Source organism: Gopherus evgoodei, chromosome 2 (assembly GCF_007399415.2).
Source record: "Gopherus evgoodei ecotype Sinaloan lineage chromosome 2, rGopEvg1_v1.p, whole genome shotgun sequence".
Lineage (NCBI taxonomy): Eukaryota > Metazoa > Chordata > Testudines > Testudinidae > Gopherus > Gopherus evgoodei.
In genome coordinates, this window is record NC_044323.1 from 269291017 (window position 1) to 269363105 (window position 72089).

Consider the following 72089-nt stretch of genomic DNA (forward strand, 5'->3'; position numbering starts at 1 on the left):
CCAGGGAACCCCAACCCTCTATCCCCACCTTGCCTCAGTATATGGCTACTGCCAGTCATTGTCTAGTCCCTACACCCTGGGGCAGACTGCAGTATCAGCCTACTCATCACTAGCAAGGAGGGTTTGGACCTGCTGCCTTGGCCTACCCCTGGGCTGCCTTCTGCAACCCCCATATCTTTTAGCCCAATGCTAGGCCACAGCCTATGGCTTTCCAGGCTAGAGCTCCCCAGCTCCTCTGCCTTTTCCCAGCCCTGCTTCACTCAGGTACCTTATGTACAGCTCCCTGCAGCCAGGCCCATCTCCCTCTACAAACAGAGAGAGATTCTTCTGGGCTTCTGGCTCACAACCTCTTATAGGGGACAGCTGACCCTGATTGGAGTATGGCCGCAGCTGAGCCTACTTTCTGCAATCAGCCCAGGCTTGTTGTCCTAGCCTAAAGGCTGCTTTTTCCAGCCGCAGCCCCTTCCCAGGGCTGTTTTTAACCCCTTCAGGGCAGGAGCAGGGGTCCACCCTGCTACAAAGATGTATTTCAGAATGTCTTTGAAGCACTTCTGCTGCCCTCTGCAAGCCCTTGTTCCCTGACTTAACTGAGAGAAAAAGCATGTGCTTTGGGAAGCAAGTGTCAGGCATACATATAATGGCCAGCCCAGCTGAGTTGGTGTTTCATGACTTGCACTTCTATACTGCTGATGTTGGCTCAAAAGAGAATGATGATGTTAGTGTATCTGTCTTCCCAGCTGATCCTGAGAATACGCCTGAGGCAGCGCTGCTGGAATCACTCCAGCTCCTTGAGATGTCATCTATAGGTTACCATAGTCCAGGACTATCCCTACGGGAATGTGGGGCCTGGAAAAAATCAGCTGCCCCCAGCTTGGGGCCCCTGCTATGCATCAGCAGGTGGGTCCATGGGGTGGATCTGGCCTGGTGCAGGGCAGCAGCTGGGACCTTGCATATGTGGGGCAGCAGCCAGGACGCCAGGTACAGGATGGCAACAAAGTCCCGTTGTGCGGGGTGGCAGCCAAGACCTTGGTCATGCAGGGCAGCAGTCAAGACCCCAGGCACAGGGTGGCAGCAGAGCCCTGGGCATGTGAGGTGGAAGCCGAGGCCCTATGTGCAGGATGACAGCAGAACCCTGGGCACAGAAGGCAGCAGCTGAGACCCCAGATGCAGGGTGGAAGCCAAGACACCAGGCACACAGGCCTACAGCAGAGTCCTGCATGCTGAGCTGGCAGCTGGGAGCTCAGGGTTGCTGCAGCAGCCCCCACATCCCTAGTTCCTGTGCCTAAGTTTTCTGGGATGCACCGCCTTGGCCAATCACATCAGCTTGCGGGGACCCCCAAAGCATGGCATCTGGAGTGATCACCCCAATTCTCCCTACCCAAGGGACAGCTCTGCCCCAGTCTCACACCCATAGAAAAAGGTGAAGATGACAACTGCCTTGTAAATAAAAATCTTGGTTCCTATTTGCAGATCCCTAACATTGAAGACTCATTTGAGTAGTCATCCAGAAGGTGTGCTGGCACAGCAGATCCTTTATTCAATTTCTGTGTCAGTGCTGGCTGTTTGGAAGAGGTGGATGCCAAGGTATAGGAAATGGTCCACATTTTCCAGGGGTTCTTTGCTTATGGTGATTTTTGGAGCATGAAGAGTACTTTGTGCAGGTGACGGCTGGTAGAGTACCTTGGTTTTCCTCATGTTGAGAGAGAGAGAGAGAGAGACCCAGGGTGTGATAGGCATCTGCAAAAAGGTTTAGTGTACTTTGCAGGTTGGCCTTTGTGTGTGCGAGAATGATGCAGTCATCTGCATACAGTGATGCAAATTCTCATGATCAGATTTTGTTTGGAGACAGCAGGGATTGAGGAGTTGACCATCCATATGATACTCAATCACAATTCCATCAGGAAGGCAATCACGGATGAGAATCAGGATCATGGTAAGGTAAATGGAGAAGAGTGTTAGAGCAATGACACAACCTGATTGGCATCAGTGCAAATGATGAATGGTTTGGTCTTAGAGCCATTGCACAGAATGGTGGCAGTCATCCCATCATGGAGTAATCTAATGATGCAAATTAATTTTTGGATCCTACTAAACTGCCTTCTCCCCCTTGCTGAGGAACTCCTCCCCGAATCACAGTGTGGCTTCAGACCATTCCAGGCACAACTGACATGAGCTTCGTGGCACGATAGATTCAGGAGAAGTGCAGAGAGCAACACCAGGAACTGTTCACAGCATTCATTGACCTAACCAAAGCCTTCGACTCTATCAATTGTGATGCCTTGTGAAACGTGCTGTATAGGTTCGGCTGTCCACCTGAGAGGTACAGTTATAGCAGAGGAGTTGCAATTAAATGTGTACATTTTGACATGTTTGAGACTCCATTCCTATTTCAAAGTGCCTGTTAGTACTGTTTTTTAATTTCTGTCACACTTCTTAAAATTGTATTTCAGTCCTAGTGGTGAAGAATACCAATCCCTATACTGAAGCAATCAACACAAAGAGAATATTTCATCAGTAGGGAAACGTCACAAATCTCCCAGTTTTGATGCTTGCTGTGCAGTCCTTTTCCATCCCAAATTAACATGGAAAGGGAGTAGCAGCTGTTCTCCACCTCATGCATAAACCTACAATGTGGATAACCCATGCACTGGAATAAGCGGGTGGGTTATGTCTCACTCACTCCCTTGTGCAAGCACATAAAGTGGCTCATGACTGAGCTCTTGGTTTCTAAATGCTGGTTGCTATGTTTGTTTGCCTTTTAGTTTACTCAAAAAGTTCATTTTTACACTTATTTTTTTAGGATTTTTTTGATCCCTGGCAAAAATTGATTCAGTACTACATTTTTCCAAGGAAGCTTGACAAGAAGCACTCTACTCTAGTAACCAGTGCCAAGTCATATCCATTCCTGGGTTCATGGCTGCAATAAAAAGTAAGCTTTGGCAATCTGACATCTAAAAGTTAAAGTACTCAGAGAGGAAATTCTTCTCTTAGACCTTTATCAGTACAAGCTGACAAGGGCTTGAAATCCTAATGAGAAAATACTATTTAAAAGTGATGAAGCTCTTGAGTTTCCTTTGTTTACTTTAAAAAGGTTGCATTCTGGATTGTGTTTGTCTCCAGTTCCCAGTTTTAACAAGAATTGCCGTGCCAGTGTCAGAGCATTATCACCATTAATAATCTAGACTTCAAAAGCAGGCTTTTTATAGAGGAAGCTTCTCAGTTCTTATAGCTTTGTAGAAAGATGGATAGAAATATGGAGAGGAACTCAAATCTGCTTCAGGCCCCATGCAGAAAGGAATGGACAGAGTAAAACAGAGAGGAAAATATGTGTTTTCTGAACAAAGGCTGACACATCCATGCTGATAGAAGCTATAGCAAAATTGAATCCGTACACATGAATGCTATAAACTAAATCTGGTCACCTGGATAACATAAGCTCCCAGTGTAATGCTGTGGCCAAGAGGGCTAATGCAATTCTTGAATGCATAAACATGGGAATCTCGAGTAGAAGTAGACCAGTTACATGGCCTCTATATTTGGGACTAATGCAATACTGGTGTACAAAATTCAAGACAGATTTTCATAAATTGGAAAGGGTTCAGAGAAGAGCTAAGAGAATGAGCAAGGAATTAGAAAACATGCCTTATAGACTCAGAGTGTTGTACCAATTATATTAGACCAGTAAAAACCAGCAGGATCTTATTAAAGGGGACAAGACAAAGATGCCACATTTATTATGATAACAATTTATGACTAATAACTAATATCTTAATTCTTATACACACACATTATACCTATTACCTATACACACACACTATACCTAATACCTATATACAGAGACACACACACACACACATTCATCAGGTGTTCTGCAGCTGCTGCATAGTTACCAGTCCTGAAGATAGCTTAAGTTCATGGCTTGATTTTGCAGCTTGGGTTTGTAGCTTGTGGCAGCTAACTGGCCAGGAAAGCTGGATCTCTGTTGGGCAGGCACTGATGTCCTTCCATGTTGGCAGCAGAATGTTAGCCAGAGTCTCTCATCTCACCCTTCTTTTTTATAGGCTTTTAGTTTGGATTCAAAGTCTATAGGTCTTGCTGTGTCACGCTGCCTCCGGGTTTAGATTGATCACCCATCAATTGCAGGAGTGACTTTCAGCCTTGGACCTGGCTTTGATCTTCCTTCTGTTGTTCTGTTGTCCTTTTCTTTTTAGGGTGGATGCTTCTTACTTTGTTTAGGGCTGTTGTCTAGGTCTTCAGCCGTTGGAATTTGAACTTTATCTCATCAGGACAGGCTGGGGCTGGAGGTTGATTCCATCATTCATACATACCTCATTCACACATCTAAACTAAACTAATAAGATTACAGCAGGGTTGGAGGAAGCTTTTACAAAATGGAGTGAGTGTTTCAAAATGGGGGTTGAACAGAAGTTACAGTATAGGCAAGTGTACTGAATGGTGAACAGAAGTTACATTAATAAAGTGAAACAATTTCATTTATCAGTTCTACATTGTCCCCCTTTTGACCCTTCAAGCCAGGGGTATTGAATGGGTCACACTTTATGTAATTGTTTTAAGGGAGAACCAACATAACAGTTAGGGTTACTAATAGGACAATGAGGGGATGAAAAATTATATTTAGAACTGCTGACCAGGTGGGCTGCTTCTACAGCACTTTGTCCCTTGAGTTATGACCATTACAGTAGTTGTTGACATTGTATGGCAAGGTGATCTGTTGCAAACAAACCAAATAATTATAACTAGGTGAATATAACTAAACCTATTACAATTGACTAAACACCAGATATAACCTACACATAAAGGAAAACAATTATAGTTATAATAATTGGGAATACAATAAAACCATTACAATCATTGGGTACATTGACAAATAAAATGAGGACCAAGTTTGATGCAGCAATAGCCATCAAATAATAAAAGTTACTGAAGTTAGGACCTCCTTAAGCACACACAACAAATAAGATTTTGTAGGAGGACCACAGTTGTTATGCAAGGTTAAGCTGATTTGGACTTAAACTAACATTTTGTTGCTAAAATGTTGCAGAATCCCCTATTTTTAACAGTTGTTTTCAAGAGGTTTTTGGGGACCTGAAAGATGAGGCCTTACAATTATGGGCCAAGGTTTTACAAGTTATGAGGGCCCAAGAGCTACCCTTTACAGCTTGGGGGAGTAGAACCAGAGTGCATAGAGGAAAGTGTGAAATTAACAATATAAGCAAATGTAACTAACAATACAAATGTATCAATAACAAACATTAACAACAAAATGACTATTAGAGAACCTAACAAAAAATAAACCTGATGCACTGGGGACTAAAGTTTTTTGGACACAAGTGGTGATTGCTAAGTTGGATGAACTTGGGGGAAGTAGAGAAAGGAAAAGACATTTGTTCTGTCTAGTGTAGTATTTTTTTTTTCTGGACCCAATGCTAGCACAGGACACCGCTAGAGACAGACACAGAACATGCAACACAGAACACTGAACACACACCACTAGAGACAGACACAGAACTTGCAACACAGAACACTGAACACAGACTTTGTTGCGACACTATAACCATGGTATTTTATAACTCTTCAGCTGGTACCAGCTCTCCTGATATTCTGGTTCAGAGCCTGAAAAATAGAAGCTTAGAAACAAATTAGCACAGTGATCCCACATGGCAGACCCTGCTCAGTCTTTGCCACAGTGTGTTTGGTACTTGGGGCTGCACAAATGCTAATTAAGTGGTGCATTTCTTTGAGTTTAAATTTTTTATTTTAAAATCCCCAGCCACTTTGCCATGGCCTGGAGGTTTGAGGCAGAAGCAGGCACTGTTGTTACTGTTGCAATGGCATTTTGGCCCTGGGAGGAGGAATCTACCCAAATATCCCCCTTCCCACTCTCCAAAGGGGTCCCAAAAGTCTGCCCCTTCTGGGGTCTCAAATGTTCCTTTTTTTTTTTTTTTCTTTTTACAGGCTGTTAGGCGGAGGTAGCTGTCATTACAAGCCTCCCACAGCAGCCAGATCCCTGCAGCGTCTCTTTTTGTTGCATTTGGGGATTTACATACGAGGATATATTGGGCCAACCTATCCTCTAGATCCAAAATGGTGCAGATATCTGCAAGGGCTTGTTCAGTCTAAGGACTGTGCCCATATCTCTGAAGGATTTGTTTAGAAGGCATTATCTCTTTAATAAAAGGTGAGGTAGAAGCTACTTTTGACTCCATTCTTCCCTCTGAGACTGTTTTCCCTTGCCTTTTCTTAAACATTTTTAATTTTGTTCAGCAAGCAGCACTGCTGGCCCCTGGGGACCCTCTTGCTGCCCCTGATTTTTCTCTTTCTTTCTTTCTTTCTTTGTTTCTACTACCTCTTTGGAGGCCAGCAGGTTTTGTTAACAATTTTATGTTTTCTACTACCTCTTTGGAGGCCAGCAGGTTTAACAATTTTAAGAGCTCTTTATTTTCCTGTTACCCACACGGGGGTCAGCAGGTTTTGGTTAACCAAGAATAGAACCATGCTCTGTAGAGCTGGTTGTGTGCACACAGATTGGTTTACAATAAGTGAGGCAAAAATACCAATAATCCCCCTTTCGCTATTCTCCACCAAAATGTTGTACCAGTTATATTAGACCAGTAAAAACCAGCAGGATCTTATTAAAGGGGACAAGACAAAGATGCCACATTTATTATGATAACAATTTATGACTAATAACTAATATCTTAATTCTTATACACACACATTATACCTATTACCTATACACACACATTATACCTAATACCTATACACACACACACACACACACACACACACACACACACACACACACACACACACACACACACACACACACACATTCATCAGGTGTTCTGCAGCTGCTGCATAGTTACCAGTCCTGAAGATAGCTTAAGTTCATGGCTTGATTTTGCAGCTTGGGTTTGTAGCTTGTGGCAGCTAACTGGCCAGGAAAGCTGGATCTCTGTTGGGCAGGCACTGATGTCCTTCCATGTTGGTAGCAGAATGTTAGCCAGAGTCTCTCATCTCACCCTTCTTTTTTTATAGGCTTTTAGTTTGGATTCAAAGTCTATAGGTCTTGCTGTGTCACGCTGCCTCTGGGTTTAGATTGATCACCCATCAATTGCAGGCGTGACTTTCAGCCTTGGACCTGGCTTTGATCTTCCTTCTGTTGTTCTGTTGTCCTTTTCTTTTTAGGGTGGATGCTTCTTACTTTGTTTAGGGCTGTTGTCTAGGTCTTCAGCCGTTGGAATTTGAACTTTATCTCATCAGGACAGGCTGGGGCTGGAGGTTGATTCCATCATTCATACATACCTCATTCACATATCTAAACTAAACTAATAAGATTACAGCAGGGTTTGCAAAAATGAAGGTTGGAGGAAGCTTTTACAAAATGGAGTGAGTGTTTTAAAATGGGGTTTGAATAGAAGTTACAGTATAGGCAAGTGTACTGAATGGTGAACAGAAGTTACATTAATAAAGTGAAACAATTTCATTTATCAGTTCTACAAGAGCTCTACCTTTTTAGCTTAACAAAGAGAAGGCTAAGGGGTGACTTGATTACACTCTATAAGAACAAATATTTAATTATGGACTCTCCAATCTACCAGAGAAACGTATAACACACCCAATGCGTAGAAGTTGGAGCTAAGCAAACTCAGACTGGAAATAAGGCATGCATTTTTAACGATAGTCATAATTAACCATTGGAAAAACTTACCAAGAATTATATGGAGAAAGCGAATAAGGAAGCGTTGCTTACCCCTTCACATAACATAAGAAGTAGAGGTCACCCAATGCAATTAATAAGCAGCTGTTTCAAACAAACAAAAAGAAGTGCTCCACACAACACACAGTCAACTTGTAGAAATTGTGGCAAGGGGATGTTCTGAAGGCCAAAGTATAACTAGGTTCAAAAAAGAATTAGATAAATTCATGGAGGATCAGTGCACTGATGATCCAAGATGATCAGGGATGAAACCCCGTGCTCCAGGTGTCCCTAAACCTCCTACTGCCAGAAGCAGAGACTGGATGACAGGAGATGGAACATTCAGTAATTGTCCTGTTCTCTTCATTTCCTCTGAATCATCTGGCACTAGTCACTGCCAGAAGAAAAGATACTGGGCTAGATGAACCATTGGTCTGACTCAGTATAGCCATTTTTATTTTCTTAAGTGGTAGACTCTCCAGTGACAATTTTAAAATCAAGATTAGATTTTATTTTTATTTTTTACAATATATGCTCTAGGAATTATTTTTCAGAAGTTCTATGTCCCATTTTATACAGGAGATGATTGCAATATTCCCTTCTGACCTTAAAATCTATAAATACAAAGTATATATAGGCTTGTTCTTTATTGTAGATCCAAATTGTGGTGTTATAGTCATCAAACATAAGATCATGTGACTGGATTCATGAATTACAGAACAGTAAGTTTTCGTTCTATTTTATAATGATGTTATAGTTAACTTGTGAAAGGATGTAATATTCTTCGTGAGAGGTGATAGATTTTCAAAGTTGAGTGCCTGAAGTTAGGCTCTTAAATTAATATTTAGGCTCCTAAGTAAGGCCTTATCCTGCACCATTAAAGTCAATGAGAGTTCTGCCACTGATTTCAATGAGCCTAGGATTAAGTACTGTCATAAACAGACAGTTAAGGGTTAATGCATCTTTTACCTGTAAAAGGTTAAGAAGTCCACCTAGCCTAGCTGACACCTGACCAGAGGAACCAATGGGGGAACAAAATGTTTCAGAAGGAAGGAGGGAAGTTTTCCTTTGTTTAGTCAGTTTCAGTTTCAGCCGGAGTGAAAAAGATCAAGGAACCAGCCTCTTATCAGAGTAGTAAGTTTTAGAAAGGAATAAATAGGTTTATGTTTATTTGTTTGTAACCTGTCTTGTGCAATTAGAGGAAGAATCAAATTGGATATTTGGGTATTTTTTGTGTAACTAAGTTTTTGCCCAGGGAAACATCCTCTGTGTTTTGAATCTGTTGTCTGTGAGAGTAGCTGGTATGCTCATCTCTCCCAGAGGGTTTTCTTTCACCTTTCTTTTCTTTAATTAAAAGCCTTTGTCTTAATACTTGATTGATTTTTTCTTTGTTTTTAGATCCAAGGGGGTTGGATCTGGATCCACTAGGTGTTGGTGGGAGAAAGGAGAAGGGATGATTAATTTCTCCTTGTTTTAAGATCCAAGGGGTTTGGATCTGTGTTCACCAGGAAATTGGTGAAGTCTCTCAAGGCTATGCAGGGAGAGGAAGGTTTTGGGGGGAAAGTGGGTGTTTCAGACACTGAGAAATCTGGATGGTGGCAGCAATACCAGATCTAAGCAGGTAGTTAAGCTTAGAGCTTATCATGCAGGTCCCCCACAGCTGTACCATAAACTTCAAAGTGGGTAAGGAACCTTGACAAGTGCTAATTAGCCTGGTTTTCCAAAGCTGGGTACTCAGCATTTTCAAAACTCAAGCCACTTATTTAGGCATATAAATTTTTGATTTAAGAGTCTAATTTTAGGTACCAACTTTTGAAAATCTTGGTCTTTATGCTTAATATTGGAGAATATTAAATCTAATTTGCAGCTCCATCTCTAAGTTCTTGTTAGAGCTGAGTGGAAAATGTTTTTCCCCACATGGGGAAATGTTGATATTTGATAAAAGAAAAACTGAAAACAAAATTTATTGAAAATGTTTAGGTTGTGAAGAAAAATCAAAATTCTCTGTGGAAAGCAGATGCTTTCTGTTAAAAAAATAAAATAAATGTATTTTGCTGAACACCCAATTTTCTGTCACAAATTAGTTTTGATAGAAAATTGAGCAGCCGTAGTTCTTACATGTTGTCCATCAATGAGTCCTCTAAATTCTTGATGAATATATCCATCATTAACACTTTATCTTATAGCATCTCTAATTTCTCTTGCACTGCAGATGTGGGATTCTTTCTGCTGGAAATTCAAAAAAGTTAGTATGTATAAAATAAGTAAAAGTTTTACCGCAGATAAATGAATTGTTTAAAGGATGAGAAAGGCTATGATTATTCGCTGTCATATTTTAAATGTACCCAGAGTATGATTTTCATATATGGTTTATTAAGTTTAGAATTTATATATAAGCAAGACACACAAATAGTAATAAATAAATTCAACAATAGATATTCATTTTCCCTGACTGCTGAAATTGGATATGAATTAAAATTAAATATCTGATGGTTCCTCTAAATAAAGTTCACCACATAGCACACAGGTAGCAACTGAACAAATGGAGTTGGCTGGCTGTTTCTTTGTTATCTTTCCAGGTTTAGCAAATATTCCAACAAACCTGTGCAAAAGGGAAGGACTTAAGGAAAAAAATCAATAATGATAATCATTTCTCTTCCAGAATGCCTTACAAGTGAAGATCTCAAAGCTCCACGTAAACACAAATATGCATTAAGCATCAAAGCAAACCTGTGATGTGTGAAACTCATAAAAGATCAAAAATCCCATTTGTTTCACAAAAAGGGAATTTGTTTCTAGAAAGTTCAGGGTTGGAAATCCATGCAGGACAGGTATCATGTTAAGATATTATAATTATTATAAGTATTATTATTCCTCCTTTCTATGGGGGAAATTGAGGCATGGAGAGGTTTAGTCACTGTCCCAATGCCACAAAGAAAGTCTGTTACAAAATTGGAAACAGTTATATTGAAATTTCACCATGAATCCCTGTTCTGTTTAAAATATGAACAGACTATACTTATAGTAAGATACAATTGCAAAGTGCAGGTAGACTATGGTGATGGGGACCATATAAAAACCCAGAGAGTTGGATAGACAGATAGATAGATGTGCAGATGCTTGCATTTTTTCAAGCATGAAGTAGCTCCCAGTGTAATATTGTGGCAAAAATTACACTAACAATAAAGCAATGAGTAAAACTGATATTTCTGTTCATATTGTAGCATAAATTGTGAATTATGCATCATGCTGAAAAAGGGAAAATTATACGGCCATTTGCATGACTATATTATCATATTTCACCCAGGCTCTCTTATGCCTACGATACATAGCACACACAAGCATTTTTTACAGCTTTATAAAAGTTCAAGTAGCATGGTTTAAATTGTCAGGCCTGATCCTCTGAGGTGCAGTAGGAGCTCAGGGCATTCAGACAGCAGGCTATGGACACAGTGAAAGATGACAGATAGCTAAAAACTCTCTGTAATTAAATATTTTGAAGCATATTGCAAGTTTTTATTTGAAATCCTTATGGGCCCTGAGAAGTAAAGAATAGCATTAATTTAGTAGTTGTCATTTAGTGCACTCTGGCCACACATCCTTAGAACCCCTCTGATTCACACTGGAGGTAGGCTGCAGGATACAGGACACTAGCACTTTAAAAATAATTGTGAAGATGTTGTGGCATGGGCTGGAACTCAGGCTCTGGGTGGAGAGAATTTGAGAGCCCAAGCTTCAGCCCAATTTGCAACATCTACACAACTATTTTTAGAGCACTAGTGTGAGCCCAGCTAGCATGAATCTATTGACTCAGGCTGAGAGACCCGTTGTCACATACAGTGTAGACATACCCTTAAAGGTCCCTTCAGGCTACCCAAGCAGTGTGGCTGGGCATTATTTAAACTGAGAATTGGGCCCTTTATAATAATAATAATTTTACATGGAATGTTCCAACTTATCTAATGAAATGGTCTCTTTTCAACTCCTGATACAGTTCTTCAAGGTCTGTTATCAAAACAAATGTTTAACACAAATTGTTGCATGTAATGACTCCTTAGTCACGCTAATGATATATAATTAAAACACCCCGCAAGAACCATTATGATCTAAGGTTGTAGCTAGAAATACATCATTTTAGAGATGGCTTTCTATGATGTATAACAGCAAAAAATCATCAGAGCAACTCGCATGCCGTAGGAGACCTTCAGCAGTGGATGTTTTCAACATTTATTTCTTTTAAAGAAAATCAGTTCAGGTGATCAACAAGGTGAGACTAACTTTACTGAACTGACCAACTCCATACAACTTTCAAAGCACATATAAATAGATCTATTCAAGACCAAAGGCCAGCTGCTCCTCTCTTTCCAACTGTGGGCAGCTATAGATCAAAAGGTATTCTGCATCAGGAATTCATCAGGATGTTATGGTTGGAAAAGTTGGTGGAAAAAATAAATCTATATGGAAACTTAAAGTGACTCTGAGTGATGACTTCTTTCAGTCATGGGTGGACATCAGCAAAGATTGAGGTGGGACATGGTAGGTGACTCACTCTCCATCTTCCAACTTCCAGCACTAAGATATGGCATTCATAGATAGCAAATTTCAAAATGTGGATCTTCTTTATAAAAAGTTTGATTCTGTGCAGGGTTTTTATTCCTATTGTGAATAAAAATCTGGAGACTGATAGGCAAGATTAAGTCAGAATGGCTGAAGGATAATAAATAAATGGCAAAATTAATATTTTGAAAAATAGAACTCAAATGTGCATTTTTATAGACTGTGAAAGTTAAGTTTGTTCATAGTTTATACTATATAAGAATAAAAGGACTGTGTCTCCTGTTACTTAAAGAGATATACAACTATTCAAATTTTATTATTATTACAATTAATTGCAATAGTTTTATATCTCTTTGTGATGGGGAAGGGTGGCCCCACACTGGTACCGCAGGGGTAAATCCTTCTTTCTTAGCAGAGGAAGCCATGCCCCAGAAGCTCTGCTGGGCATGCTCCAACTGGAGAACAGGTATAAAAGTCTGCAGAGCAGCTCACTTTGGGCTGACCGCCAGAGGAGAAGGAGGCATGCTGTTAGCTCCTGAGGAGGGAGAGCCTGCACACCACGATCTGGAGGCCATCCAAGCCAAGACACTCCCTGACACCTTGACGGAAGACATCACAGGAGGAGAACAGACAGGAGGACCCTCCGCAGCAGAGAACCTGGCATTTATGGTAGGAAGTGACCCAGGGGAACTTTAGAGGCAAAAGGCATTAGAGCCGCATAGATGCTAGGCTTGTTGCGGGTGGATACCTCCCAAGCGAGTGGCAAGGGGAGCTTGCCACTACCAGGGCCCTGGGTTGGGACCGAGTTGAGAGGGCAGGCCTGGGTACCCCTACCACCGTGAGGAATCCTAGGGACTTCGCTGCTAGGCTGCGCTACCCTGCTTGTTAGGGGGTTTGCATGGACTCTGGCCATTAGGCTGCACTGCTCCCATGTGGGGGGAGCGAGTTGTGTGGACTCTGGCCACTAGGCTGCGCTACCCTGCTTGAGAGGGGCATTGTATGAACTCCAGCCACTAGGCAGCACTACCCCGATTGTGAGGGGTTTTGCATGGACTCTGGCCATTAGCCTGCACTGCTCCCATGTGAGGGGAGCAAATTGTGTGGACTCTGGCCGCTAGGCTGTGCTACCCCATTTGTGAGAGGGATTGTATGGCTCCGGCCACTAGGCCGCACTACCCCATTTGCGAGGGGATTATGTGGACTCTGGCCATTAGGCTGCCCTGCTCCCATGTGGGGGAGCGAGTTGCATGGACTCTGGCTGCTAGGCTGCACTATCCTACCAGACAGGGGTGATTGTGTGGAAGGAGGCCAGTGGGCCGCAACCAGCTACCCACAGAGAGGTGGGCACAGGAACTTGAGTGGCGAGGCCCCGACACCTCATCCTACCCCTACCACAAAGGGGTGATGCAGTGCCAGGCCCGCCACATGCTTTAACAGGAGAATCAGGCCTATTGTAATAATAATAATACATTTGGTTTATACATTTGATCAGGGTGATTGTGAGCATACCTTGTTCTTCCGTATTGTCTTTTTTCTTTAGTCATCAGGGCTGGCTCTAGGATTTTTGCCACCCCAAGCAAAAGAAAGAAAGAAAGAAAGAAAGAAAGAAATCTTCTGGAATGCCGCCCCTGGAATTGTGCTGCCCTAAGCATGTGCTTGGTTTGCTGGTGCCTAGAGCCAGTCCTGTTAGTCCTGTTTATTTTTATTGGGGACAGGGTGAGGAGGAAGGTCATACAGGAAGGGGGCAAGTAAAAAGAGCAAGGGAGTGAGGAAAGAAAGAAGACAATAGACATTAAGAAAAATGGGCAGAAGGGCAGTTGGGAATAGAAGGGCGGGAAGAATGGAGGGGAACAAAGAGGGCAAGAATAATGGAGCTGGCAGCAGAGAAGAGGATGTCCAAGACAGTCCACTGATATCCCTAATGGCCAGGATCTGTGAAGGTGCTGGGAGAAAAAGGAATTGTTCTTGCTGGTACTGCTCCCCACTACTCCTGTGGAAGTCCAGGCTGCTTATAGTAGCTAGTTACACCTTAGCAGATTATACTTTGAGACCTTTAGTGTGGTAAGGAAATTAGGCCATAGGGACCGGATGTCTCTTGACTGGGCTGTTAGTCTTGTGCATGGGCGGGGGCCCCAGCTGGGCCTTTTCTTTCCCTGGTGTTACTCCTGGCTGTTGCTGGGGTTGTCCCTGCAAGCTTGCTGCATCCAGCTTCTACCCTGAAGGTCCTGCTCTGCTTCCCCCAGCACGGAGTGAAGAGATTCAGGCCCCATACACATTTGCATTTATAGTATGGGCAGTGTAGACTTTAGTGAGCTTAAATGTGTTTGGTTTAGCAAATGATGTGATAGGTAAGTGCACTGCAGTCACTTAGCAAACAACTGGTACATGGAACAAAGTGTCTTTTGCTTTATTTTTTTAAATGTTTTGAATAACTAAGTACATCTCTAATAACGTCTGATGAGGTAGAGTTGGGAGCTGGATTCAAAGTTTATAGGATTTCATTTTTCTCCTACTGATACGTATAGTGATGATCTGAGAATCTTACATGATATTTAGTATGTCTCAGTGTGTTCGACTGTGCACTATATTCTATTTAACTGGGATTGTGCAACGTGAGATTTCCTGCTTAATTATACAATTAGGTACAACTGTTAGAGATGTATTCCATTTAGATAATATTCATACTTTCACTCTGTATAAGTCACTCTTATATCCATATCTCGAGTATTGGTTTTCAGTTCCTTGTCAGGATATGAGGTCCGCGACAGTTCCACTCTCTCCCAGGCCATGCCCTCTGCCCCACCACTCATCTTTTGGTGCGCATGTGTCCAGCCTACAAAGAGCCACCCCGGCTATGTCTACACTGAAATTAGACACCTGGCCAGCTAACTTGGGCTCACAGGTCTTGGGCTAAGGGGCTGTTTAATTACGATGCAGACATTCCAGCTTGGGCTGCAGCTCGAACTCTGGGACCCTCCCACTTCAGAGATTCCTAGAGCCTGGGCTCCTTAGCCCAAGACCCATGAGCCTGAGTCAGCTGGCATGGGCCAGCCGTGGTTTTGTAATTGCAGTGTTGACATACTTTCAGAGACTCCTGTAAGGGAAAGCAGGGGAAGTACAGCTCCTTCTCCGCTAATATCAGAGGGAAAGCTCCCTCTCTTCTTTACTGGGGAAAGCACTGCTCTTTGGCTGCTCTCTGTCCTCCTTGGCTGGTGCAGTGAGAGCTCTCCCTCCTGTTTCAATCTATTTCAACCACTGCAGTCAGCCCATTTGAAAATTCCATGCCTGCACATCTGTGCCTGAGACTCCATGCAAACAAAAAGCTCAGTGCCCATTTGAACTTGTGAAAATTTGACCCTTGAGGTGAACTAATTCAATAGCCAAGTTGTGCAATACTTAGCCTGGCTCACATTCTTCTATTGCCTTCAGCTAGATTTTCTTACAGAGCCTTTTGTAAATAAATTTAAAACAAAAGAAACATTAATTTCACTTTTTTTCTTGAAATGTGTCTTAATAATCAAATTCTTTGTAATTCCAAAGTAGCTGTACCTTCACCAGTTAATTTTAGTTCTTAAAAGATGAGTTATCTACTCTAAGATTATTTCCGGCTTATAACACTTCTGATCAGAAATATCACCCAGCTAGCTATATACTGAAAAAAGTTAAGGCACAGGAATATTGTCAGTCATAACATTCATATCAAAGATCACAATAATTCTATAGAAGACCTACAGTAATTATAGGCAAATCTGGTAATGTCGCCTATCATCAATTTTGTCTCACACTTCCTATTATAAAGCCCCATTTTTAGGTTTTTATGTCTTTAACAATTTAGGCTGAAATTTTCCATGCTGGATGTCTGTCTCAGGCTGACTTTTTTTTAATTTCAGTCAAAGTGGTGAGCTGGTTCCTAGAATAATGCTAAGGAAAAATATTGTAAGGAAGTAGGCAGTCTGGCCTAGTGATCACAGCTGGGCTGAGGTCCACATATCATGGACAGTAATCAGTGAGCAGCGGTTGGAGAAATCACTGGAGCTGGGTTCAATGAGCAAGAGTTGGGGTTAACAGACTGAGGCTGGAGACCAGAGGCAGCACCAGGCTGGAACTGAGAAGTAGGAATCCGGATCAGAGTCAGGCCAGAACTGGAGACTGGGAATAGTACCAGGCTAGAGTCAGGTTTGGATGGGAGACCAGAGATCGGGAGACAAGGTGAGATCTGGAGTCACAGCAGGCCCAAAGTTGTCTGGGCACCCTCCAGGGTTAAATAGAGTGGTCAGCCAATCCAAGGCTGCAGGGAACTCTGGCTACCTTGAGCAGTACTTCCTGAAGCTTCTATTCTCCACATCGGTCCCTGGCTATAGCTCTGCATGGCCTCCCAGTGGCCCTGTTGGAATGTCCACCATCCTAGGCTTGACAGAACAGGGGTCTATGCCTGGCATCCTTACAAATATGTTGTTTGCCCATGTTAAAAAAAATTGGAAACCCTTTCTTTGAACAGCTCTAATGCCCCCTGCTTTGAAACAGGGATTTAATTTGTTGTCCCCTGTGTCAGAGATCCATCTTTTGCCACTCCTGTGAAAATCTACCCAAACTTGGCAATGTTATAAGACTTTGAAAAGTCACAGTTCGTGCTTGCTCATAGAAGTTATTGGCTAAAACGTCTGAAGACTGCATCCTCACAGAGCATGTGCCATGCCATCCCTTCATAGCTCCTTGTGCTGGTCAGACTGTGCAGGCACCATCCCCACACAGTGACTGAGAGTATCCCAGTGGAGGGATAGAGCATTCCCTGTAATGGCTGTTCCAGGTCAGGATATGGCCAGGCACTGGAATTGAGAGGTGGGATCCTGTTGCTCTTGTGCTGTCATGAGCTACCTGCTGGCACCCAGGCAATTTGGAAAAGGAAGCCCTGTAATTCGAATAGAGAGAGGACAAATGCCAGATTGGGGGTGTGGGGAAGTAGATTGGGAAAAGGTTTCTGGAGAGGCTGGTGCTGGAGGGAGGGAAAGAGACTGGAAGGGGAAAGTAGGTTGGGACTGGAAGCTGAGGATGGAGATAAAGAAGCTGGAACAGGCAGCTGGAGAGGGAAACAAGATGTGGACTGTGAGTCACTTGACTTGGGAGGTAGTTAAACACAGATCAGATGAGGAGCTGAGTATTGGCTGTACAAGGAGACTGGCACTAGGAACCAGTGTGCATGTAGTGGGAGGAGGTGAGGGCAGGGGAAAAGATAGACCCTTAAAAGGAGATGGTGTATGGGATGAAAACTGGGACTAGCTGTGCAGTGAGATTTGGACAAGGATCCAAGGAAGAGGTTGGAAGAGGAGTGAGATCACACGTTGCCTCCCTATACTCCAGAATTTTTGAATTCAAATAACTGGAAAATTACTGGAGCAAGGAACTCTTTAAACTTGGCTTGTTTTCTGAGTCTCCTTGAAATGTAAGGCTTAAGATAAGATTGAAGAAAATTACTTCAGTCATTTTAAAGTAATCTCAATGAGCATTTAATGTTGCCAATTTCTTGCATGTGCAGCATCATTTTTAATCATGTTTTCCAGTTTGAAGTGCAAATTCTGACTTTAAACATTTAGAACTTTAAAACTTCTGAGGCTACCAATTTTCTGCTCACTTATGGCCAGATTTTCCCAAGAGTTCGGCACACAGCTGTCCCAGTGAAAACAATGGGAGTCTTTGGATGATGAGCTACTTTGAAAAATCTGGCTATTAGGGCCTAATGCAAAGTCCTTGAATGTCAGTGGAAACACCCCCATTGACTTCAGTTGGCCTTGGATCAGACATAAGACAAGATTCTCAGAAATGCCCAGCATCTATAACTGGGGTCAGGATTTTTTTTTAAGAGGCCCCACCTAGCATCTAACAGCTCCTGTTGTGACACGTGTGGTCAGATTTTCAAAAGAGCTTGGTTAGTGACATTTAACTGGTATGCCAAGCTTTGTTTACATTCTGACTTTCGATGTGTCAGATGTCCATGGACCTGATTTTCCATCTTCTTACAGCCATGTAGTTATTTACACTTGTGGAAAGGGAGTGGGTATACAATGGCCATCCTGATTTGGTTAATTTCACACTTGCTTGGGGCCCTCATTGTGCACCGATATAAATGTCCATGAGGACTTAAGGCCCACTTGTGCATCTTTCACCTGTTTCCTTCCTCTTTCTCCAGTTCATGGCAGAATGCCAAAATAAGAGCTGCTCTTTTTGTTCTCCAAATAAATCTATGTCTTTCCCACACAGGAAAATGCCAGCTCCAATATAGTGAAGTCAGTCTTCGTTCATTCTGTTTTTTTCCAGAAGCCCTTTGATTGACTGGTGTCTATTGAAGTTATCCCAAACATCACCTGATGGGGCATATCTGAGGATGTCACAGATTGACTATTTTCCTCTCCTTCCCACCAGGTATTTTTCAGAATTGAACACCTTAAAGTCTCCCTCTGGGGCCATTATAACAAATTTAATTTGGCCAAGATGATAAATGGGGACAAGTATGACATTCTACAAATGCTAGTTCATATGTCCAAGCCACTTGTTATTCTCTATATAAGCTATTTGTGTAAAGAAATTCCACCCATATTCTTGTAGTAAAGTACATGTCCTTTCCTTACATAAGTTAATGCTCTTATATTCTGGTGTTTGATACTGTACAGACACAAGTAGCCTTGTGGCATCCTTCTTTTCAGAATATTTTCTCTGTCAGAGAGGTTCTCTATTAAGCTACTTCTATTCTCAGGTATAAAGATCCAGTTTCTTGTGCCTTTTGAAGACGCTTGATTCTTGAATCATTCAAGTTGCCCTCTCTTGTGGCATCTCCATTTCTATAATAGCTTTTTTATAATATGACCAGATATGCACACGAAATGTGGCCTTACAGATCCTTTAAGTGCCATAATAACTTCTTCCATTTATATTCAATACATGGTCTATTTATGAATCTCCCCATCTCTTTTATTATTGCTCTACTGATTTATTTTATCAGATTTAAAGTTTTAACCACCACTGACTTCAGATCTTTTTTTTCTGCTTGGTGTTCTGAAGTGCATGATAATAAAGTTATACATTTCTCCCACTCTCGTTCTCTCTTCTCCACCACTAGCCTAAGTATTTTATGTTTTTGAATAGTGATTTGCATAAACTACTTTTATCTCATTGCTCTCAGTTTGAATTTTATTATCCTCCTTTTAACATTTGCTGCCTCCATTTTACAATCTTACTTCACGTTCCTTCTTTTAGGTAATTCGGATAAAATCCTTTGGCCAAATTTTGCTTTCTGTAACATTGGTGTAAATCTGGAAGGATTGCTTTAAAATATATATGGAATTACTCCAGATCTGCACTGTGCAGTAGAGTGCAAAATATGCCAACTTGATAATATTATCCTTCTGAATCGATACTAGTTGTTTTGTCAGCTGATCTTAAAATACACAAGTGTGCAGCCAATGTTTCATACACCCTCTTGCTGACCGCTATCATCTGACCAACTGTTGTTGCATAGGATGAATAACACTGGGACTTTAATTCAATCAACATAGCTGGTTGCCAGTCCAAATATCAATGGTCAGCTAACACACTGCAAGCTTGTTGTAATTTTGAGGTACATGACAATCCTTGTAGAGAGATGTGAAACCTGATGGTTTTGGTACACATAGTTTATGGCAAATCTTACTGACGAACTGAGCTTGCACCATTTCGCAGTACCTGAATTTTGACTTTAGTTTTAGGTTTATCCAATGTGAACACAGAGGAGAATTAAGCTCTCTGATTTAGCTGATAATGTTCTTGTTTCTGTGTGTGCTTGAGAGAGAATGCTGACCAATATTTCAGAGATTGATTTTAAAAAGCTTATCATAATACTGGGAGTTGATTGTGCCTGAGAATATTTACATAAATATGTGACAATGCTCAACTGCTGTTTATTTAATAAATAAATCTAATCACTAACCATGGATAACACCTGATCTTATTGGGATTTTGGATGCATTGGTGGCTGTGATACAAATGCAAACCTCTCAAGTGGACGTGACTGATTATCTGGCTTTTAAACTAATGTTTCTTCATAGCACATGCAGTTTTACTTTACTCTTTTCACATTGATGCAAACTCCTGTAATGTAGCTGTGCAAAGCTGAGAAGGGGAAAGCTAGGCACCTAGGGGGCATAAGGAAGAAAGAAGAGGTCTGATTAGACTGAGCTTTCAAGTAAATGGTTCTATCTGTCTTTCTTCCATTTCTATTTTATCACCATTTTTATTTTTTATTTAAATATTTCAGTCATTGCATCATTTTATCCATGTTCTTGATTGGTGCTGCGGATTGGCTCCTGTCTGAGCTCCCCCGGCTTTTTGTGTGCATTTGCTATTATGCCTGTTACTTTAAAATATATATTAACAATGAAAGGGGGCAATGGAGGGACTACTGGGTTATTTTAGGACCAACAAAATTGTTCCCTTTTTTACATCCCCTTTGCACCGGTGTAAATGACTGGAAAAAAACAAACAAACAAGACAATGGGGAATCTGTGCCCTAATATTTAAAAAAAACAACAAAAGTTTACCTATAAGACCTTTTCAATTATTTTCAGTACACAAAATCCTTTTAAACACTAGTATGTATTCTTGGCTTGGATTTTGTATGATTAACAACAAGTATTTCTGCCGTGCCACAGGTTTTCATGGTGCTCTTTTTAATCAAGAGAATTGTGTACAAGCAAAATTGGACAAACACATGAAAGTTATGAGTCAAATTCAGTAATAAGGAACTTGTGTAACTAGTATTAATTAAAGATTTAGGTAGGATAAGGCAAAGGCATTTCAGAGCACTAGAGAATAAGTCAGCAGTGGAAAGCAGTCACAAGAAGAACACAGGGTTTGAAGGAAGAAGAGGATTTTTCTCCTAATCTTCCCCCAAATACAAAACAGTAATAAATGAAAAGGTGACTAAATTATGACTTAAGTGGCAGAATTGATGGGATAAATCTCATGACTGGAATATTGGCATAGTGTGTGTGACAAGTTGGGACTCACTACCGTGGCGCCTCCTACTGGTTGCCTCTGGAAATTAGCTCAGTCCAGTGGAACGCCCTCTCCCAATGGTATCCCATCTGTCGTCTCGCCCTGGGTTGGTGTGTGGACCGACATTTCTCCCAACTTGAGGCATCCTCTTTGAGCCACTGCCTTCCGGCAGTGCCCCTCAGTCCATCCTCACCCCCTTCCAGGGGTGGGGGGGGAATGACCAATCAGCTGTCTCTCTGCACTGCAGCCAATGTGGGCAACTGCACTCCCAAAGTCACACCCTTCTTGGCAGGGGGTTGGTGCAGCCCCAGACAGCCACTCTCATCAGTGTCAGGTGATCAGGGGATGGGTGTCAGGCAACGGGGATGGGGTGGACCCAGGCCCACCCACGGCTCTGGGTCCCAACCCAGGTACTGTTTAGCAGCAGCTGTTCTGCCCTCCTTCTCTCCCTCCATCTGTCCACGTCCCTGGGCCACTTCCCCTTCGACCTCTCACACCGGCTGGGCCCTTCTCCTCAGGGCCTGCAGCCTAGCAGACACCTGGCTGGAGTTCCCTTCTGCTCCCCACAGGCCTGCCCAGCACTGCACTGTCCCAGGTGCTACTCTCCCAGCTTTGGAGACAGACCTTCCCCTATCAAAGACCTGTAACAGACTTCCTGCTCCCTTCCTGAGCAGCTTTTTTATAGAGCTGAGCCTGGCCCTGATTGGCTGCCTCCAATCTGGGGCCTGATTGGCTCCCAATAAGACTTTCTTATTGGCTGTCTGTCATCACAGGCCCGCTGGCCTGCTGCAGTCTAAATTCTCAGGGAGTGGGGCAGCCGCCCCACTATAGAGTGGTATAGCTTGTTCAGAAAAGAGAGTGAGGGAAAAATAGAGGAGGTATTGCATTATACATCAAGAATAAATACAGTTGTTCTGAGATCCAGAAGGAGATGAGAGGTAGACCAATTGAAAGTCTCTAGTTGAAGATAAAAGGGTGAAAAACAGGGATGACATCATGATAGAGGTCTATTACAGATCACAAATCCATCTGGATTTCAACAATTTCCACACCACCATCAACCTGAGCCTGCACCAGTCCAGACAAGAAATCCACTTCCTGGACACTACAGTGCAAATAAGTGATGGTCACATAAACACCACCCTATACCGGAAACCTACTAACCATTATTCTGACCTACATGCATCCAGCTTCCACCCTGGACACAACTCACAGGCCATTGTCTACAGCCAAGCTCTAAGATACAATCATATTTGCTCCAATCCCTCAGACAGAGACAAACACTGAAAAGATCATTATCAAGCATTCTTAAAATTACAATACCAACCTGGGAAAGTGAGGAAACACACTGACAGAGCAAGATGGGTACCCAGAAGTCACCTACTGCAGGACAGGCCCAACAAGTCAAATAACAGAATACCACTGGCCATCACATACAGCCCCCAGCTAAAACCTCTCCAGCACATCATCAGCGATCTACAATCTATCCTGGAAAACGATCCCTCACTCTAACAGATCTTGGGAGGCAGGCCAGTCCTAGCTTACAGATAGCCCTCCAACCTGAAGCAAATACTCATCAGCAATTACACACCACACAACAGAAACACTAACCCAGGAAACAATCCCTGTAACAAACCCCGTTGCCTACTCTGTCCCCATATCTACTCTAGCGACACCATCAGAGGATCCAACCACACCAGGCACACCATCAGGGGCTCATTCACCTGCCCATCTACTAATGTAATATATGCCATCATGTGCCAGCAATGCCCTTCTGCCATGTACATTGGCCAAACCAAACAAATGACAGTCTCTATATAAAAGAATAAATGGATACAAATCAAACATCAGAAATGGTAACATACAAAAGCCAGTAGGAGAACACTTCAATCTCTCTGGACATTCAATAACAGATTTAAAAGTAGCCATCCAGCAACAAAAAAACTTCAGAAACAGACTTCAAAGAGTAACTGCAGATCTGCAATTCATTTGCAAACTTAACACCATTAATTTGGGCTTGAATAGGGACTGGGAGTGGCTGGCTCACTACAAAAGCAATTTTCCCTCTCTTGGTATTGACACCTCCTCATCAATTATCGAGAGTGGACCACATCCACCTTGATTGAATTGGCCTTGTCATCACTGGTTCTTCACTTGTAAGGTAACTCCCTTCTCTTCATGTGCCAATATATTTATGCTTGTATCTGTAATTGTCACTCCATGCATCTGAAGAAGTGTTTTTAATACCCACAAAAGCTTATGCTCAAATAAATATGTTAATCTTTAAGGTGCAACAGGATTCCTCATTGTTTTTATGGTAAAACACAAAATTTCCAATAAGTTCTTGGAATATACTAGGGATAATTTCTTGTTTTCAGAAGGTAGAGGAAGTAGCCAGGGGGACTGGCATTTTAGATTTTATTTTGACTGACAAGGAGGAATTGACTGTGAATCTCAATGCTGAAGGCAATTCAGGTAAAAGTGATAATCAAATTATAGTTTTCATTATTATAAGGAAAAGAAGGACTAAGAGCAGCAGAATAAGGACAATGGACTTAGAAAAGTGGACTTTAACAAACCCAGAGATCTCATAGGTAAACCTGGTAGATTTTAGGATAAGAAAATCTAAGAAAAAAAGGAGTTCAGGAAAGCTGACAGTTACTCAAAGAGACAATATTAAAAGCACAACAAGAAACTAGCCCAGTGCAAAGGACAGATAGGAGGAATAGTAAGAGGCCAGTAGGACTCCATTAGGAGTCCTTTAATGAGCTGAAAATCAAAAATGACTCATGCAAAGAGTGGAAACATAGACAAATTGCTAAGGAGTTCAGAAGAATAGCACAAGCTGTTACCTGGGGTTTTCAGAATCCAAAGCAGTGGCAACTTTACTGTTTTTCTCCAGGTGGCGTCAGGAATAAATCAATGGAGACACCGTTCTTCCATCTGATATACAATTACAAACCAGAGTGCTTTTACCTAAAATGACTTTTTTATTAGATCTTAAGCACACATATACATATGTTGTCACAATAAGTTCAGAGCATTTTAAAATGTTATATTTACCAAAGTTAAGATAGTTTTGTGGAATCAACAGCCAGGCTTCCACAGGGGTCCACCTTCTGCCTAGCTGCTGGGGAACTTAGAAGTTAGATCCTTGTGCAAATTAAAACTTCCTTGGACTGCTCCAAAGCACACTTTCTAACTAAACTTATTTTAATTTTTTCTCTGAATAAAACACAGAACTCATAATAGCCCCTTGTAGGCTAACAATTTCCTTAGCAAAAGCCAATAACAATTCATTATTTTCCTCATCAGAAAAACATTTCTTGTCATAAAACAATAAAACTTACATGTCAGAGGCACCTAAAACCAAGGCTGTCCAAACATTCCTTCTCTTTTCATGGAACCTTGTCATAAACAGATGGTTAAGAGTTAATGCCTCTTTTACCTGTAAAGGGTTAAAAAGTTCACCTAGCCTAGCTAACACCTGACCGGAGGAACCAATGGGGGAACAAGATGTTTTAAAAGTAAAGAGGGAAGTTTTTCCTTTGTTTAGAGTTTCAGTTTCAGCCAGAGTGAAAAAGATCAAGGAACCAGCCTCTTATCAGAGTAGTAAGTTTTAGAAAGGGATAGATAGGTTTATGTTTATTTTCTTTGTGACTTGTCTTGGTACCATTAGGGAATTATCAAAATTGGGTATTTGGGTATTTTTTTTGTGTAACTAAATTTGTGCCCAGGGGAACATCCTCTGTGTTTTAAATCTGTTGTCTGTGAGAGTAGCTGGTATGCTAATCTCTCTCAGAGGGTTTTCTTTTACCTTTCTTTTCTTTAATTAAAAGCTTTTTTTCTTAATACCTGATTGATTTTTCCTTGTTTTTATATCCAAGGGGATTGGATCTGGACTCACCAGAGACTGGTGGGAGAAAGGAGGGGGGATGGTTAATTTCTCCTTGTTTTAAAATCCAAGGGATTGGATCTGGACTCACCAGGGAATTGGTGGAGGAGTCTCTCAAGGCTACCCAAGGAGGGGAAGGTTTTGGGGGGACAGGGAGTGATCCAGACACTGAAATTCTGGATGGTGGCAGTGGTACCAGATCTAAGCTAGTAATCAAGTTTAGGAGTGTTCATGCAGGTCCCCACATCTGTACCCTAAAGTTCAGAGTGGGGAAGGAACCTTGACAAACCATTACTCCCTGTCCCAACCTTCCATTCTGATAGCAAAGGTTATCCCTAGCTATGTAATGTTTGGATTTCAGCTGCCAAAGGTTGAACACACAAGATGAATGACTGCAGTACTGTCAAATTCTGGGTTACATGCAGAAATATCAAATCTAGGGGCTATAAAGCATATAAGGAAAAACTCAGAAAGGTGAAGGCAATGAGTTACTCCTAGCAAGGAACATAAAAGGCAATAAGAAGAGGTTCTATAAATACATTAGGAGCAAGAGAAATATGAAGAAAAATGTAGGTCCACTACTAGGTGGGGAAGAACTAAGGACAGATGATATCAAGAAGGATAAAATGTTTAATGCCTATTTCTCATCAGTTATCACTAAAAAAGATTATTGACAAATGGATACTTAACACAATTGATAATAATAAGTGAGAAGGAACAAAAGCCAGAATAGGGAAAGAATGGGTTAAAGAATATTTAGATAATTTAATTTTATTCAGACTATCAGAGCCTGTAGAAATGCACTCTAGGGTATTTAAGGAACTAATTGAAACAATCTTGAAACCATTAGCGATCATCTTTGAGAACTCATGGAAGACGGGTGAGGACTCAGAGGAGTGGAGAAGAGAAACATTCTACTATCTTTAAAAAGGGGAACAAAGATGACTCGGTTAATTATAGACCATCAGCCTAACCACAGGTACTGGCTTCCTCCAGGCCACCCTCAAGTCAGATAAATTGGTCACAAGAGTATAACACCAGTGTAGAAGAACCTTGGGTAGCACAGGTGAACTACTTGACCCCTACACTGCCACCCATTTCCTGTAACTCGTGTACGAGACATGGCTAAGGGAAAAGAGGCATTGATCCCCAACTGTCACAATAGTTTCTGGGTACCACTAGCAACAGGTCCAACATTAAGCAGCTTTCAGGTAGCTCTGACCTATGCCTGTGGACTAGTCCAGTGCAGATTGGCTTCAGAGTTATCACTGCACTCTTTCTTCACTTGCATGAAATGTTCCTCAATTGGACCTTATGCACTGGTCTATTATTTGCATTGACAATAGTGCATGAAGTTCACCTATACCTTTATAGTAACATTCTGTTTTCACCAGCACTATTTGTATTGCTCAGCAGCTTGTCTTCCATTAGCACATCATGTAGTTGCAATTGACTGGAAATCCTCTCCTTGCACATAGCTCTCTTAGTTGTTAAGGAAACAGAGAGGACTTGAATGTTTATGCACTCCAAGTATAGTGTACAAAGACTGATGTATCAAAACTAAAATAGCAAATGTAAGGAAGGGATAAAAATACCAAGTGACAAACCATGACGAGAGGAAAAAAATACATTTGTATTAAAATGATGTATAATTAGAAACTAGAATTTTAAAATCATCTTATAGCACTCAAGGGCAATTCTTTGTTTTACTCTACCTGTGTGCTTTCTGGATTCTGAGCTGCTTGGGGGGCCCAAATCACCCACCTGCAACCCCCCAGCTGTTTATTGCAGCTCATCTCAGGCTGTCTGAAGGCTGCAACTCAAGGTACATGTTCCCATAGAACCACATGCTAAGGGTCCACCTTCTCCAGCTCCTGGTCTACCACCTCTCTCTCCCAGTGCAGCCCTGGCTTGCCCCTAAACCAGGGTCTGAAAGGGGAGCAGCAGAAAACTCCTTTTGGCAGCCCCCACCTGCATCTGAACTGAGGTAAATTTCCCCCAGGCAGAGTGATGCATTAATAGCTCCTATATGCCACTACCATAGAGTATAGGGGTGAAAGCAGGGGTCGGGATGTGTTTGTAAGTATCTGATTGTGCAACCCTTACTCATGTGTCTCATTGCCGTCAGTGAGATTACTTCCATGAGGAAATGCTCATTACCATGTATAAAGAGGTGGCATAATGAGACCCATGCATTCATATACTGTCTCATACTCTCTCCCAACCCTTAAATATTCTGATTGCTGAGTCAATTCTGAACAACAGCTTACTGCACACCAGGCTCCTGTACAGCAGCCTCCTTTCCCAAACTGTGTTGTTCTCCACAGGTGCACTAATATATAATGCTGGTGCTGTTTCATTATATCTTCTTATAAGCCTTAACAAGCTTCATAAAGCATTCAAAGTTCACAGACAATGAACAATAAAACACATTCCCTTTAAACACTGGATACCAGAAAAAAGAAATGTAAGGAGGCTTTTCAAAATCTTATTTACCATGGAGGAGGTTTTTACCAATACACATTGCTCAATGCTGAACTAATAGAAATGTGCATAATTTCCCCTTTGAGGACAATGAAAGAGTATCACACATTGTATGGCACAATCTTTTCTCCCCATTCTTGGCTAGACCAATAGTTACATGTGTCATGTACTTCCACTGGCTAGGAAAGGTAGAGGGAAGGAAAAGCCTACGGTAATTACAGATGGTATGTTTTCTTTTAGCTTTTTTTGCCAGTAGGTAAGATATGAATTGTTTTAGTGGTATTCCTCATTATGAGTAGACTATCTTCTCAAAGTAGTAATATCTTAACTCTCCATAAAAAGTTAAATGAAAACTCTTCATTTGAGATGACTGTAAGAGCTTTTGATAAAACCGTCCACAAAAAAGAGAAGCAAAAGTTGAAACCTGCTTCTTAAAATGATACTGTATTAATTGTTTGCAGTGTTGTTCTAGTCCTGTTTTTCAGGATACGAGAGACATAAGTTAGGTGAGATAATATTTTTTATTGGACCAACTTCTGTTGGTGGAAAATACAAGCTTTCAAACTACTCAGACCTGAAGAAAAGCTCTGTGTAGTTTGAAAGTTTGTATCTTCCACTAACAGAAGTTGGTCCAATAAAAGATATTACTCATCTACCTTGTCACACTGTGTTAATTGACAGTCCCAAAATGGTCCCCACACTGAAGATCCTCAAAAGATCTGCAAAAGAATACATGTAGTAATAGAGGAGTCAGCAAAAGTCAAACTACTGTGTATAATACTTTGACAAAGGAGAGGGGAGAGAAATCAGCTTATGACCTAAAAGACATATTATGTTATTGGTGCTCTGATCTAAACGCAGAATTCTACAGATTGCTGCAAGAGGATTAACAGCCACTATTGAAACATTTTCACCTATCTCCTAGATATGTAAGTATCTACAAAACCATAGCAACACTAAAAAATGGTCAAGTTTCTGGGTGTGATGGTTAACCTGCTGAAGTCTATATGAGTGTGATAAGACTGAATGTCTAGCCTCATTTCTTTGCAATTTCTTTGAACAAGAATAAGCTGAAGACACCCGTAACATAAAGGCTCTTTCACTCTATTATCAGTGTCTAGCAAAATATAGTAAAGTCATCTCCATCATCTGTTAAGAATATGCTGTTCTTCTACTTTGTTTATTTTTAATGCAATGTAAATCTCTTGTGTTGAGCTCTGTTTGAAATTGGAAAGAATCAGGAACAAAGTAAAGTGTTTTATGTAGGCCAAGATTTTTTTTTAAATGGATACCTAAAATTATGCTGCTAACTACCTAAATGAAGTAGCCTGTTTTCTTTTCAAGAGGACTGAGCATCCAGCAGCTTCAAATGAAGCCTGAAGGCTTTAACATTCAGCTTTCCACAACTCCACATGGATCATTGTGGCTATGCCCCCATTCTCTTTGAAATATCCCCTGCACCAGGATATGGGAACCGGATAGGTGTAGGAACTGGAATGGCAATCTTCCACCCCTGGAGGATTCTGCCGCATGGGGGAACTCTTCTGTCACCTATACCTGCTGGTTTTAAGACAGTGCTGTGCCAGGAGTGCAGTGTTTCATTCAGTATGAAGCTTTTCTTTTTACTTCCTGACTTTTTTCAAAAATTTGAAAAAAAAATGTTTTCGAGTTCACCTGTGTGACAATTTGGGGAGTTCTGTATGTACTGCTTTTGAAGTGAAGGTCTATTCAAAGTAAAACACCTTGGGACAATAGGTTTGCTCTTGCTGGAGGAAGAAACTTCCTCCTCTTGTCTGATGGGAGAGTGGTTTGGGAGCAATGGAGAGTTACCAAGAGGAAAACAAGAGAACCAAGTGTGGTTTAAAATAGAGAAACACACAGGAACAGGGTGTTAGGAGGTCACAGAAGCTAGAAAAAACTCTATGAGGGATAGATACCAGCTAAGCATACGACAAGCTTAGAAAGGAGGAGGAAAGAACTTGACTGCCTGCTTTCGTGTACCCAGATATTGCAGCTTCAGATGTTTATTGTTTTGTATGGTCTGTACTCTCTTGTGCTTTATATGAGTAAGCTTAAAAATGTTAGACTAGTGTAATGGAGCTGCCACTTACAGAGCACCGTTTGTAGTCAGAGGTTCCCCTGCAGCACCTACCCATGTTCTTCCTCTTTAGGGACCGCTATGGGTTCTACACAGTCTCTCTTTTGAGTAATATCACCATCCACTGGGAGCTGGTTTAATGACCGAAAACGCTTCCACATAATGTCTCAAATATAAAGTTCAGCATTGCAACCCAAGAGTTTACACTAATCTATGGTTCTTCCGCTACCCACACTGAATTGGAAACAAGCAAGTTTCAAACAAAAGATTAAATCATGGTGATGAATGATGGAAATGATGGAATGATGGAAATGTAAATGGGGACAAGGTACCCTGACACAGTTTTTGATCAGGATTACTATATTCTGGGATAGGCTAATAGATAGTAAGGAATATTAAAATATTACCTTGATGCCAATGAATAATTCTGTGTGATAATGAGTCACGTATAGCAGAAAAACCCTACATTTCGGAAGATTCTTATTACTACTGTCAGCCACTACAAAATGACATTTGTTAAGAAGTGGAGTGCAAAAATGGTATCAAATATTAATGAACAGTACATAGATATGGCTGAAGTTGCCACAAATTAATATTTCAGGTCTGGTTCTGATTTATCCCAGTCAGCAAGTTTTACATCTGTGGAACTCCACTGAGTTTCATGGTGTCACTTTCTATTTACACTGGTGTAAGTGAGATCAGAATCAGATTCTCTGTCTTCAGGCTATGGGATGATATATCAAAAGCAACCCTACAGAGATTGCATTGCAGATTCTAATTGCATTTCATGTGATCTCAGCAATCAGAGAATTGGCTCTCTAAGCAGCCCATAATTCAAAGTTTTTAACATGACACTATCATTATCTATGGCAAATATTGCCATGTGAAGGTTATCAAGGATAAGCTGGGTTCCCAAAAGAGAGATGAAGATGTTCAGAATATTAACAGCAACATCTATCTACTTGATCTGAGACATATTTAGGATGAAAGACCTTTGCGGCCTTGTAAGTGTATCCATGCTGCTCATATCATTCTTCTTGTGGCAGGATATATCTGAGTATTGTTAATGACCCTATGAGCAGTGAGGCTGAATTAATATAGCTAAGGAGAGAAGAATACAAATTTCTTGTTTCATAGAGATGATCAAAGAGATGATCTTTAGATGGAAATTTAGTGCAGCTATACAAACAATTGGTGCTTGAGCTGTAATTGTGATGTATGTAGAAATGGGTATACCTATTTATCCTATTCATAAATTGCTGGTTTTTCCCTCTTAATTATGCTTGGCTATGTCTTCATTAAAATGCATAATTATGGTAGGTCATTCATGTCATACAGGTATGGTAAATAATTAAATTTTTGTGAAGCATCTAAAACCAAGGGGCTTGTTTTTACTAAGGTCCATTTACACTACTCTGCCAGTGGTGTACAATGAGTAAGGCTCTAATACATTGGCATATTAGCCCATAATGAGTAGAAGGATGGTGCAGTGGCTAAGGTACATATATAAGACTTAGAAGCCCTGGGTTCAAGTCACTGTTTTACCATGGACTTTCTGTGTGGCCTTGGGCAAGTCACTTATCTCTTATGTTCCCAATCTGTAAAATTGTGTTTGTAGCTGTGCCCTATTTTGCAGTGTGATGGAAGGATAAATACATTAAAGACTGTACTGAGGCACTGAGATACTGCAGTGGTGAGGGTTGTATAAGTACCCAAGATATATAAGGGCATTAGTGTAACAAAAAGCACATCCAGTTAGCTTTATAAGCTGTAAATATCCTTGTCCACATGTAGCAATCCTTAATAATTAGTTCTTATTTGAGTGATTCCATGTGCAGGGCCAGTGCAACCATTTAGGCAAACTAGGTGGCTGCCTAGGGCGCCTAGTGGTTGAGGACGCCTAAAAGCCCGCTCAGGTGAGGAGGTGGAGTGGAGGTGAGCTGGGGCGAGGGTGGGGTGCGAGGAGGGCCACCCGCAGTAATGGAGGGGCACACAAAGGGGAACTGCTCCCTGCCCCAGATTACCTCCACTCTGCCTTCTCCACTGAGCACACAGCCCTCTCTCTAAGTCTCCTCCAATCAGCCCTGCAAGCCTGGAAGGGGAGGAGAATTAGAATGACACTGGTGTGCTCAGCGAAGGAGGCAGAGCCGAGGTGAGCTGGGGCGGGCTCTGCAGGCGGGGTTAGCTGCTGCAGGGGTAGAAGGGGAGTCTCCCCAGGTGGGGTTAGCTACCGCAGCGGGGCTCCCCAGGCAGGGTTAGCTGCCGTGGAGGCGGGCTCCCTGGGCAAGGATAGCTTCCGCGGGGGGGCGGTCTCCCTGGGCGGGGTTAGGTGCAGAGGGGGGGTAGCTGCTGCTGGGGGGGAGCTCCCCGGGCAGGAGGGGGGCAGGGTCTCCGGGTGCGGGGCTGGGTTAGCTGCTGCGGGGGGGCAGAGTTAGCTGGGTGTGGGGGTGGCACAAGGTGGAAGCTTCGCCTAGGGCGCGAAACTTCCTTGCACCGGCCCTGTCCATATGTACATTCCACTCTTGGTGTGCTCTCACCTGTGCAGACTTGTTAGAAGTTTTTCCTTCTGTGGTACCTGTTGGGACAGCTTGAGTGCCCTCTGCTGCTGCACAACACTGTGTGCTGGTATAAAGATCCCAGATGCCCCTAAACTGCTTCAGTTCTTTCTTATCACTCATGACAGCAATTGGAATTGCTTGGCTTGCCTTAGCAAATGCTCTCAGTGTATTCATTGTAAATTAACTGTAGATAGTTAATAGTGTAAGTGTTCTCTCTTTTCTTTTTTTGTGGGGATCCCCAATTTGGGGCATTTTCTGTTACTGTGTATTTAGGGGTGCCTCGGTCACTGGGCTTCAAGGCACTGCATCTCTTGCACTAGGCCAATGCCACTGAGTGACCCACACTCAAGCCGCTTGAAGAGAAGCTTGTATTCAGGATCATTGACAGATTTGCAAAGACTTTAAACCTAGGACAAGGAAAGACAGAGAAACCAGGCTAAACTTTTTGCTCAAGAAAGCAGCCCTGAGACCCAGTTGGTCAGACTCGGCACAGAGTGCCTCAGCACTGCTTAGCAGTGTACCTTTTACATTGTCTGAGTCCTGACACTTTTCACCATCCCCAGTGCTCACAAAGAGGCATAAGATTGCTAAGCAAATTGCCAAGAGAGGAAGGTCTCTAGCACCAACATCTTCTGTTCTTGGGGATAAAAATAGAGTACAGCCAAAACCTAAACCCTCCTCTTCTCTGGCACTGCATAATCTGGCACAGAGGTAGGTACCATCAAGTCTGGGGCCTGAGAGATCACCTTCTACATCTGCAGCACTGCACCATTCTGAGACCATCTCAGAGCTCACCATGTCTGCGATGTTTGTAGCAGCGAGAGATTTGATGAGTCGTTCAGTGCCACTATCTCCAATGGCACAGGACACCATGCTCTCCCTACCAGCAAAGGGGTGCCCGGGCATCGGTGCAGTACTTGCTGCTGTGTCCTCCATTGCAATGCTGGTGCGCTGTGTCCTTCTCTGGCTCAGCACCAGTCTCCAGCATTGACTGGAGTAGCCCCACAGTGGTCAGCAGAGGGAGAGTTGTCCTTTTCTAAATTGGAGATTAGTTCCTATGTTTCCCAGTCTCGCTACACTCCACCAAGGCACTATTATCCTGCTAGGGAAACTTTAGTGGGAGCGCTCTCTAGTGGATGGTCAAGGGATCACTGCAGTCCACCACCTGTACAGTGGCCATTTTGGAACCCGGGGGCGGTTCTCCCCATTTTCTAGGTCATAGAGGAGATGTTCCTGTTCTGCGTCCTTGGAAAGGGGTGTGTGTGTGTCGGGGGGCGGCGCATATTCACCAGGCACCACCTATTCCTGAGCCCAGTATCAGGCACAGTATTGAGTAGCAACAGTGTCATAGCTCTCCTACTCAGATCTGAACCTTAGAGTTCAGAACATGAGAAGCTAGCATGAAACCTCCAAACTTAATTACCAGCTTGGATCTGATATCGCTGCCACCAGCCAGAAAAATTGGCTCACTCTGGTCTCCCCAAAACCTTCCCTGGGGAACCCCCAAGACTGAGATGCTCTGAGTCTCACCACAAACAGAAATAACCCACTTCCCTTCTCCCTCTTCCCCTCCAGGTGTTCCCTCCCTGGGTTCCTGGAGAGATATACAGATTCAAGCTCCGTGAATCTAAACAAAGGGATTCCACCCTCTTTACCTCCTCCCAGATTTCCCCACCCTGGGTACTCTGGGAGATTCCCTGCTTCAAGTCCTTGAAACACAAGTACCGAGAGATCTAATCTCTCTCCCTCCCTCACCCAGAGGGTATGCAAAGTCAGGCTTAGTAAATCTAACACAAAGAGATTTTCCCCCTCCCTTCGTTTCTTAGCCTTAACCAGTGAAAAACACTCAAACAGGTCTTAAAAAGAAAGCTTTATATAAAAAGAATGAAAAAGGACATAAAATGGTCTCTGTATCAAGGTGACAATATACAGGGTCAATTGCTTAAAGGAAAAAATGAATAAACAGCCTCATCCAAAAAGAATACAATTTAACACATTCCAGCAACTACACACATGTAAATACAAAAAATCCAATATAAACCTATTGTCTTACTATCCTTGTACTTACAACTTGGAAACAGAAGATTAGAAAGCCTGGAGATAGAAAGATCACTCTCAGAGCCAAGAGGGTTACCGAACCAAGACAAAGAACAAACAACTCACACCCAAAACTTCCCTCCACCCAGATTTGAAAAAGTCTTGTTTCCTGATTGGTCGGGGGGGGGGGGCGCATATTCACCAGGCACCACCTATTCCTGAGCCCAGTACCAGGCACAGTATTGAGTAGCAACAGGCTGTTCAAGAGGACCCTTTTGGACTGCTAGTGGAGGAGAAGCAGCCTCAGGCAGTGTTGGTGTCTTCTTCCTCCTCTCCTGATGAGGCAGTCTCCTCATGGAGCACTTAAGGTCAATCTTTTGCAGCTCTTGGTGGTCCTTAAGCTATTATCTATTAATGAGGAAATTATGCATCCCATTAAGGCTATTTGGCAGACCCTTTCATCCTTTCCCCCTTGGCTCTCTGATGGTGTCAACGGCCAATGAAAGGGAATGACAAGGGCAAGAAGGGGAGACTCCCAAATCAAAAGACTCAAAACAACCTAAATCTGTTTGGTAGAAAAGTTCATTCTAGTAAGGGGTTGCAACTCTGGATTGTCAACCAGCAAGCGCTTTTGGGTCAGTATGATGTTAATGTGCGGGACTCCATTTTAAAGTTTAGAGACATGCTGCCATAGTATGCTAGGCATGAGTTCTCATTGGTTGATGAGAGGAAATCTGTAGCAAGATCTTTGCTGCCTGCTGTGCTGTATGCAGAAGACTTGACAGCTAGGCCCATGGCTTCTGCAGAGGCCATGCACAGGAGCTCTTGGCAGCGTTCCAAGGGGTTTCCATAAGAGGTAACTGTTTTCTAAGCAAACTTACTCTAAGCTCCACAGTTTGAAGGACTCAAGAGCCACCTAAAAGTCTTTTAGGATGTACACTCCAGCCCTATCTAGGAAGCACTTCACCCACAGCAAACACACCATTACTCTCTGTCTCTGCTCCTTGGCAGGACAAGCAGAGGAAAAAAAAGTAGGCATTATAGACATACACCATCTCTTCCTTCTGCCTCTGCATCAACGCCTGGTCCAGCCAGACACCGGGGTGCTAAACAAGCATTTTGAGGGGATGTTTGAAGATGCCATTCCACTTTCCAAATTTCATTTTCCCCTTATTTGCAAACCACCTTTCCCACTCCCTCAGTGCTTGGTCCCAGATAAACTCAAACCTCCAGGTATTTAGCACTGTGGAAGTGGGATATAACCTCTATTTTTTTTCTATCCCTCCCTCCCCATTCCGCTTCAGGGACCACTCTCATGACGAGATCTTTAATCCAGGAAGTTCAGTTTTTCCTTCAGGTAGGAGCCATAGAGGAGGTTCCTCAGTGTCACAGAGGGAAGGGGTTATGTTGTCATAAACAGATAGCTAAGGGTTAATGTTCTTTTACCTGTAAAGGGGTAACACCAGTAACCTGAAACACCTGACCAGAGGACCAATCAGGAAACAAGATTTTTTCAAATCTGGGTGGAGGCAAGTTTTGGGTGTGAGTTCTTTGTTCTTTGTCTTGGGTCTGACCCTCTTGGCTCTGAGAGTGATTTTTCTATCTCCTGGCTTTCTAATCTTCTGTTTCCAAGTTGTAAGTACAAGGATAGTAAGACAATAGGTTTATATTGTTTTCTTTTGTATTTACATGTGTGTAGTTGCTGGAATGTTTAAATTGTATTCTTTTTGGATAAGGCTGTTTATTCATTTTTTTCTTTTAAGCAAATGACCCTGTATTTGTCACCTTAATACAGAGAGACCATTTTTATTTCATTTTCTTTCTTTTTATATAAAGCTTTCTTTTTAAGACTTGTTTGAGTTTTTTCACTGGTTAAGGCTAAGGGAATTGGTGGGAGGAAGAAGTCAGAGGGAAAATCTCTTTGTGTTAGATTTACTAGCCTGACTTTGCATAGCCTCTTGGTGAAGGGGGCAGGCGGGGAGAGATTATAACTCTGGGTACTTGTGTTTCCAGGACTCGAAGAAGGAAATCTCCTAGGGTCGTCCAGGGAGGGGAGCCTGGGAGGAAGTAACAAGGAAACAAGGGGAGGGGATTATTTCCCTTTGTTGTAAGACTCAAGGCATCTGAGTCTGGGGGTCCCCCAGGGAAGGTTTTGGGGAGACCACAGTGAGCTAGGCACTGTATAAATCCCTGGCTGGTGGCAGCGTTATCAGGTCCAAGCTGGTAACTAAGCTTGGAGGTTTTCATGCTAACACCCATATTTTGGACTCTAAGGTCCAGTTCTGGGAAAAAAATGTTATGACATGGTGTGCAGAGCTGTGGGATAGATAGAATCCAGAAGCCAGTAGGAATATTATATTTTTCTTTTCTCTGCTAGGGGCTTTTAAGCAGAGAGGGTTTCGTTTTAAAAGGAACCAGAGAGAATTTTTTTTTCTGTTCTCTCCTGGCAGTAGCTTGCATATTAAGCAAGGAACCATTAAGGAACTATTAAGGGTCTTTTGTGAGACAATAGCACTCCCATTTACAGTCAAGTACCCAGCACAATACACATGCAAATAAAGTGGTTTTTCTGGTTTACTTTACATTTAAAAGATTAGCTAGAGGGAAAAAAAAGGCACTGTTGCTAGGCAGACCCCAGGAGGCAACAGAGATCCTGCATTTCAGGCAGTAAACACCAGAGGGCGCCTCAGCACAAGAAAGCAGGAACCATAAGTTCCAAGGAAAGCCTGAGACAGGAGCGAGCACGGCAACAAGCCATGGACAAAGAAAATGAACATAGGAGATGGATGGAACTAATTAATGCAGAACTAGCCAAGGAATAGGCAGCTCACAAAAGAAAACAAGAAGAAGAAGAGGTGGCCCACAAAAGGAAACAAGAAGAAGAAGAGGCAGCCCACAAAAGAAAACAAGAAGAAGAAGAGGTGGCCCACAGAAGGAAACTACAAGAAGAAGAGGTGGCCCACAAAATAAAACAAGAAGAAGAAGACATGGCCTACCGCCAAGAAATGGAGAAACAACAAAAAGAAAGTGAAGAGAGGGAAAAACAGAGAAAACATGAACTGGAGTTAGCGCAGGCTGGGCAGCATGCTCCAGCCAATCCTAACAACCCTTCGCCAATTATGGTTCCACATCCCAAGAAATTTCCCACCTACAAGGCAGGTGATGACACTGAGGCCTTCTTAGAAAATTTTGAAAGGGCTTGTCTTGGGTACAGCATCCCTGAAGACCAGTACATGGTAGAATTGAGGCCACAGCTCAGTGGACCTTTAGCAAAGGTGGCAGCTGAAATGCCTAAGGAGAAAATGAACGAATATAAACTTTTTCAAATCAAGGCCAGATACAGAATGGGGATAACCCCGGATCATGCCCGTCGGCGTTTCAGAACCCAAAAGTGGAAACCAGATGTGTCATTTCCCAAACACGCCTACTACGTTGGAAAGAATTATGAGGCCTGGGTATCAGGAAACAATGTTAAATCCTTGGACGAACTGCACCTCCTCATACAAATGGAACTGTTCTTGGATGGTGTTCCTGAGGACATAACACGGTACATACAAGATGGAAAACCCCAAAATCTCACCGAGGCAGGGGAGATTGGAGCCAGATGGATGGAAGTGGCAGAAAGCAAGAAAGCTACTGTCAAGGGGAACGAATACCCCAGAGGGCACACCGACAATAAACCCTACAACTGAGGGCAACCAAAGACCCCACCTACAACCCAAGGAAAGCCACAGACACCCTATTCTTCCACCTCACCAGTCTCCAGTAACTCACCTCGACCCAGTGACCAGTCAGCTGGAAGATGCTTTAAGTGTAATGAACTGGGGCATATAAAGGCCAACTACCCAAAGAACCCCAACTGGGTGCAAGTCATTACACCACCATCACCCAAAAATCCCCAGGCCCAGATGCCTCTCAAATACCCTTGGAGCGAAGGGAAATTTTGAGAGTGGGCGGAAAGAAGGTTACCGCATGGAGAGACACGGGGGCACAAGTGTCAGCTATCCACCAATCCTTCGTCGACCCCAAATTCATCAACCCAAAGGCCCAAGTGACAATTTACCCCTTCATGTCACAAGCTGTAGATTTGCCTACAGCTGAACTGCCTGTCCAATACAAAGGCTGGTCAGGAATGTGGACTTTTGCAGTCTATGACAATTATTCCATCCCCATGCTACTGGGGGAAGATTTGGCCAACCAGGTAAAGCGGGCCAAGAGAGTAGCAATGGTTACACGTAGCCAAATCAGGCAAGTTTCCAGACCCATTCCTGTTCCTGAGCCATCCACAGACGCCCCGTCTGTGTTACCAGAGACCCAGACAGAGGTAGTGGACCTGGATTCCATGCCAACCACTGAAACAGCCACAGCACCTCCTGTCCCAGGCCCAGAACTGGAACAGCAACCAGCACCAGCAATTGCAACCACATCTTCAAACTCAATGCCAGAGGGCGACCCTGAACTGGCAGAAGCGGCAGACAACCACACCCAAGAGGCTCAGCCAGAGCCTGAAATAACCCCTGGTGCACCAGCGGACAGCGGTTCATCAGCGACGGAAACAACCCCATCACCTACATCGCTTCCAGAGGGACCAAGCCCAAGTCCACAGTCTGAGGAAGAACTGGTGACCCCAGCCTCAAGGGAACAGTTCCAGACTGAGCAGGAAGCAGATGACAGCCTTCAGAAAGCTTGGGCGGCGGCACGGAGCACCCCACCGCCTCTCAGCTCTTCTCACTGATCCCGGTTTGTTATAGACCAAGGACTTTTATACAAGGAGCTTCTTTCTGGTGGACACCGGGAAGAATGGCAGCCGTAAAAACAGTTGGTGGTTCCAACTAAGTACCGGGGGAAGCTCTTAAGCTTAGCCCATGATCATCCCAGTGGCCACGCTGGGGTGAACAGAACCAAAGACGGATTGGGGAAGTCCTTCCACTGGGAGGGGATGGGCAAGGACGTTGCCAAGTATGTCCGGTCTTGTGAGGTATGCCAAAGAGTGGGAAAACCCCAAGACCAGGTCAAGGCCCCTCTCCAGCCACTCTCCATAACTGAGGTCCCATTTCAGCGAGTAGCTGTGGATATTCTGGGTCCTTTCCCAAAAAAGACGCCCAGAGGAAAGCAGTACATACTGACTTTCATGGACTTTGCTACCCGATGGCCGGAAGCAGTAGCTCTAGGCAACACCAGGGCTAACGCTGTGTGTCAGGCCCTAACAGACATTTTTGCCAGGGTAGGTTGGCCCTCCGACATCCTTACAGATTCAGGATCTAATTTCCTGGCAGGGACCATGCAAAAACTGTGGGAAACTCATGGGGTGAACCAAGTGGTTGCCACCCCCTACCACCATCAAACCAATGGCCTGGTGGAAAGATTTAATGGAACTTTGGGGGCCATGATACGTAAATTCATCAATGAACACTCCAATAACTGGGACTCCAACCACCCTGGAACGTCTGCAGTGGCGACAAATCAAGGAGCTGTGCACTAGCTTCTCCCCATTGTTCTCAGCCACCCCAGGACAGACTGAACGGGCATACCACTCCATTGACACAGGTAATGCTCACCCCATTAGAACCCCACCCTACCGGTGTCTCCTCATGCCCAAGCTGCTATAGAACGAGAGATCCAGAACATGCTACACCCACTCATCTACCAGTGCATGGGCATCTCCAGTGGTTCTGGTACCCAAACCAGATGGGGAAATACGCTTTTGCGTGGACTACCGTAAGCTAAATGCGGTAACTCTTCCGGACAACTATCCAATGCCATGCACCGATGAGCTATTGGAGAAGTTGGGACGTGCCCAGTTCATCTCTACAATAGACTTAACCAAGGGGTACTGGCAAGTACCGCTAGATGAACCTGCCAAGGAAAGGTCAGCATTCGTCACCCATGTCGGGATGTATGAATTTAATGTCCTTCCTTTCGGGCTTCAAAATGCACCCACCACCTTCCAAAGGCTGGTAGATGGTCTACTAGCAGGACTGGGAGAATATGCAGTTGCCTACCTCGATGATGTGGCCATTTTTTCAGACTCCTGGCCCGAACACCTACTACACCTGGAAAAGGTCTTTGAGCACATCAGGCAGGCCGTACTAACTGTTAAGGCCAAAAAGTGTCAAATAGGCCAAAACGGAGTGACTTACCTGGGACACCTGGTGGGTCGAGGAACCATGAACCCCCTACAGGCCATGGTGGATGCTATCCAAAAGTGGCCTGTCCCAAAGTCAAAGAAACGGGTTCAATCCTTCTTAGGCTTGGCCGGGTACTACAGGTGATTTGTACCACACTACAGCCAAATTGATGCCCCACTGACCGACCTGACCAAAAAGACCCAGCCAAATGCAGTTAAGTGGACTGATGAATGTCAAAAGGCCTTTACCCAACTTAAGGAGACGCTCATGTCTGACCCTGTGCTAAGGGCCCCGGATTTTGACAAGCCATTCCTAGTAACCACGGATGCATCTGAGCGTGGTATAGGAGCAGTTCTCATGCAGGAAGCAACGAATCACAACTTCCATCCTGTCGTGTTTCTCAGTAAGAAATTGTCTGAGAGGGAAAGTCATTGGTCAGTAAGTGAAAAGGAATGCTATGCCATTGTGTACGCCCTGGAAAAGCTACGCCCATATGTTTGGGGATGGCGGTTCCAGCTACAAACTGACCATGCTGTGCTAAAGTGGCTTCATACTGCCAAGGGGAACAACAAGAAACTTCTTCGTTGGAGTTTAGCTCTCCAAGATTTTGATTTTGAAATTCAGCACATTTCAGGAGCTTCTAACAAAGTAGCTGATGCTCTCTCCAATGAAAGTTTCCCAGAATCCAGTATTTAAAAAGTGTTCTTAAAGTCTAAAAGTCTGTTAGTTATATACTTAGTGGTATATGTAAAGGTGCATGTGTTGTATTGATCTGTTTATTTTAAAGTTCTAGGAGGAAATTGCCACCAGTGAGGTTCCCCACTGTCTGCAATTTGGGGAGCGTGTCATAAACAGATAGCTAAGGGTTAATGTTCTTTTACCCGTAAAGGGGTAACACAAGTAAACTGAAACACCTGACCAGAGGACCAATCAGGAAACAAGACTTTTTCAAATCTAGGTGGAGGGAAGTTTTGGGTGTGAGTTCTTTGTTCTTTGTCTTGGGTCTGACCCTCTCGGCTCTGAGAGTGATTTTTCTATCTCCTGGCTTTCTAATCTTCTGTTTCCAAGTTGTAAGTACAAGGATATTAAGACAATAGGTTTATATTGTTTTCTTTTGTATTTACATGTGTGTAGTTGCTGGAATGTTTAAATTGTATTCTTTTTGGATAAGGCTGTTTATTCATTTTTTTCTTTTAAGCAAATGACCCTGTATTTGTCACCTTAATACAGAGAGACCATTTTTATGTCCTTTTCTTTCTTTTTATATAAAGCTTTCTTTTTAAGACCTGTTTGAGTTTTTTCACTGGTTAAGGCTAAGGGAATTGGTGGGAGGAAGAAGTCAGAGGGAAAATCTCTTTGTGTTAGATTTATTAGCCTGACTTTGCATAGCCTCTTGGTGAAGTGTGGGGGGGGAGAGATTAGACCTCTCAGTACTTGTGTTTCCAGGACTCGAAGCAGGGAATCTCCTAGGGTCGTCCAGGGAGGGGAGCCTGGGAGGAAGTAACAAGGAAACAAGGGGAGGGGATTATTTCCCTTTGTTGTAAGACTCAAGGCATCTGAGTCTGGGGGTCCCCCAGGGAAGGTTTTGGGGAGACCACAGTGAGCTAGGCATTGTATAAATCCCTGGCTGGTGGCAGTGTTATCAGGTCCAAGCTGGTAACTTAGCTTGGAGGTTTTCATGCTAACACCCATATTTTGGACGCTAAGGTCCAGATCTGGGAAAAAATGTTATGACATATGTCCTGCTATTTCCTAATCTTGAAAGTAAAAGGAGGTTTCAGACAAATTTTAGACCTGTGCCAGTGCAACAACTCTCTCTGAAAGACAAAGTTTTGCAAGGTCACAGTGGCTTCCATGATTCCCGCACTGGAGACTGGTATGCTGCCCTCAATTAAGAGATGCCTACTTTCATGTGGCAATTTATGAATGTCACAGAAAGTTTCTCAGGTTCATAGTGAGGCACTCTCATTTCCAGTTCACCATGTTGCCTTTTGGCCTGTCACCAGCTCATTGGCTTTTCACAAAATTTATGTCTACGGTAGCTGCTTTGCTGAGGAATCGAAGAGTACAGGTCTACCCTTACCTGGATGACTGGCTAGTGAAGGGCTGGTCTGAGCCTCAGGTTATCGCCAGTGTTCAACTCATCCAGTCAACCTTCAAAGCTCTAGGTCTGCTGATCAGTTCATACTAGTCTACCCTTTGTCCAGTTTGGAGGATAGAGTTTATAGGAACAGTACTGGACTCTTCTCAGGCCAGAGCTTTCCTTCAGATGCAAGATTCCAAAAGTTAAATCTCTTGTGGCAGATCTCAAGGTTCACCAAATGAACTGAAAAAAGAGGTCCTTGGGGCACATGGCCTTGTGCACGTATCTAGTCTAGCATGTCAGACTGTACCTTGGGACTCTAAATTGGGCTGGCCTTTATTTATTCACCAAGTTGTCACCATCTGAACACAGTGCTCACAGTGCCCTCACAGGTTCAGATTTCACAAGGTTGTTGGACAGATCCAATCAGTGTTTGTGCAGATGTTCCTCTTGTTTACCCTCAGCCTTCACTGACACAGGTGATGAATGTGTTTGCCCTGGGGTGAGGGGCTCATATGGGCCTCTTCCAAATTCAAAGTTTGTGGTCCTCAAGTGATATATCTCTCCATTTAGATGTCAGAGAGCTACAGGCTGTCCACCTTGCCTGTCAGGCCTTGGTACCTCATGCCAAAGGGAAAAGCCAGTTCTCACAGTCAGCACTGTGGTTCTATTTTACCTCAACAGGCAGGGAGGGCCTTGTTCTTCCCTGCTTTTTCAGGAAGCAATTCACCTATGGAACTTTTGCATTGCCAGTTCAATCAACCTTGAAACCTCTTACATTCCAGGAGTGCAGAATGAGCTGGCAGACTGCCTGAGCAGATCATTTATGTGTCACCATGAGTGATATCTCTGCCCAGATGTAGCCAGACACATTTTACAGCAGTGAGGGACTCTCCAGACAGACCTTTTAGCAACTAAGACCAAGAAGAAATGCCTATAATTTTGCTCCCTACAAGGCCACAGTCCCGTTCCATCACAGATGCTTTCCTGGTATCATGGACAAACAGGCTCTACTATCCTGGGCTCCTGTTGCACTTGGGCTTGATCTTCCAAGATCATAGTTGACTGTTCCATCCAAACCTGTGGGCCCTTAATTTAATAGCCTGGAGGCTCCATGGCTACATTGTAGGGAGAAGTCTTGCTCAGAGCAAGTTTTCCTTTTTTTTTAAATAGTAGCAAGCTGTCTACCAAAATGAAGGTGTTTTTCTCTTGGTCACATTAATCTGGGATCTCCCCAATTCACTCCTTTATCCATAATATCATAGGCTATCTATTGCACCTAAACCAGCAAGGTTTAATAATATTTTCTATCAAGGTCCACCTGGCAGCAATATCAGCTTTCCATCCTCATGTGTATAACTATTCTGTATTCTCAAATGATACGACAATCAGATTTGTGAAGGGCGTGGAAAGGTTTTACTCTGGAATAAGGGCATCTATTCTCTCCTGGAACTTGAACATAGTTTTGTTGTAGCTCATGGGACCACCCTTTGAACCTCTAGCAACATGTTCCTTATCGTACCTATCCCTGAAGATGGCTTTCCTGGTAGCTCTCACTTTGGCCAGGAGAGTGGCCGAAATGTGTGGTTTGACATCCAAACTGCCTTATAGAAACATTTTTTTAAGGATAAAGCATATTTGAGCTCTCATCTGATATTTCTCTCTAAAGTCTTATCTAATGTTCATATTAATCAGTCAATTACTTCACTACATTTTACTTAAAAGCACACACCAATAGAGAGTATCAGTGTCTGCAACCCTTAGCTATTAGAAGGGCATTTATGAACTCAGCTATTCATAGCCATAGCAGACAGAATAAAGGGTCTCTCGGTCCCTTCACAAAGAATTTCATCTTAGATAACTTCCAGTATTTATATTTGTTATAGTCTGGCAGGCATCTCCCTGCTCAGTGAAATGGCAGCATGTTCCATGAGATTGCAATTGGCCTCAGCAGCATTCCTTGTTCAAGTTCCCTATCCAGGAGATTTTCAGAGCAGCAACCTGGTCTTCATTTCATTCATTTGTGTCCTATTCTGCCATTACTCATTACTCCAGAGATGATGCTACATTTGGATGAGTTGTACTCCAGACTGTGTGTACATGAATTTTGATCTCTCCTCCTATGTTAGAGCTTGTGAACCACCAAGAGTGAAATACACATGTGCAATCACTTGAAAGAAGAAAAAAATAGTTACTAACCACAACCTGTCCTCTTACCCCTCTGCATCTCAGTTGTCTGGCAGGAAGGAACCAAGAGAGGTCAGGGCAACTAACCCCTTTATACTAGCATGCCATGATGTGCAACAGCAGAGACACCCTATGAGGTACCACTGAGGGGAAAAAATTCTGACAATTGTGCATGGGGGGCTGTGCACACCAAGAGTGAAATGGACATGTGCAACACACTTTGAAGAACAACACTTACAAAAGGTTAGCAACGATTTTTTATACTGAACCTTTCATAAGGGTTGCAAAGTGTTTTGTACACATTACTTGATTAAGCCTCACAACATTCATAGGAGATATATTTTCTTAGTCTTATTTTAAAGATGGGGAAACAGAGACACATAAAGTGTAAGTGATCTGACCGAAATTTTATAATGAGGTAGAGTTGGAAATGGAATTCTTGTCTTTTGTCACCTCAGCCTGTTTTTAACACAATACCGTACTGCTTCCCTTTGCCTTACTTAGTCAAAATTCTTATTAAAGTCAACACTGGGGAAGCAAAATTCACACAAGAGAACTGAGTGAGGAGTCCAGAATTTAGTTCATAACTACTACCTATTATTGTTCCATATGACTTTAATTTCAGCTCCACTAGTACTGAAATTTCTTGCTGTAAAACAAATGCCCATGCCACAAAGCAATCTGTAATTCTTCCAGCTTCAAAGGATTTCAGATAGTTTATAACAGATGTTTCATGTTTTTTATGTCATTTTGCCCAATCCATATATAATCTCTCCATCCTGGTAATTAGTGTTTCAATTAGCAACTCTGTGTTTGTGAGGATTAATAGCAGTTGAATAAAATCCATTATTGTTCGTGCTTGCAACTTTGTGATTATTGATGCTAACTAATAAAAATATAAACAATAAAGAAATGGGTTTTGGGAAGCAAGGGGAGTTTCAGTGGGAGTGCTGTTGGAGGAGCAGGTTTTTGTGGTTTGTGTAGTTTGTGGTGTTTGTGTGTGAGTGAGTGTGTGTGCAGGCTGCTAGGGGCTGTGTGCTGGGAGCGGGGCTGAGCCCTGAGTTGGGGGCGGGGCTTACCTGATTAGGGGTCCTATATAAGGAGCCAGGCACTCAGGCAGCGGCACAGTCAGCTGCAGCGGCACAGGAGGCAGCGAACAGAGCGGCTAACAGGGGAGTTTCAGTGGGAGTTTTCAGGGGGAGGTTACAGGGGAGACCAAGGCAGAGGAACCAGGAAGGCAGACCAGGGAAGAGGTAGGGGTCTGCCAGCAACCCAACGCTTGTTGGTGGCCTGCGGTGCGGTGTGAGGCGTGGATTGCCAGGCACAGAGTTGGAGCGCTACGATGGAGGCGGAGGCAGCAGGTGCAGACACACTGAGGATGAATGGATGCGGTAGCTGCGGCATGTACATGGTCCTAGAGGGAGCACCTGAAAGGAGTTTCATCTGCATGAAGTGCCGCCTGATAGAGCTGCTGGAGGAAAAGGTAAGGGGACTGGAGATGCAAGTGGAAACTCTGGCTGAGTTTAGAAGGGGATTTGAGCAGTTGATGGAACACAGACATGATGAGGCACAGGGGACAAGCTCAAACGAGCGGATAGAAGCAGGACCAAAGGACTCTGAGGAGGGGCTGCTGGGTGAGGAAAGTGGACGGTGGAAGCATGCGACTAGGAGAACCAGGCAGAGGAAAAGACGGGCCAGCGATGGAGAAATAGAACTCAGGAACAGGTTTGCTGAGTTGGGAAATGAAGATGGAGCACAGCAGGCTGCTGAAGGACAAAGGGCGAGGAAGAAGAGGCGAGCAGCTAGTCCTGCAGAAGGAGGGGAGGAGTCCATGGAGGCAACACCAAGTATGAGCCCTAGGAGGACTGTAAGGGCGAATACAAATCGAAAGGAATTGTGACCACCTGCTGTGGGGGATAGACCGCAGAATCGCACTGTCGTGATTGGATTGGAGACTCTTTACTGAGAAGAGTAGATAGGCCTGTAACTAGACCTGATCGGGAGAACAGAAGGGTGTGCTGTCTGCCAGGGGCTAAGATACAGGATGTGGACCTGAGGCTGAATACGATCTTAGCGGGAGTGGGAAAGAATCCGTTGATTGTGCTTCATGTGGGAACGAATGATACGGCTAGTTACTTGCTGGACTGTATCAAGGAGGACTATGCCAGACTGGGGAAGAGGCTCAAAGACATCGAGGCTCAGGAGATCTTCAGTGGGATTCTGCCGGTTCCTAGAGCGGGGCAACGAAGGAGTGACAAGATTATGGCGATCAACAGATGGCTTACGGAGTGGTGTTATAAGGAGGGCTTTGGGATGTACGGTCACTGGGAAGCGTTTACGGACAGACGACTGTTCGCTCAGGATGGACTTCATCTAAGCAAGGAGGGAAATAGAATTCTAGGATGGAGGCTCGCCGACCTCATCAAGAGAGCTTTAAACTAGGAAGTTGGGAGAGATGGTTGGGAGATGTTCGGGAGATCTCCACGCCGGAATATAACCTGGAGAGGAAAGTAAACAAAGTGAGAGGGGATACCCTTGCGGTCCCAAGATTTGATCCAAGGAGGAATAGTGGAGAAACCAGAGTAACGGGTGATGCTGGTGGTAAAAGGTCTCTGCACGACGGGGGAAAGAATGTCACTGACGCCAAACGCCGAAAATTAAAAGGTCTGTACACTAATGCGAGGAGTCTAGGTAACAAGATAGAGGAACTGGAGTTACTGGTGCAGGAAGTGAAACCGGATATTATAGGGATAACTGAAACCTGGTGGAATAGTACTCATGACTGGAGCACGGGTATTGAAGGCTATGTGCTGTTTAGAAAAGATAGGAAGAAAGGCAAAGGTGGTGGAGTAGCCTTGTACATCAATGATGAAATTAACTGTAGCGAAATAAGAAGCGATGGAATGGATAAGACAGAGTCTGTCTGGGCGAAAATCACACTGGGTAAAAAAGCAACTAGAGCTTCCCCTGAGATAGTGCTTGGCATGTGCTACAGACCGCCGGGATCTGACTGGGATATGGATAGAGACCTCTTTAATGTCTTTAATGAAGTAAACACAAAGGGGAAATGTGTGATTATGGGGGACTTCAACTTCCCGGATATAGACTGGAGGACGAGTACTTGCAAGAATAATAGGGGTCAGATTTTTCTGGATGTGATAGCGGATGGATTTCTTCATCAAGTACTTGAAGTACCTATGAGAGGAGATGCCATTTTAGATTTGGTGTTGGTGAGCAGTGAGGACCTCGTAGAAGAAATGGTGGTAGGGGACAACCTTGGTTCGAGTGATCATGAGCTGATTCAGTTCAAACTAGATGGAAGGATAAACAAATGTAGATCTGGGATTAGGGTTTTTGACTTCTCGAGGGCTAATTTTAAAGAGTTAAGGAAATTAGTTAGGGAAGTGGATTGGACGGAGGAATTAGTGGATTTAAATGCGGAGGAGGCCTGGAATTACTTTAAGTCACAGCTGCGGAGACTGTCGGAAGCCTGCATCCCGAGAAAGGGGAAAAAAACCATGGGCAGGAGTTGTAGGCCAAACTGGATGAGCAAGCAACTCAGAGAGGGGATTAGACAAAAGCAGAAAGCTTACAGGGAGTGGAAGAAAGGCAGGATCAGTAAGGAAAGCTACCTTGGTGAGGTCAGAACATGTAGGGATAAAGTGAGGAAGGCTAAAAGCCGCATTGAACTGGACCTTGCAAAGGGAATCAAAACCAATAGTAAAAGGTTCTACAGCCACATAAATAAGAAGAAAACAAAGAAAGAAGAAGTGGGGCCGCTATACACTGAGGATGGAATGGAGGTTAAGGATAACCTAGGCATGGCCCAACATCTAAACAAGTACTTTGCTTCAGTTTTTAATAAGACTAGTGAGGAACCTTGCGATGATGGAGGGATGATAAACGGGAATGTGGATATGGAAGTGGATATTACCGCAACTGAGGTAGAGGCCGTACTTGAACAGCTCGATGGGACGAAGTCGGAGGGCCCGGACAATCTCCATCCGAGGATATTAAAGGAACTGGCGCATGAAATTGCGAGCCCTTTAGCGAGAATTTTTGCAATCGATAAACTCGGGGGTTGTGCCGTATGACTGGAGGATTGCTAATGTAGTTCCTATTTTTAAGAAAGGGAATAAAAGTGATCCAGGTAATTATAGGCCTGTTAGCTTGACGTCTGTAGTATGCAAGGTCTTGGAAAAAATTTTAAGGGAGAGAGTAGTTAAGGACATAGAGGTCAATGGTAATTGGGACGAATTGCAACACAGATTTAGTAAAGGTAGATCGTGTCAAAAAAATCTGATCTCCTTCTTTGAGAAGATGACGGATTACTTAGATAAAGGAAATGCGGTAGATATAATTTACCTAGATTTCAGTAAGGCGTTCGACACGGTTCCGCACGGGGAACTGTTAGTCAAATTGGAAAAGATGGGAATTAATATGAAAGTTGTAAGTTGGATAAGGAACTGGTGAAAGGGGAGACTCCAGAGGGTCGTATTGAAAGGTGAATTGTCAGGCTGGAAGGAGGTCACTAGTGGAGTCCCTCAAGGATCGGTTTTGGGACCGATCTTATTTAACCTTTTTATTACTGACCTTGGCACAAAGAGCGGGAATGTGCTAATAAAGTTTGCGGATGACACAAAGCTGGGGGGTATTGCTAACACGGAGAAGGACAGGGATACTATTCAGGAAGATCTGAACCACCTTGTAAACTGGAGTAATAGAAATAGGATGAAAGACAATAGTGAAAAGTGCAAGGTTCTGCATTTAGGAATTAATAATAAGAATTTTGGATATATGTTGGGGGCGCATCAGTTGGAAGCGACGGAGGAGGAGAAGGACCTTGGGGTACTGGTTGATAGCAGGATGACTATGAGTCGCCAATGTGATACGGCTGTTAAAAAAGCAAATGCGATTTTGGGATGCATCAGGCGGGGTATTTCCTGCAAGGATAAGGAAGTGTTAGTACCGTTATACAAGGCGTTGGTGAGACCCCATCTGGAATACTGTGTGCAGTTCTGGTGTCCCATGTTCAAGAAGGATGAATTTAAACTGGAACAGGTTCAGAGACGGGCTACAAGGATGATCCGAGGAATGGAAAAACTGCCTTATGAAAGGAGACTCAAAGAGCTTGGCTTGTTTAGCCTGTCCAAAAGAAGGCTGCGGGGGGATATGCTTGCTCTATATAAATATATCAGGGGGGTTAACGTTAGGGAGGGAGAGGAATTATTTAAGTTTAGTACTAATGTAGGCACGAGGACGAATGGGTATAAACTGGATATTAGGAAGTTTAGACTTGATATTAGATGAAGGTTTCTAGCCATTAGGGGAGTGAAGTTCTGGAACAGCCTTCCGAGGGAAGTAGTGGGGGCAAAAGACTTTCCTAGCTTTAAGACAAAGCTTGATAAGTATATGGAGGGGATGTTATGATAGGATTGTTAATTTGGGCAATTGATCTTGGATTACCACCAGATAGGTCTGCTCAATGGTCTGCGGGGAGATGTTGGATGGAATGGGAACTGCGTTACTGCAGAGAATTCCTTCTTGGGTGCTGGCTGGTGACTCTTGCCCACATGCTCAGGGTTTAGCTGATCGCCATATTTGGGGTCGGGAAGGAATTTTCCTCCAGGGCGGATTGGCAGGGGCCCTGGAGGTTTTTCGCCTTCCCCTGCAGAGTGGGGCACGGGTCGCTTGCTGGTGGTTTCTCTGCAGCTTGAGGTCTTCAAACCAATTTTGAGGATTTCAATAACTCGGTCCTGGGATAGGGGTTGTTATAAAATTGGATGGGTGGGGTTCTGTGGCCTGCCTTGTGCAGGAGGTCAGACTAGATGATCAGATTGGTCCCTTCTGACCTATGAGTCTATGAGATATAGAAGATCCATTATATTTACACATGCAGACACCAAACATGAAATATCATCTCTTTTTGTTCTCATCAGACATACATATGCTGAACAGAGATAATATGGAATAAAACTAAGCACTTTAATTAAAAATAGCACAGAAATGGAAGTTAGCTTGTTTTAAAAAATGAGAACATAAAATAACATGGTACCTGAGCTGTTTGAATAGTTTAGTGCTATAGAATAATAATAATAATAATGTACTCCACCTTTACAAAAATATGGGGAGTCATAGCTAGTGAAGGCAGGGGGCTGGACTAGATGAACTTTCAGGGTCCCTTCCAGCTCTGTGAGATATATATAAATAAGTAAATCAGTTTGCCATGCAGACTGGCGTTGTGACCAGCTAAAGAAATTATAAACAGTATGACACAGTAAAAAAATTAATATAAATGGTTTTAATTATACCTTACTTTTAATCTGTTATAAAGTTTATTTTAAATAGCTGTATTTTGGAGAAAACCAGACATAGGACATCATTTTTAGATGTTGCTACCTAACAAATGCAATAGGGAAGCAGATAATATGTTCTGTGTAATGATAACCACACTCCTTTTTCAGTCCTGCACCACTGAAGACAATGCGAGCTTTCACAATGATTTAAATGGAAGCAAGAACTCTGGGGAGCAAGTGTAATAATTGGAGCCAGGCGAATAATGGAAAAATTCATTATTTGCAAATATTTATTAAAATTAAGCACAAATTTGAGTGAAATGTGATTAATAGCGATATTCATGAAAAATGTCACAAATACATATGGGAGACAAGATGGGTGAGGTAATATCTTTTATTTAACCAACTTCTCTTGATGAAAGAGACAAGCTTTTGAGCTACATGCAGCTCTTCAGGTTTGGGAAAGAGACTCAGGCCTTGGTTACACTTGAGAGTTACAGCACTGTTGATGGCTTTATAGCACTGTAACTCACTCCCTGTCCACACTGGCAAGGCACATACAGCACTGTATCTCCCTGCTACAGTGCTGCTTGTACTCCACCTTCCTGAGAGGAATAAAGAGTATAGCACTGCAGCAGGGGCGCCAGTGTAAACAGGGAATAATCTTAGTACGCAGTAACTGACTTCTGGAAGCTTCCCATTATCCTTTTAAGTAAAGGTCCCACTCTTTGTTTTGTTGGATGCCTCTCTTTGTTTTGTTGTGAACTCCGGGCTCCCGGAGCTACTTATCAAAAAAACAAACACAGCCACTGTTTGCTGTGAATGAGCAGAGGTGTGTGTGTGGGGGGGTCCCTTTGGAATGCCCACAGCTAGTGTTTGCTTGAAGAGACGGGAAGGGAGGAGGTTTGAGAAGAGAAGCAGCACAGCGGGCAGGAGGGATGGGGAGGGTTCGTTTTGGAGCAGCTACTTATCTGGTTTGTTTGCTTTCAGTGAGTGAGAGAGGGGTGGGGGTCAGAACTTGCAAGTCAGGGTGCTGACACAGTGTTGGCTCCAAAAATCCACTCTCTCTCTCCCCCACATTCCCTGTCACACTCCACCCCACCCCCCCTTTTGAAAAGCACGTTTCAGCCGCTTGAATACTGGGATAGCTGCCCATAATGTGCCGCTCCCAATGCTGCTGCAGATGCTGCAAATGTGGCCACAACAGTGTGCTGGTAGCTGTCAGTGTGGACAAACTGCTGCACTTCCCCTACTTAGCTGTACGAAGACAGGTTTAACTCCCAGCGCTGTACAGCTGCAAGTGTAGCCATACCCTCAGAGTGTCACAGCTGACTACACAGTGGAACAGATTGCTTAACTTTAGCATACATGGTTAACACATATTTCAAGGGAGCATTTAAGGTGAAGTGGCCTATTAACACTTCTGTTGTCATGGGACAAAGGGGTGGGTAGTGAGTTACAGGTTGTAATAAGTCATAAATCCAGTGTCTTTATTAGGACCATGACTTTTATTTTCTAGCAAATGTATTTAAGCTCCCAATCTCATCTTTTGAAAGTTTCCTTTGAGGAAGAGGACTGTGAGGTCATATGTAGAGTGATCTTTTTATGAATGGTATTCACCCACAGATAGTACGATGTTTTTGTCTTTTATCAATTTTCTGTGTGAGTTCATTCAACAGCATAGTAAGCATCTCATTTCACTCACATAGTTATTTTTGGGGCATTTAGTGCATGGGATGAGGTACATCACATGTTGTGATAGGCATGTATAGGACCCAGGGATTTTGAAATATGTATTATGCGGGGTGTTGATCACTGTAGCAGTGGAGATATGTATGGAGGATTTGCATCTGTTATGCTACCAGGGTCTGGTGCCACTCTGAGTTGGTGTATCGTGATCTCTGGGCAGCTTGCTTCAGATGATGAGCTTTGAGAGGTTGTAGGGTTTTTTGAAGACCAGAAGTGCGGGTTCAGAAAGATTTTTTTCAGAATGTGGTTCCCATGATATATGTGTAATTGTTTGATGCCCCATATGGGTTCCAGTGTGGGGTGGTATGACAGAGTTCAGGAAGTGAATAGGAGAGCCTGCACTCTGACCCCAGGAGTGCCCCAAGAGAAGCTGATTGGGGGAAATTACCTAATTGGGCTGGTTGACTGGGTGGGGCAAAAATTCAATGAATCTCATCAGCCCAGGGATGATAAAAGAGGTACAAGAATGACATGCAAGGAGAGAGACAGAAAAGGAGTAGCTGAGTCTAGTCATAGAGGGGCCTCAGAGTAGGAAGATCTCTGTTTCTCTCAAAGCTCAACAAATATTGTAAATAGGCAGGAGCATGGAGGACTGTGGTGATATTGGTGGAAGGAAATTTAAATAAAATTTCACTGAGGCACACGTGGTAGAGTCTGTGTGGTTCCTTCAGAAAGAAGATGAGGTGGAGCTGGGCTCCAGTTACAGGTGGTAGGTGACAAATAGAGGCATGCAGTCAGAGGGATATTGAGGTAGGTTCTTTCAGGGAATTTGGGTGGGCCATTCCATAATGTGATGTACTTCTCTGGTGGAGTGTCCTTGTTTGGTGAGGGCAGTTTAACTGTATTAAGGTATCCCAGACTGTGGTATATGAATGCTTTGCTGTTGATAATAGATTTCTTGGTGAGTTTGGGGTGGTTTCTGGATCTGTGAAAGTAAGTGTGGTGATCTGTGGGTTTCTTGTAATATAGTTGTCAATAGGGTTTCATTGTTAAAACAGCTTGTCACTGATACAAGAGTGTGATTTGTTTTGTTTTTTTAAACTGCTCTAGTCCTCTGCAACATCTGGCAACATGCAGGACAGAGGCATATGACCACATCTGCTGGCAAGAAAAAACCTTAAAGGGGTTTAAAAACATCATAAAAACATACCTCTCCAGATTAGCATAACAAAGGTGGTGACGGTATCAGAATGCTTTGGCTTGCCTAAAACTATAGTTAGTTTTAGAATTAAGGCTTTAGATAACTAATAATTAATGATAGTCTGAAGCTAAAAATCCAAAATGGTGGACATGTTCATTTTTCTATTAACAAACATCAAAGATGGAGGCCACAGAGTAAATTGACCAACAGCAAGTAAGAAACAAAGGTTGAACAAAGTTCAGGAAGTGTGACTCAACTGACCCCGACACACCTGCAGGGAAGGGACAGAATAGCTATAATGTCAGGGCAGAGCTGATTGGCTAAATGAGTTGCCACCCACACAGGGAGCTCTCAACTTGAAAGGTCAACCAATCAGAGAAGGCCAGAAACTGAATATAAGGCTGACTAGCAGTCAGCTTCCTGTATGGGTGTAAGTCAGAGTGGTGAAGACCAGAGAGAAGTAGCAGGAAAAGATCATGAGCAGCTACAGTGTATTTGAGAGAGTAGAAAGACTCTAGATGATACAGAGGGATTGTTAAAAGGTTGTAAGACTAATTTTATGATGATTTTTTGCAAAATGACTGCGTATGCCTAGAAGTAAAGTTCCAAACCAGCATATCCATAGCGCTACACCCCAGCAGAGTCTGTTCCCCAGTGTTCCATTCCAAGTTCTGATGAGACAGTCTTTATTCCCTGTCCCCTCCCCAGCTCAGGCAAGGCTCTGCAGTGTCAATGTCCCTGTTCCCCCTTTCCCCTTCTCATTTCCCATTTGTTCTTCCCCCTTCTTAGCACTCCCACAGTCCCATCACCTACAACTTAGGGTCATGTTCCATTTTGGGTCTTGGGTCTTCATCCCACCCTTTTGGTACCCCACAGAAGGGATAAGGAGTGAGGTTGTGCTGCTGTCAGGGATGCTCATTTCTTTGGTCTTTTAGTGTTGTATACCTTTCCCCTCCACCTCTTTGCCCCTCCCACCTGATTCTTGACTTTGCCTCAATCCCTATCTTAGAACAATCTTAAAATGTGTTCTCAAGTAACACTTTAACTGCTCCTATCTGTTCCCATTGTACTAACAAATCCAGTTGACTAGGCAGAAGCAACATCATGTGTCTTTGTCCCTTGTTTAGACACATAAGAGTAGCAAAAAGTTCAAACCCAAAATTTGACCCCAGGCTAACAAACAGTTCTACATACTAACACTTCACCCCTTTATTTTATTTACTTCTGGGACCCTCCTGCCTAGGTGTCCTGGGAAAAGCATAGGACGTATGGCAGCACATTTCCTGAAAGGGCCAGGTAGCAAGATGGAATGTGTCAATATTCCATTTGCCCCACTGCCCCCTATGCAGTATCAAGCCATGCACCTTCCCTCATATGGACATGCTGCACGTATATTCCAATTGGTGTGTCAGACTCCCCATAGTAATGAGACCCAGAAGGTTGGGTCCAGATTATCTGTTACATTTTGGTGGAGGACCATTTACATTACTCATGTGAAAATGAGAGGTTGAACCTTATGGGTCTGTGTGACCTCTCCTAGCTCCCCAACCACCACAGTATTCATTGCAGGATTAGTGTATTTAACAATAGGCAAATAGCCATAATAATCCACAGTAACATCATGAGCCCTGACTATTGTAATATACTCCAACATCTGGGCCACCACCAGAAACACTGCTTCTCCACTATTGATGGGGTTAAGATCATTTTAACACCATTCTGGAGAATAAATGTGTCTAATCATTGGTATTTGCATCGAGCTGCTCTTGCAGGTTGTGCATGCTTTTGTCTATATCATGAGTCCATTGAATGTCCACAGAAAAATGGGGTACAGTAACTTCTCACTAAAAGTTGCCCTGGCTAACGTTGCTGATCAGTTAGGCAACATGCTCATTTAAAGTTGTGCAATGCTCCCTTCTAACATTGTTTGGCAGCTGCCTGCTTTGCCCACTGCTTCCAGGAAGAGCAGCCCATTGCAGCTAGCTAGTGGGTGCTTGTAAGCAGGGTTGACCACAGCCCCTCTATCAGCTCCCCCTATCCACTCCCCGAAGATCGCTGTGCTGCAGTCAGCCAGCAGGCTATCAGTTGCCGGCAGTTCAGCTGTCCCTCCCCCCCACGGCCATGTGCTGCTCCCGCCCTCTGTCTTGGAGCTGCTCTCAGAGACTTCTGCTTGCAGTGCAGGAGAGGAAGGGGGGTTAATGTCAAGGTGTCCCCCTCCCCCTGCTCCTGCAACTCGCTTACCCCTTCTCCATACAGAGCAGGGAGGGGACATGGACAGAAAAAGCTTGGGGCTGCAGCTGCTGTCTCAACTTCCTGATCCACTTAAAAAGACAATGCACTTAAGAGTGGGTCAGCTTACTTAAAGGGGCAGTGTGTATCTCTCTCTCTCTCCCCCACACACAAGGTGTGTGTCTGTCTCTGTCTGCTATGCTGTTTCCCCTCCCTCGTGTTCCTGATGTCTTGTGTGAGAAGTTACATTAACAACGTGTTAACCCTTGAGGGCTCAACCAAGTGCTAGTTCATCATTTAGCAGCAAGGCATTCACTGGGAAATATCCCATCCTCTCCCACCCTCTAATTTCACCACCTCAACCAAGCTTCACAATCATCATAGCTGTGAACAGTATTAAAGTGTTTGTTTAAAATGTATACTGTGTGTATATCTATATAACATATGTTTTTTTGTCTGGTGAAAAAAATGTCTCTGGAACCTCACCTCCCCTATTTACATTAATTCTTACGGGGAAATTGGATTCACTTAACATCACTTCAAGTCACATTTTTCAGGAACATAACTACAATGTTAAGTGAGGAGTTACTGTATTGTCCAAACCAGCTTGACCACTTGGTATGGAATCGGGTAGTATACACTGGTTTGATTGTCCACAGCAATGAGTTCCTCAGATCCATGCATGTACTGAAGTCCTGAGAGTAGTGTGTAAATGTGTGTAATTGTGCCAGATGCTGGTCCTCTTGTACTCCCAACTTTATATTACAGAATTGTATACACTCCCAGCAGAACACTCCATACCCAATATATTACATATATTACACTCAATTGTCCACTCCTGGCAACAGGCCATTAGGTTTGCTCCTTCAATGACTATTGGGGAGGGGCCCATCCAGATATTTTCTCTGGACAATTATTTAACTAAATTATTGTCCAATGTACATCATTCCATCCACCCCCTCTATCCCTCAGTGGTTCCCAGCATGCCCTTCCCTTTCTCATTACTCCCATGAGAGTCATGGGAACCACCTTAGTTGCTGTCCCGTTCCAAGGTATCACAGTAACTATTACACAGGTGCTAGCCCCACAGTTGAGCATTTTGCACTCTCATACACACTTTCCCCCGGGTTAGCCTTCTGAAGCCAGCCCCCACCCATGGCACAAGGTTCCCTGTCCATTGTATTAACTGCAGGTTCACCTCTGCTGCCCTTTGCCACCCCATTGTGATTGCAGACAGTTGTTGTGCCAGTAGCTCATTGATTTGCTGCTGCAATTTCACATTGCGGCTTATCAATTGCTTCATTACCTAACTGTCCCCAGAATTCCATACATCCAACCCTGTGTTTCCTACTGCCCACAAATCCCTTTTCTGGTGACTATTCAACTGCAGTTGGAGTGTTCCCGGTCCACCCACCATTCTCTGGAGTGTACCACCTATGTTATGGACTGAAAAGACACACTAAAGAGCGCTGATTGTACCCAGTGGTTCCCACACGTTCACCCATTGGGGGATGTACCCGGCTGCAGCCAGCTTAGATCAGGATCCTTCCAGCTTAGCATCCATAGTACCTGTAGGGTTACATTAGCAGCAACAATTGTTTCAATCCAGGCCAAGGTGTCCTTGGTTTCCTTTTGTGAGTCCATCTGTAAGATACATGCAACATAATTTATCCCTCCTCCTTCTTAATCCCATTCTGTGCCTTTTATTTGCGTGCAATGAAACTATTCCTGCCCTTCGCTCTCCATTTCCAATAGCAGCAGTCTGGGCCCCAATTGGTCGAGGACTAGATAAGGGCCCCTCCATTTAGGAGCTGGGAATAGATGGTATTGTCCTGAAATCCAGTACATCATGCAATCTCCCACCTTGGGTAGACCATGTGTTGATCTTTGCCTCTATATCTGTTAACCATCCCTGTACAATACCCACCAAAATAACAGTAAGAATAAGAGAAAGAACATGAAACACACAACACAATCTTTGTCGCGACTGTAAACCCATGGTGCTCTGGGTTGCTCTTCCACCGGCGCCGCTTGCCTGTAGAGTGTCTGAAAAACAAAATAAACATTTCCCAGCCCCTTGAATGGAGACAGATTATTGCTTAAGAATACCCCTTCCTTTTATAAATCTCCTTGCCGACTACAGGAAAAACAGAAGAATTACCTCCATACTTCCCTTGTTTTGTTCTATAGGTAGGCTAGTGAATTATCATTTGTTGTTCATTTATGAAATTCATAAGGTGGTGTACCTCAGTTTCCCGTCTTGTACAACAGACCAGGTTTGTAATGGTTTTTCTGCTGCCAAGCTTTAAGGTTATTCACAGGTAATAGCTGAGAAGCAGTATTACCATGAGACCTTTGTCATGAGATTTGCTTTCAATTACCATTTTCAGCATACTTAAAATTTTCCCCCCAAATCATACACATTATCCATTACTACAGGATTACTCACTAGCATTCCTCCCAAGGTTTAACATTGTGACAATCTGATTACTCAGAGCCATCTCAAGCCTCAGTGTTTCTGACATTGCTTTTTTGTACATTCCATCCCTGCCTTTGCTTCCGAAGTACACTGGGTTAACTTTTTGTTCCCCTCCTGCTATTCATTACCAAAAAAGGATCCAGAAGGTCTCCTCATTCTCCCACTTCTGGCTGCTCCAACCAGGGCCACTTTCTCTGGTCCCTGTTTAAAAAGATATTAAACTCTATTAAAAAGAACATGGAGGGTACCCAAAAGGTTAAGTGCTAAAAACCAAAGCCACATCACACTAGCTACCCATGTCTGGCACAAGGGTCTGTCAGTACTGCAAATTTGAATGAGAGTTTCAAATGGAGTTTTAGTGCCATTTCTTTATTTAAAAAAAACAAAACAAGACCAATTTATCTTAAACCTACAAACAGGATTTTACAAACCATGAGTGTTGATTTAGTTCCTTATAACCTTACATAATACACAGACCCACAAAATTATCTTTTGCCTAACATCCCTTGCACTGCTTTCATTATTTTCACACAATTGTACCCAAATTACATTCCCATCTTGTGCAATCGGAGGCAGTCAAGTTAAATTCCAATAGAAACCACTCATATTCCTGTAGTGATTTTGACTAAATCATATTTACAAACCATTCTTGTGGGAAAAGGGCCCATTTTTCTTCAGAATAGCTGTAAAAGCTCCTGAGGACAAAAACATAGTGGTGGTAGTAGCTCCCTGACCCCCTGGTATAATTTGTTTAACTACTAGGTTTCCAATGTGACTGTACCGAGTTGCACATATATTTACATTTTACATACCTGGGTTTTGTTATCAAATCAAAACTTCTTTCTTATAACATCACAACTGTTACTCTTTAACTCTTCACATCTGTTAGCTTTTAACATTTCCACATCTCTTCATTTGTTTACTTCCCTCCAAACTCTGTAGTATTAATTTCTGCAAAAGTTACTTGTAACTCTTCATTCACTTTAAAATCACTTGCTTCTGCATCCAGTTATTTAAGGTGGTACATTTTGCCTGTAACAATATAGCCACCCTGCAACATACAGCTGCCTCACCCCTTGCTTCCCTTACCTTGGAATTATTTAAAAGGTCAGTAAAACATTTGTCTCCATGGTTGCCCATAGGTCTTTTACTCCAAAAATTTCAATGTAATCCAACAAATTTCTGTCACGCTTTGTCCAAACAAACTTTCCACATAAATATCCAAAGTACCCACCATTAAAACTTCAGAAAACTAAAAGTGTTAGAAATGAGGGTGGGGTGGAAAGCAACTCTATGAAGTTCATTTAAAGTACAGGCTAACAGCTAAAACAATTAGGAACCCTTACACCTAGATTTTTATCCTTGCTCTGGAAGAAAAGTGGGGGTTGTTACCTGCTCCTGCAAACCCTGAATTTGTTCCCACAGTGTCTGTTGCTTTTGTTTGCACCCCAAGTGAATTACAGGAGTGCCGTTCTCCATAGCAGTTAACAGTTTCCAAGCAACTGCATGAATTAACCCCTCACTCTCTATTTTTCACTTTGAAACTTTTTTCCCTTCACTCCCCTAGGACCAAGTCACCGCTCTCATCTCCTAAGGTAGTTTGTTAACTCCTGTTTCTGATTCCAACCCTGTTTTGCCAAATTATCTTTAGTTACCAGTAACTCTAATTTACAATACTCCAGTTGCCTTTGCTGGAGTAGCACCAAACTTGAAAGATTACTGGCAGCCTCCCATGATGCTATCTTTACTTCAAACCTTTTACAAGTGGACTTAAGTGCCTCATTTCCCTGGAAGGCATCCTGTACCCATGGGCATGGACCTCTTTCCATTTACCAAGGAGGGTGAGCTCCTCAGCCAGCCCCTATCCCTCTGGGTCCCTTAACACCGTCCTCATTTCCTTTTTAAACTCCTCTTAGGTTGACCCCCACACCTGGAATGGGCCCAATTCTTCCATTTAAACTTATCCAAAGAGACCATTACCCTAGCTTGCAAGGACCCTCAACTACCATCATGAGAGCCCACCATAACCCTCCAAGCAGCTGTGTGGACTGTTGGGGAGAAGGACTTACCTGGCAGCTACTTACTTGTCCAGTGTGATGCATCTGAGTCACAGCACCAAGTTATTAGAGGGCTTTCCCTTCACCCTCTCCTCTGATTCTTGGCACACAGAAAGAAAGCAGAAGTCTGAAAAGTGCAGGCAATTCAATGTTTATTGAGATTATTTCCAAAAAGCATATCCATAGCTCTACACACCAGCAGATCCTGTTTCCCAGTGTTCCATTCCCAGCTCTGATGTCACAGAGCCTTTATTCCACATCCCCCTTCCCAGCTCTGAGCCTTGACTATGTCCCTGTTCCCCCTTCCCCATTCTCATTTCTTAGTAGGCTCAACAATACCTGCCATGCATACCTACAGTCCCATCCCTTACAACTTAGAGTCATGTTCCATTTTGGGCCTGGGGCCTTCATCCCACCCCTTTTGTACTCCATGGAAGGGTAAGGAATGAAGTTGTGCTGTGGTCAGGGATGAACATTTCTTTGGTCTTTTAGTGTTGTATACCTCCCCTCCATCAAGCCTGTTTGCATCTCCCAACTGGTTGCTTGACTTTACCTTGAAATAGGGGTTGAGGCAATCTTTAAATGTGCTCTGGAATAATACTTTAACTGCTCTTATCTGTTCCCATTTTACTAAAAAATCCAGTTGACTAGGCAGAAGCAACATGACAGTGTCTTTGTCCCTTGTTTACACATATGAGTATCAAAAAGTCAAACCCACAATTCTATCCCAGGCTACCAAACTGACCTATATATTAACAGTGCCTTGGGTCCAAATCTTGGGGTAACAGTCACAACATACAGTATGCAGGATTCAGTGCACTAAGAGCCCCAACAGCACTGATGTGGTTGAAATGAGACAATCACTATGCTCAGCCCAGCCCTTCCGGTTTTTCCCCACTCTCCTTCATAAGCTTTCATGAAGCTCTATATTTTCTCACATTTGTTCTACTACCTCTGATGAGGGAAAACAGTCCTGTGCTTAAGGAAGGTATTTGCTGGAAATTAAGAGATGTGCTTATCTTTGCAACAGATTTTCTGTGTGATTTTCCTGTTTCTTAGTCTCTCTGCCTTTTAGCTTTCTAAAATAAGTATAATAATATTTTCCCTCCTCACGCTTGTGAGGGAAGTTTATTAATGTTAGTAAGCCTTTCAGGTACAAAACTGATGAGCACTCTAGAAAACTCTCTATAAATAAATTAAATGAAAATAACTGTTCCTCCTCTATCATTGATGGAGAGAGAGGGTGAAGGGATGTGTCTCCCAGGTGTTCTGTCCTCTTTTCATTCTATACTTTATCCCTGGGTGATCTCAACTATTTGCATAGTTTTATCTATTGTCTCTATGCTGACAACTCTAAAATCTACATCTTCACCCCAATTTCACCCTCAATGTCCAGTCTTGCATCTCTAACTGTCTTTCTGATTTTTTTCTTGCTGGATGATTCACAGCCAATTCAAGCTCAAGTCAATAGGCTAAAAACAAAACTTCTCAACCTGAATGTAGTTACCCTAGAAGGAAAAATTCAAGAAAAGAGTTTGTTACCTATTTTTCCATTTCCCTGCTGCAGTATTGTGTATGCTACAATAAGATCTGTTTTTCTACATCAGCAAAAATGAAAACAAATCCTTTAAATTTAAGTGAGTTTTCCTACCAATTATTCTTTCCTAAAAAAAGAAAAGAAAAAAAATTGTCCCAATCCTAACCATTACTCATGTGGGTAGTCCTTACACATGGAAATAGTATTTTTTATCTCAATGGCACTGCTAAATATAATGAAAGTGTCAACCTTAAAAATGTACCAGTATGTTCAAAATATAGCAGCATGCTTACTCAGTAACAAACACTGTGAATACATCACAACAGTGCTCAAATCTCTGAACTTATTGAATAGAGAATCAAATTCAAGGTTTCTTATTGAACACAAAGTCAAATTTGTTTCTTAGTTTCAAATTTCTCCTTTGGACTAGGCCAAACTACTTGAAGGATCAGCTCAATCTCCATGACCTCCTTTTATGTCTAATTTCCTCTGGAAGAATGGAACTGTCAATCTCAGGAGTAAGATTTTGGGGCACAGGAGACAGATTTCTTGGAAAATGGCCAACAAATGTGGAGCTCACTCCCAGTAAAGGCTGAAAACACCATAAATCTCAGCGCCTTCAGGTCCAAATGTCAAACTCACTCCTTTGACCTAGTCTTCTGCTTCCCACAATAAACCAACAATCCTCCCTTAAAAAAAAAAACAAAAAAAAAAACAAAAAAAAACTTGTGAATTGAGGAATGGAGGGAAAAATACAGAGATCCTTTAATGTGCTTAGTTTCAGAATATATAGGCCACTTGGTTACCATAGTGATGAACATAGTATGAAAGAATAGAGAATTAAGATAGATAAAGCCAATGATACTGAATGGTGCTCAGTTTCTGCAATACCTACTGAAGTCTTAAATAGAGCTGGGCACTAAATGGTATTCTTGTCCCATTAGACTTTGAAATTTCCAAAAATGTTCTCATTCCCAATTGGGACAAAAGGTAAAAATATTGAAAATATTAATGAACTGAAAATCTAAACAAAAATGTGAATCTGATCAAAGTGTTCCATTTTGATATTTCCCGAATATTTTGTTTCACTTTTGACCTTTTATTTATTTTTGTACATTTTTTCATCATGTATTAACTTGCATATCAAGCAAAAAGCCACTTGTTACAGGGTGTGCTCACCACCCTGGCGCCTCCTGATGGCTGTCTTGAGAATTACCTCAGCGTATTAGTGCACCCTCTTCGGGTGATGTCTTGCCACCATCATGCCTGCTCTAGGACCCATATCTCTTCAAGGATCATGGCATCGTCTTCAGTGACACAGCCTTCCAGCCATTCCACACATTGTGTTTTCCCCCTTTTGTACGCTGTTCAGCCAGTTTCCTTAGTGGCTACTGCAGCAACTTCCTCGTGGCTCCCAGCATCCTCTTTGCCGTTGCCTCAGGGCCTCAGCATGAAAACCCCAGCAGTTAGCCAGGAGTTGTCTCTCACTCCCCGAGTTCCTGCTCATAGCATTGCTCTGTCCAGGGTGCTGGCAGTTCTTTCAGCTTTCCAGAAACACAGTCCTTCCTCCCTGGGCTCTCAGCAGAGAACTGACTTCCTCTGCCCTGCAGCTCCCTTTTTATATGGGCCTGCTTGGCTGCTCCTTTCATCCCTGCTCTGATTGGCTGTCTCCTGCACAGCCTCCCTAGGGCTCTATAAATCCCTCTTCTGCCAGTGAGGGGCAGCCACCTCATCATACCACTTTGATGTGAAAGACAGATTTTTTTCTTAGAAAATGTCAAAATGATATGTTTTGACAATTTCAAAACTTTTTTCATTTTTTTTAAATGGGACATTTGTCAAAACTTACCTTCCCTTTCTAATGAACAATTTCAGCATCAACTAAAGAATTTTCCAAAGAAAAACATCTAATCAAAAAAATTTCAACCAGCTCTAGTCCCAAGGGTACAAATCCTGTGAGATGCTAAGCACCAAACAGTTGAGAATCGTCATTTCAGGGGTTTCAGGGGGGAGTTAATGGTGCTCAACACATTGTGAGGTTGAATCCTAAGAGATCTAGTGAATTTAACAAAGGAATAGGAATGAACAGTTCCTAATTTCTAAACTGTATCTGCCTCTCCTTTGTGCCCACAGTCAAGTCATTTCTCTTTGCTTCAGTTGCCCCACAATATTTGTTGTTAGATGTTTGGCTGTGTGTGTTTCATTGTGTGCTGTCCCAACTTTGTGCAGATAATTGGCATAGCAGACCTCAATCAAACTGCCTAATGACCACAAGATCGATTAAAGTTTGAAGGCACCCAGCCAGGCTTATTGTTGACAAAACATGGTAATAGCGCCTGGTAGACTCTAGGAGGATACGAAGACATGTATGCCCATGACAATAGACACAGCTCAGTGAATGGTGGGACTTTCCATCCCCCACCCCCACCCCACCCCACCCCCCCCCGGCTGGCCAACAGGTCAAAGCAAGGTATCCCAACATTTATAGAGTGAGACAATCTGGGATAAACAACTTCCATATCATCTTGCACATTTCATGACATGTTTGTTACCTGCCCTTGAACTTTTCTCCTGTTGTTTCAGACAAAACATTCCTATTCACCACCTGTCTTTGTACTTTTACTCCTAATGTTTCAGACAAAATATCACTATTTATCACTTTTGTCAAACTATTTTATCATGTGCTAGGTTAGAGTGTTCTTGTGCTGACCTTACGGAATGTGTTTACGTATTCAGTGTGTTGTAGCAATGCTAGCAATAACGGTGCCGAGTTCATGTACCAGACACTGACTTGCAAGCATCTGCTTTTGACAGGGCTTGACTGTTGCTCACAGCATAACTTTTGCTGCCTTTGATTCAGGCCCCAGACCTTGCACCAGGCCCATACTTCAGTCTCTCTCTTTCAACTACAATATTTATTGTACAAAAGCTATCTCATAGGGGCATCATGCATATTCCATAGCTAATAGGCTGGATCTTGGTCCCATTGAAGTCAAAGGGATTTTGGCCATTGACTACGATGATCCGACCCAATGTTTATAAATATCTTTGCAGATAAGAGGGGCTAAAGAAATTATAGCTATTTATTAAATAGTTACATTTTCTGAAGCCGTGTGACATTTTGCATTCTGTTAAGTATGGAAAACTCATGTTTCATGAAAATCTTTTTTTGCTGCAGATTTTTCATAAAGCACACATTGCTCTTCTCTGCAATCTCCTGGGGTTGTTTATGAATCTTATGATTGTGCCCTAGGAGACCCTCTTAGAGCTTTTTTATTATTTTTCATGTAGAACATTGTAAGGAATTATAGTTCCATAGCACAGAAATGGCTTGTGGTACTCATGCCAGAGGTGATTCAGTGGAAGCTTCAAACATGCTGACATAAATTTGTTTTTTGTAATAAAATAAAAGTTGTGCTTCTGCTGTGATAAAACATACTCTGTTGCCAGTTCCTGCTATATTCATCCACTTCACAATGAACAGCTACAGTATTTCATCTTGCATTGACTTGAACGGTCTCTTAAGATCACTGAGCATGGTGACCCATGATTTTATGAGCTCAAAGACAGATTTGTGCAATGCAGTGTTCATAGGAAAACCTTGAAAACACTCCAACAGGTCTGAAATGTGTCAGGACAACACTGGCATACGTTATATCAGTGGTGTATATCATCACTCTGCTCCAGTCACTCTATTATTGTCTGACCAATACACCAGAAGGTGATGGTGCTAATTTCAAATTCTCATGGTCTTGTCTTTGTGACCAGAATCTTCAATGTTAGCTGTGCTCCTCAAGAATGGTGAAGCTGATTACAGCAAGAATCAGACTTGTGAGAACTAGAGACAAAAATCTTTTTTAGTGACCAGTCTATGCTGTGCAAGAGAGATCAGGGTGGCCTTATATTTTAGCTCTGCCAGGTCCAAGAACAAGACCCCATCTTTGCTTTAGTTATTCCATATCAATATATATTTAATTCATTAATAACCATTGACAATCTTTGTAACTGGATAGGAAAAGGGAAAGAGAGAATGAATTTCACATTTTCTTGTTTGGTGAGTTGTTCCTCCTGATGGTGACCAGAAAAGTACTAATGCCTATGTACAAGGGTAAGACTATGATGACTGATAGGATGGGCACAAATAGTGTAATACAGTACCTAGGTACCTATACTATTGTTCAGTAAAGTATTAAGGGCCAACTGCAGTTCTGTCAGACCCTTGAATAGGGCCTGCAAGAGGGGAGAAGGCTCCTTCAATGTTTCTCCCTCATGCACATGTCCTTTCAGAACTGACCTGTGAGTTCACTTCTCACAATCTGACACATTTGGAGAAAGGCGATCCTTTGGGCTTCTCCAGAAATGTAGTTTGCACAATGCAGGTACAAAACCAGGCAATTTCTTCATAACCCCTACTCTCTCGTGTGTAACTCATTTATCATCCTCCTCAATCTCAGAGATACTTTCCCACCCTGTCTCATAGCAGCTCTCTTACACTATTCTTTATGAAATAAAGCACAGAATCCACCTGGAGGAAGGAAAAAAGAAAATTTTCTTGTACTCACCCATCTGTCTGTCAGTATTACCTGTTGTCTCTTGTCTTATACTTGGATTGTAAGCTCTTTGGGGCTGGGGGGACAGTCCTTTTCTTCTTCACAATGGTGTCCTGGTCCATGACTATAGCTCGTATAGTCTACAGCAAAACAAATAATAAATAATAATTTAACAACTTCTGCCTAAGAAAGTAATATGCTAGGAAATTAATGCTTATAAAAAAACTTGATAACTCTGTAACTTTTCCACTGAGGAGCATGAGAAAAACACTCAAAATTATTTACCTTAGTGAGTGCTTGTGAATCATAGCTGTAGCCATTTATTTTATTGTATTTTATTTTATTTTTTAGAATAGACTGGGGAAAGTTTCAGTATTTGAACTGCTATGTCACATAGATGTAAAGATTTGTGACATCTCTGGACAGTTTGTCAGTTTGCACTTCACTCCACAGAATATGGTGTAGTAAAATGTTGCCTTTTCCTTGAAGATTGTAGGGGGAAATTGTTTAGCATTTTAATGATCATCTAAAAATGGCCAGCAGCTTGGAAGGAATAAAAAGGTGAATGTAAACAAGTTTTCAAGTAGAAGCTGAGGAGTGGTGCTAAGAAGGGAACAATAACAAGAAAGCAAAACAGAAAATATTAGAAACTGTCAGTCATCCCTTTAAAAACAAAGAACAGGCCCTGGCTGAGCTGTGTTCAGTGCAGGGCCCAATGAGGGAGAGCACAGGTAACTTTTCATCACCTCTCTGTCCTCTCACCAATCCTGGGGTTTCCCACGGACTGGTTCTTCCATCCAAGGATGCTCTAACTTAAGAGACATAGTGGCAGTACCCCAATTGGCCTTTATGTCAGTTAGAGATGGTTGGAGTTCAGCAGAATTCCAGCCATGACCCCACTTCCCTGGACCTGCCCCTAACATATCCTCCATACTGAGGGGTGTGTGCTGGTGGTGCAGATCAATCTGTGTTCTGGGTACAAGAGGTCCTGCTAGTGCATCTCTAACATTCCCTACATATGCCTGTCTTGCTCTGTGGTCAGTACAACACAGGGGATGAGGAATGGGCAGGAACATAGCCCCAGCCTCACCTCCTCCATCACCCTTTTTGAGCTGAGAGGAACTCATGAAAAAATTGCTGTTGTGCTCTGTGGAGAGAAATAACTGTGGTTCTATCAGACCCTTGAAAAGGGCATGCAAGAGTGGGGGAAGACTCCTTGAATATCCTTTCAGATTCTGGCGGTAAGGACTTTGTCTGGGACCACTGTTAGGCCTAAGCAAGCATGAAGATACACTAACTACCGGGGGAAAATGGTATTCCATTAAAATCAAATCCACTATTTTACCATCCTTTCATGGGAACTGGAGGTGAACTGACCTCCCACTGTTCACGTTCTTTTCACAATCAGCAGGAATGGGTTCCCCTGCAGTGAACATGTATCTTGTAGCATGCTGGCTTCCCATGTTAACTCAGCTGGGTAAAGTGCAATGAGATCTAACAGCACCTTTCCCCTCTGAAAATAGGTACAGAGTGTCATTATGTTCTGGTGGAGAGATGAGAACTGCTCTGCATTTAGACATGGCACTTATTTCTACTGTACATTTTACAGTTGTAAAATCCAGCTGTAGTACGTGATTTTAAAAAAGGCATATTGCTATCTGCACAAATACAGTATTGCATGGTTATATATTTATTTTAACCTGGTAATATAGGTATTTTATATAATAAACAGTTCTACTGCAGCCATAAGTGTATGCATAGGAAGTTTTTGGACCTTCTTTTCAATTCATTGACCCACAGCTGAAGCACACATTAAACAAATAACTCATCTCTCATTTAAGAGTATTATTGTTCCAAGGAATCTCATACTGAAGAATACCTAATATAAATATCTAGTTGATAAATAAGAGGGCTCAAAAAGCTGTGTGTTCAGTACCTTTAAGGTATATCTCTCAAAACAAATTCATGCACTGGATGAGCCAAATGAAAACTAGTCATACAACAGTATGTCACATTCAACCACGAAGTGATCATGAACACTGGAAGGTCACTGTAGAAGGGCAATTTATGCCCACAGGTTTATCATGTATTATATCATATACTCCATCACACTATATCTTAGAGTCAAGCACATTCCCTCTCACAAAGCTGTTCTTTAATAACTTATGAATATTAAATATTGCCCTGGTTTTTGGTATGTTTACTTTATGAATATACTGGTTTAGTTTAATAGGGAGCTATAAAGAAAAACAAGCAGAAAGGGAAGAATAGCTTAAGATAAGCAACCCCTCAGCAACAGTTGGGGATTGTTAGGAGATAATACTAGGACATAACAAGGCCTGCACACAGGAACAAAAGGCAGGAATGCTCTCTCTAGAAGGAAGTTGTTTGGGGGACTAGAGTACAACTTAGGCACCTGCTGGGTGTCTGAAAAAGCTGCGCTTGACTAGGTTACAATTAGGGTATGGTAAACCATTAGGTAAGAGACATATGTGTAAACTATTTAAAATATTTTTTCTCTAAATGTTTTGTTCCTATTATTAGAATAAACAATACTTTGTATTAAGAAGGCTATTGTGTGGCTGAATACCACTGGTCACAGATTCCCAAATGGAAGAACCTCAGGGGCCAGATCTCAGTCGGATGTGCTGGGTAAGCATGGTTGATAGACAGGTTGATGTAGGTCAGGACTCAGTCTAAGAATGGGAAAATTGTAGAATTGCACTCTAGGAGAGATATAGACTCAAGGTCCAACACCTGCTGGCAGTTAGAGAGGCCTTAAAGGGAACATTAGTTCAGCTAGCCCTGTAACCATAGCAGTAGCGGAGCTCAGACGGGAAGACTTTAATCTTATTCTTTGTAGAAGCAAACTTTTGTGTTTGCGATTGTTTATTCGGGTGGAGGGGGGACTTCATAGGTGCACATATTCAAATATGGGTACCCAACATTAGGCACATAAGAAGAAGCCTGATTTTGAAAGATGCTGATCACTCACAATTTCCACTCATTTTTTATTCCTAGTGATTGAGAATGACAGGGGCCATATTGTGACTGGCTACTCAGACAAAGCCTGCACCCTAATCCTCTCCTCAAGCCATGGTTAGTGGGAGCTTAATGCCTGCTTCTAGCAGCATTAGTTATAACTTATCATACAAAGTTGGCTCAGAAGTTTCCCAATATATCAGGGGATCATGCCAAATAAAGCGGTTTCCCTTTGTGTCTACCAATTTGCCCACACAAATATGGAGGGCCCCAAAAGCCTGGTGTAACCCAAACCATAAAAGGGGCTGCTTCATGCACTTAGAGTAATGAAAGAATGTTCTAGATGAGGGATCGGCAATCTTTGGCACACTGCCCATCAGGGAAATCCACTGGTGGGCCGAGCCAGTTTGTTTACCTGCAGCGTCTGCAGGTTTGGCTGATCAAAGCTCCCACTGGCCATAGTTTGCTGTTCCAGGCTGATGGGGGCTGCGGGAAGCAGCACAGGCTGAGGTATGTGTTGGCCGCCACTTCCTACAGCCTCCATAAGCCTGGAATGGCAAACTGCAGCCAGTGGGAGCTGCGACTGGCCGAACCTGCAGATGCTGCAGATAAACAAACTGTCCTGGCCCGCCAGCAGATTTCCCCGATGGGCTGTGTGCCAAAGGTTACTGATCCCTGTTCTAGATACTTTGCTACCCTACTTGCATATTGGGGTGAACATTCCCACCCTTTACATTTTCTTTTAGTCCTTTCCAAACCATGAAGCAGAGGGAAGCATAATAGCTAGTGTTTATAACATAAATGGTACTTGGGAATTCACAGTATTAGCTTGCACGATGTCGGATACTTTACTTGGGTTGGAGGTGCCTAGAGATTACACATAACGGGTGTTATATAGGGTATTTTGGTACTTTGGGTCAAGAAATTTCTTAAGTGCAGTGGAAAAAAGCAGAATTTAGCCCAATATAGTTAAGGCTTCCTGAGTATAGCAAGCCATGTTTTTCTTACTTACTACAGAGCAGATAAATAGTTAATGATTAGGTTTCTGACACTGGACTCAGCTCTGCATAAGCATACCTCTGCAACTGTGTGGAGCTCTATTGAATCACAAAGTCTCCTGATGTAGCTTACTACAAGCTTGGGAGCTAAGGGCAAAATTATCTTCCTAGATCTTAAGGGTGCATCTTGACTTTGATATTCTACCCTCCCTATATGTGTGGGATACACATTGACTCTAGTAGTAGATCCAAGTATGTTGAGGAGAAGGCTGTCAGAACAAAGGCTACCCTTGGAGAGGTGGATTTTTCTCTAAACAAAGTAAACTGCCTTGTGCTGCAGTATTTTTACTTATTTGTTTCATATATTGCCTTTATCTGTCTAGCACATAAAAAGCATTTAAAACATCTGTTCAAAAACCATGATAGTATGAAAACCAGTTTACTTTTCTTCCACACAAAATGTAGGAAATCCAAGCTTGATGATATTAGTCATTAGTTTTCAGTCTTTTCTGCAGATAATATAGATATGAGATGATCCCTTGCTTTAAACTTGGATAAGAACATTTCTTTCTCTGCCTGTGCAAAATAATGTCAAAAGTTCATATTATGAGATTAATCCATTAATTTTGACATTCTGTGCTATTGATAGGATTCTTTACCTTTCCTTAAATTTCTTTTATAGAACTGATGGTAAATAATGGAAAGGAAAAAATAAATACATCCTTTCATTACCACTTTTTGATTTTTGTATTTATTTTTTTACAAATGGAGCAAAATATTACTTCAAATGATCATTTAGATATTGCATTTAGAAGTCACAAACTGTTAAAAGTGCTATAAATATGAGACCTCTCTCATTTGGTGACATATTTTCTAGGATTTATTTCACTCAGCTTTGTTTAAATACTTGGATTTCAGTAGTCTTGCAAAATACATGATTTTTTTCAACTTCACCCAGAGTGCCACCTAATGGTCCTGTTGTCTCAAGTGAAACAATCAGAATGTTACACAGAAGATTCATTTTAAGATACAAATGAAACAAATCACTGTACAGTGGAATATAGCCATCAGTTTTACAGCAAGCAGAGTAGGCTAGAGTTTGGTGAGCTACTATTTATATTGTGTTCTTATGAGATTTGTTAAATTAAGACCATAAAAGCCCTTATTTAATGAACTGATAAGATCTTAATTTTTAGGAAAGGTAAATAATGAAATAGAAAACATAATGATATAATCATATGTCTTTTCCTTCTTCGTTCCCCTTCTCTTTCCTTTTATTGACCTGCTATCTTTTCCTATA